We start from the raw sequence: 72,089 nt of genomic DNA on the forward strand, positions 1-72,089 counted from the left end.
TGGTCCCTGTCATTTAATGTGCATACCAATATGCACAATGTACATTTCTACCAGTGTAATTCACCGTAATCTACTGTTATACACTTTGTTTTAAGAGAATATTTCCAATAAATGTAACCGGTATGTGTTACAGGGTACAAACTGACACAATGGTAGCGTTTGGTGATTCATTCATTGTGATTCAGTTCGCTTTGTCGTCCTTTAATCCTGTTGTTGCGCGAAGGCCCTGGTCACTATTTCAGGAAATACAGTATGTCAAATTAGGAAAAGTACAGGTGTAAAGAATTAAATTAATAATGGCTGCATTCCATTTAACTGCACAAGTGTCAGGGTCCTGGTATTGTGAATGCTGGCTCACTGTCACAGCTTACTGGGACACTTGAATAAAACTGAGCTGTCGTTAATGTTATTAGTAACACCTCTACTTTTTCTACTATGACAAATGTCAAATGTAATTTTCTGTTGAAAGCCGTGGGGGAACCTGTGGGTGTGGACTATGAACAGTTTTCATTCTCTTAAGTTCTTTTATGTCCCAGGCTGTTTTCAGACCCCATGACTCAGCTCTGATCACAGGTCAGCTGGACGGGGGTGGATCTGTTTGTCATGGGACACAGAGGTCACTGTCCAGTGGGTTTTCTGTTAATTGGAGTAAGGATTCATCCCTCAGGGCTTAGTTCTTGAGCAGTGTAAAATATGCAAATAAAAAGGAAAATAATCTCCTCATAAAACAACATATATTTACTTTGCTATGAGTAATTTACTTTGCATCTGCATTCAGCCCTATACTGCACACACATGGATGCACGCAGTTGCGTTTGCAAATCCACCACCGCCAGACTTTCTACTGTGTGTGCGTTAGTGAAAGTACAACAGCTGGGGGGAGCAGATGTTACGTGGTGTTCCTGGGGTAGCAGAAAGCCCCGCACCATCTCACCCTGTCCCAGTGCTTACACAGACAAGCTGGCTTAGGGTGAGGACTAGAAAGGCTAGGTGCTGCAGGGGGCCAAGGCAGAGAAACCCACTCATCACTGACGCTAATTAATACTGAGGGAAGTACTGCTGCATACTGTAACTCCAGTTTACCTCATTAAAAATGGTCAGATCCCATGTCCTGTCTTGCTCCCTTCTACTTAGTCTCTTTGATTTGTCCTCTCCCCTGTAATTAGCCCCCTTTCTTCCTTTTATACATATTGGTCCAAATAATCCTCCCCTTCACAAATATCATGCTACATTTCAATACCTTAATTGAAATTAAGCTATTGAAATGCCAAGTCTGTGTGTCCTCCAAGCTCCAAGTATCTATATGTAAGAATTTCTTGTGAACAGAATTCCACGAATTATTATGATGTTTCCATATTTTACCAAAAAGTAATTAAATGTGTCATACCATGCACAATGAAGCCTTTTCTCAGTATTTCTTCAGAGCTCTGAAAACAGACACAGCTTTAACATTAACATTAAAAGAGGAGGCAGTAAATGTCAGTGTGGCTATTCTAGTGTTTTTCTCCTTTTTTGTCTTCTGCTGCTGTGTTGTGTCCCGCCCATCCATCTGTCTAGACTCCTGGGGGGGGGGTCTAATCCATCGCATACACAAATAAATAAATGATCTCCTTAATTCCATCAGTTACAATCTTAAACAGACTCGTTAAAAAAACAAAAAATTAGTAAGTGCAAACACATTGCAGCCATGAATCTCAAAGACCAACTCGTTAACACAGACGATGTATTGGATGATGCATTGATGCACACCATATGCTCATTCCATACACTTTAATTAGACTGGGTGACTAGCACACAACCCAACCTGGTAATGTATGGACAATGGCTCATTTCATGCCAATTTTCATCAGGTGGCACTTTTCAGACTAGTGATAGACAAGAGTGCCATTCGCAGATGTCTTTGCAAGTCTGTGCATAACGTGATATCTCATGGTATTCTGTGCAACTGAGTTTTAGCTCATTGTAAGTCACATCACGCCTCAGAGTGCTTTCGCCAGCCAGCACCATGCGCTCGTGGTCAATTATAATTCCTCTATTGCTTTATGGGGTGCTGTTTGGGAGAAATGCAAAGGGTGTTTATGTTCAAGGGCAAGTCCCTGTAGTGTAAATGACACCAATCCCCGCCCCCCCACCCAACCCTGCTTCACTGTCCTGCCCTCTTCCCTGCTCATTGATCCACAGTGGAGACAGTAAACAGCCGTACTGATTTCTCTGAGTGTAGTGAGAAATTCCAAATATAATAAATCCTGTGAAGAATAATCGGACTCCAAAGCACATTTGGGCGTAAAGCTGTAACATTCCTTGTCATTTCATTCAAATAGGCCTTGTTATGGAAAATGCTCGAGCCAAACTATTATGGTTGGTCATCATACAATAATTTCGTGTGAAATAATTTGACCATAGCATCTTTTGTCAAGAAATTTCAAAATGCGAGAGAATGAAAATGTCTGTGTGTATTGTCACTTTAGGAAGGAGATGACAAAAGCATACATTACTTCATGAATGCTGCACATAAGCTGTGATAAATATTGTTTGTGTATTCACAAATCTGCCTTACTACAAAAAAATCTGCTGGTACTTTATAGCACCGTTTGATGTACACAAATGCATTCAAGCTTCGTTACTGCATCATTTGCATTAAACTTGGCTTGTTTCCGTGCAGTGTGATCTCCAAGAAAAGCTGTTTGGCTGCAATGACAACCACAATTCTAGGTTTGTTTTGCCCCTCTGAGACAAACGTCCTTCCTGTTAGTCATAATTCTTGCCTTGATACAAGATAATAACACTTCAAATGCTGCGGTATGTATCACATAAATCTGGATGACCTTGGGCAGAAAGGTGGCCTCGTTAGACAGAAAAGATTTAGTCCAGTACCACTGACAGCATTTTGTCCTTTCAGAGGATCCTTCAGCAAGACACCTCATCCTCTCCTACTCAATCACTGTAAGTCTAAACATCAATTAGAAGCCTAATTTCAATCTTAAGCCCTTTCTCTCAGACTTTGATAAGAACACTTCAGTTAAATTTTATTATAAACTGAGGAGATGAGACCATTTCATAGCTTTAACCAAGTCATAAATCTTGCTGTCCATCCCGGATAGGTCACTGCTTACACCACTGAACAGTTCATCCCCATTGCTTTGGAGGTACAAGATAAAGAAAAGCAATCCCAGAACGTGGCAGTAAGAGCAGCAATAGTTTTGCTGTTTATCTGTCTGTCTCAGTTTCATTTAATAAAATCGCTAAGTCTCCTCTGCATTCTAATTCATTATGCAGTTTCCTGCTCATAGAAGTGAGAAAAAGGAAAGAAAATATAATGTCACCCCGGTGCAGATACATATTGATCCTAGCTATCCAGAAAACAGGGAGCTGGTTTGAATGAGCATCCACAGGTTTTGATAGAACCGATCCACGGTTAAGACCCAATCGATAATTACTTTTGACCACGGGGTAAGATTGAGAGACTCATTCAGACAGAAAATTACTTGGACAAACAATTTTACACTGTTCAATTTCAGCTTTTAATGGACCATCTTAAATATAACCATCTTTCTTAACCAAACTGTGGCCTTGCACCTGAAGAAAAGTGGTGAAATATTACTTCCCAGGTCTACAGATGTGGGGTAATAGCATTACGACTGAAGCAGTGAGCTCGGTAAGAAGTCTCAGTGCTCCCTGGTAAAGAACAACTGGACCGTGATTAAGGATGTTACAATATTTCTGACAAAACTCTACAGCTCATCAAGCAAGAGACCATTGCTACAGTTTTTCAATCAAAGTTCCCTGAAGGAAGACAAAGAGGTAGAACATATGCTAGGTTAAGGCTCTATACACATTGGACAAAGCCAGAGTGAATTTCTGTAATTGAACTCACTGGGTTGAAAAGCCCTTTACGGCCCACAACCTTGCCCCAAGGGCATTTATGTCACAGATGCATGCTTACTATTGCTTTAATCTGCACATTTTGCGGTGTGTATGGGACATAATTCATGTTCGTCGTTGATTGGGTAAAACAAAGATATTGTAGTTTACAATATAGTCATCTTGTGACACTGACGGAACATGGTTCCAGTAAGGATAAAGTAAAGAGAAAGCAGAAATGAGCTGAGCAGAAAACTATATATAGGCCCCATGTAACAATTGTTGTTATGCTTACACAAGTGCACGTCAATACATTTTCCTCTCTGCAGTTAAACGACAATTCATTAAATTCAGTGTAGCATTGTAGGACTAGACCTATGAAATAAACAAGGAGGGATTACTTACACACATGCATTTTAAGCTTATATGTACACGATGGCCAAAAAAGATTTTTGTGCAGGAGCATAGCACAAAGGCAGAAAGAAATTTTTTTTTTTTTTCTGGCTTATATCTATTTAGTATTTTTATCACATTGCAAAATTGAGATCTTAATTGCAGAGAACACATAAACAGGTGATTTCCTTTTAGTACTTTTTGTAATGGTTCTCTACAAAGGGTTTCCTTTGCAGATAAACAATACAAACTACAAACTCTAGTGCCAAAATACCAAAATAACCACACAAAAAAAAGAAAAACTGACTGGCCAGCACTAACAAAAGCAAAGAAAAACAGTGGTCAGACCATTCTGTGCAAAACATTGTACATCACATTGTACATCACACATCACAGTCGTCTATAATGAACTAAGAAGAAGGTAAATTACATTATGTGCTCACTGTCCCGCTGTGGGATTACCAACGAATGGGAAAGGTGATGTGAATGTGGCCCAGGACTTAAAGTCAGATCAGCACCATGGACAGCAACAAAGTAAGAGTCTTGACATAGTGTAGAAACATCAACATAAAAAGTTATTGGATATTCAGTGACATCCTGTGTAATTTTGGTGTCAAAGACGACTACAATTTACAGCATCCTACTCTGCCTGATCAAGTCATCAGTGTCTGTTTTGTGATGTTTTCATCTGTTTCATTTTAAGTACACGTAAAACCAAACCCGTCTCCTAGAAATCACGTTTATATACAACTAACCTGCAACAGCAAATACGTTTTGTAGGAAGCGTAATTGCAAACAGATTACGTTCTCTATAACCGTGAGGATATGTTGTTAATTTACATATTTGGCAAGTTGCAAATACGATGAAATTGAACACATCAGTAAAAGCTTCACAGACAACATGTTTGTTTTCCGCCAGAATATCTGATCCTGCAATTCAATATCGACTTATAGTGACTACAGCATTATTAAAGCTTTTTATGGTTATATTAAAATAGTGGCAGCACTTGGTTAAGGGTTAGGAAAAGATTGTGCACTGGTTTAATACATAAAAAAGTTCACAGAGACTTAAGACATAACATTATATTTACATTTAACAAAAACCTCAATCCTTCCCTGAACTTAACCAAAGTGCTTTTGTTGTCTAAACCTAACCAAAGATGGGACACTCGACGCGAACCCCAGACTCCGGATTGACGGTCATGTGCTTTGTACACCCACTATCCATCCCAAAAAATTCCTGGAGACTCCACTGCTATTAATCCTTAATTCTATAAAAAAAACATGTTTCCTCTGAAAGTAATCCAGCCAGCAATCCAGCCGCTTCCTTCAAAATGTACTCGCTTTTTATTTTAAAAAAACTGATAAGTGTTACTTTATTAGCAGTGCTGGAGATGGTGACTCAGTACAGACAGTTTATGAAGGTTACAGTGGTGGTTCTAGCCCATTTACACCATCAGGGCCAGACTGGGGCCAGCTGTTGGGCTGGGTAAATGAACTCTGACCCTAACCTCTCATTTTAGCGGTGGAGTGTTTCAAAAACCAGACCAGACGTGTGATCCAAATAATTAGGTTTAAAGTAGGTAGAGCTAAAACAATTAGTGAATTAATCCATTAGCCTTTCAACATAAAAATAATCTGCAACTATTTGAATAACTGATTAATCATTCAAGTCAGTTTTTCAAGCAAAAATGCCAATCATTCTCTAGTTCCAGCTTCTCAAATGTGAACATTGGCTGCTTTTTATCATCTGATGTGATTGCAAACACCTTCGGGCTTTGGACTGTTGATCTGACAAAACAAGGCATTCGAAGACGTCACCTTGGGTCTTAGGAAAGAGTGATGTTTGTTTGTTTTTTCCTATTTCAAAATATTTTATGATTAATCAAGAAAATGTATCAATGTATCAATCAATGTAGCCTTAAAAGTAGGATAATTTGTTATTTTTTTCAACGAAATCAACCAAAGGTTTGTTACACTGTTCCATTTGTATGTGATACGACAAACCGCATTATAGACAATAGATGAGGCCTACGTCAAAAGGAAACATATCATAGATACATGACTTACACTCTCATGCACCATTTTAGCACACAAGATATTGTATATACAGTACAACAAAGCATTTACTCTGATACAGGTACAGATCAGTGGTGATCATGTATCGAATACATGACTTACACACTCTTATCTATCTGCATGGCAACAACAACAAACTGCCCATAAGTCTTACAGAATTACAGGTTAGTAATTAAAGTGATACACTCATGATATAGCACAGCTTAAAAACAAAACAACGGTAAAGAAATTGTCACAAGCAAGTAACAGACCTAATAAAAAGTCTCTGTTGTTTGTACTGGTGGAAACCGACTAAGCCGCCTACAGTTATTCAAATGCTGTACTTAAGTAACACTTTAACTTAGGCCACTTGTACTTTACTTAAGTATTCCCATTTTACGCTACTCTGTGCTTCTACTTCACTAGATTTTAGAAAGAAACACTGATGTTGTTAAAGACTAAACTAGTGGTTCCCAACCTATTTGGCTAATGACCTCCTACAGAAAAGCAGTTGGGGTGCCTTCCCGCATTTCAGATACAGTATCTATGTGTTGTTGTTAGCAGTTCCATTAAAGAGACGTTTCCCTGCTAAATTTCTCAGATGATTTCATTTAAATAACAGTTCTAGGCCAAAAGAGGTAAAACTCCTAAACATTTCCCAAAAAAACAAAGATTAGAGCATGGTCCAAAAAATGAGCACACATTTATTTAGCAGAACTTTGTTTCTTTTTCCTCTACCCTCTTATAATGTCACACTTCCTCACATTTATCTTGTGACCCTTTGGAGGGGCCTTACCCCTAGTTTGTGAACCACTGGACTCTACTACATAAGCATATCTATAATGGTCAAAACTGGCTCCATCTCAACCACCTACAGCAGTAAAATACTGCTTATACATTTATGCATTAATGTTAACATTTATGCATATTAACAAATATTAATATATCTAACGATCATCATAATGTCATATATGATAATACATTGTATTAGTCACAAGGAGCACAAAGGTAACTTTTATTTTTAATATTTTAAATACATTTCTGTGATTTTACTCAAGTAGGATTTTAATGCAGGACTTTTACTTGTAATGGAGTATTTTCACATTGTGGAATTTGTGTCTTTACTTAAGTATAAATTTTGAGTAATTCTTCCAACACTGGTTGTGTGACAAGAAAAATTACTGGATCTTTTTTCAGTTTAAAACGAGTGTCAACGCTACTTGGGGTAGTGAGGGAGCCCTGGATCGACTTGGCTCCTGAGAGAAAATGCCATTTGGTTTTTGTTTTTTTTTTTGGGGGGGTCTATATTGCCTCAGTAACTCACTTGTTCTCAAAACTACCTTCTCCATTTCCTAATCCATAAAAATCAGGTTACGGGGCTGCATCCACCTTAGGTCTCATCCACTTCTACACAATTGTTGGTGTACAGTCATGTAAAATTTATTTTTGTCCAGCAGGTGGTGTTTCATGTGTCCTTGTAAAATGACAATATAAAGTATAACAGCTAGGTGAATTATAAAAGACAAGGGGCCATGACCTCAATTCAGTCTCAAATGCCTGTTTTTCACCAGCGGGATGATTGGGATTATGATTTATTACTAATGCGCACTTCACTTTACGCCACATGACAGTAAAAGAATACTCCAGCTGCATATGTGGGTTCCTGATTTATTGTTCTGAGAAACAACAGCTTCATCTCAATAATGTCAGTTGTGAATATGACCATGAGGGTATGTGTCGGTCCAGCCCTCAGAGGAAGAACAAATCTCTCTCACACTTTGTTCCTCTCTCTTGGTCCCATTGCATTTTCTTTATTCCTCATTCTGTCACTCTTCATTTTCCTCTCTCTGCCTCCTACTGACTCAAATGGCTCTGCTGTGATGCACACCATAGCACTTTGTCATCCTGTTAGGTAAGGGCAATTTGTTGATGATGCAAATTCCGAGGTTACTTTACTTTTCTCTGGATGCTTGTCGGAGGACATTATAAATATTCAGGTGGGAAAATTCCAGGGATGCACATATCTCTTAATTTTTTAACATTTCAGCAATGGTACATATTTACTCACACATCCTGCTATATGCTCTGGAACTGAAGGTCGTCATGCAATCCACAGCATTGTGAAAAACTATCTCGGGGGTAGTGAAAGTTTAACATGTATTGTAAATGCATGTTTGCGTGATCACAAATCTGTGCTCAACCACACACAGGGAGTTGCTGAAATTGTGCTGCTTTATTTATGTGCAAACATGTAAGCTTTGCAGCTTACAGTCACAGATAGGGGCCACTGACTTTGGGAACAACTATGCGTGCCAATCATGGATAAAACTGCTGCCTAATCAATGTCTTACATGTCGTGCTCTGTTCTCAAAGGACACAATAAGGGAATTACAGCGGAGGCTGGAGATTAGGTGGGAGCTAGATTTCAAAATAGAGGACTTGATGAATGTTTTCTGCTTTTATTGTTGATATATGAGTGTGTGTACAATGACCCCCCCCCCCACCACCACCACCACCACTGCCACCGCCACCCACCATGTCCCCCACCCTACCCTGTCTGTTATATTTCTTAACCAGAAAATTGCTGATATATCCATTGTAAGACATAATACAATGGATGGAGATGCACACCCTGCTCGATGATGACGAAATGTTGATCAGCCAGTCAGGGCTTGTTGTGTATGATCTGGTTGTACAATGCCAGCAAAGTCTGTTCAAAACAGAGCTGGCACACTGGAAACGACGGATTTCACACCATGTTTGTATTTTCATGTATTAAAATCAAGCAGAACACAGGCGATAAGCCAGAGTTCCTCAAAGTTAGTGTCAGGAAGCCATGAGAGGGTAGCCTGATAAAAGTGTATTCATATTTGTGTCGTCTATCATGAATTAAACAGGATAAAATCTACATAATCCCCCGGAGTTTTTCCAGTATTCCGAGTGATGCCAAAATACAATACAAATGTATGGCATAAAAATACAGTCATCGGCCACAAAAGTTTCAGAAAAGAATGAGAACGTCCGGGACGTTTCCTAATTTTGCACTGCCTGTTTCTAATTAACTGCATATCTTTCTTCCAGTTGTCTTCCACTTTTAACCAAGTTGTGAGGATGTGTTGCAATCACTAACAAATATTCTTAAAAATACCAGCAGGCATATTATAATTGATTTTTTTTGAGTGTAGTGTTAATTACTTCTTTCCTCCAAGCAATACACATGGCAAATAGAGGAAATAGTCATTGCTATAGCAGTATTTCTCAATAATTTCCTGTCAATGTAAAATATTCATGGGATTTCATTTGTTTAACTCCCAGATGGTGACCTGTCAACGTACATAGATAGTATGCCTATTGACAGATTTGGTACAGCTGGCCAGGATTGCTGTTGAAGTTTTGGGAGATTTGAGATGCCTGACACTAAATGTGTCTATTTTCCCCCATTATCATACCCCTACCTATTGTTATTTTATGACATATTTAATGATTTCTTTTAACAACTAGCACTGAACAAGTGCAGTTCCCATGAGCACGCTCTCAAAACCTGACGGGAGCTGTAGTGGATTTTGGAGACTCTTCAGGAAATTGTGTTGTGCGTGTCACCTCAAAGTCCAAAGTTAGAGCTGGTTAGTGTTTTTGTCACCTCAATACTCCTTCTTGTCTCCTGTGAACATACATTATAATGTGTTAACTTTTGATTAGAAAGCAGATTTATCCACGATTGGCATGCATAGGTGTTCCTGAGGTCCGTGACCCGTACTTGTGACTAAAAATTTGGAGCTGAGCATCACAGGAGAAGGGGTGGTTATGCTTTAAGAATATTTTTATGAATATCTGTTTTACACAAAAAAACAACAGACAACACCAAAAAAACTGCTTTTTTTCTACTGTTCTTTTGTTGGATTCCAACTTTTTAATTATCTTCCTTCATATATTTCCAGTCATGTCATTTGATCAATCAACTCTCTTAGCACCCGCTGTCAACCCCTCAGCTGGTGGATGGTGGTCAGGATGTGTATCATGCAACCCTAAATCTCCTTTCTAACTGCCCTGATATTTAGGTTGTCTCTTGAGTTTTACACATTATCCCTCTGGTGTCACTTCACCACTAACAGCATGTACACTCGTGCTGTGAGGGGAGAACGTGTCCTAGCTCTTTTCTAAATTGACTTGGGCCTTTTATGAATACATTACATTCTCATCACCAAATATTTTCTATGTTTCAATTAATAATGAATATTGCTGTTAATTTCTCTTTGATCTCTTCTTATTGAAGTGGTATTTGACTAAAGTGGGTATTTGAGGAGATACTCGGAGTCACTGTCTCTGTCTGCCTGTCTCTCTGTGCCCCACCCGTAGGTCTATACATACAGTACTTGTATATAATGTACAAAAGAAGAAAATGTAAGCAAATGGCTTCTTAGTACTACAAGTTGGCATAGCAATGACTAAAGCACAGCGAGCCATGCTATACCGGTAATTAACAGCATGGAATATATTTGTGTGAGAGCTTGAAATCGGAAAGCTTGGATAAAACTTCTCACAGCAGTATAGCAGCAGTTACATGTCATGATACAGACACATCAGAATCAATCAGGCTCATCAATCACTGGAACGTGTCCTCAGCAGTGTCAAGAGCCTACAATCCCTGGAAGGTTCTGTTCTTGTTCGATCTCTGCCTAAACTATTAGTCCTCAAACTACTAGGGGTCAGGTTTCATGACAAGGCAAGTAACAGATGTTGTATCAACCACTTGGATTTACAGAGCTATAAAAAGTCTAAAATCTCTGATGTGATAGTTAAGGTTCCTTCTTTCAAACTTTGAACAACAAATGTCATTAATTTCAAACACGGCTATCTAAACTATAAACATTACCACTTACATTAGATCAGTTACATTATGCTACTTATGTATGTAAATTTTTGGACAAAATACCAAAAACATCTTTCAGTATAATGCAATGAAATACAGTATACAGCAACATAAATTAGTTCTTACCATTGTATCAACAGCTCTCTGATATAGTTTCTATAAATATTTAACAGCACAAAGAAAGGTTTGGTACAGGGTTATTGGCTTGCCTTAGGTTGTACGGGTGTACTTACTAAATCAGTTCATTTCCAACCTAAAGCTGACCTTGATGCCATCGACCAGTTGTTGGACGTCTGTGGCTAACTATCCTACGTAGTTTTTACAGGGTGTCTGGCAGCATTGGCGCTCGTTCAGCTTACCAGGCGTGTTGGATTGGTGATGAAAATGAGAGAGAGCTTAACGAACGGCTCTTAAGCAAATGTAGCGCAGATTTCCTTATTTTTTTCTTACACAAGAAAAAGGCAGTGCAAAACAAAGCAAAGTTAAAAAAGAGAAGAAAAAAAAGGTGTTTTGTGGTTTAACCAACCACAGCAGAAAAAGATGTCTTTTGTGCATTTCTGATGCTTAATTAATTATACAAACATCATCCCGGGGATTCTGGGGCACTATGGAGCCTGTTTGTGTATCATTCTGCCATTCAAAGTGAATTTGCCTATACGTTAATACTGCTGCCTGCTGCTCTATCGCTGCCGGGGAATGAATGAGCAGAAACCTGCCATACAAGTAGCACCTACTTAGCTTGGTTTTGAAAGCTAATGTGGCTTAAAATGTTTGTGTCAACTTGGCTCCATATGCTACATTTTTTTGATGATAATCCCCCAGTTTGATGGAAGATCTCCAGCTACAAAACAAGCAGCATCAGATATGTCCGCGTATCAATATCAAGACAAGTAGATATATCTCACACCACTTTATGTGAGATAATCTGAACGTTGTTTTTAGCCAAGCAAGTGACATGGCTCTAGGGAAGGAAATGTTGATCTGTAGGGCAGTCAGTCCACAACTTTGGGCCCCATTGAAACATCTCAAAATTTGGTACAGATATCATTGATACTCACAGGGTAAATTCGTACAGCATTTATGATGCCCTTGCCTTTCCTCTAGCGACACCATAAATTCAAAGTTTTGACTTATTCTGTGAACTATCTCAACATCTACCTCATAGATTGCCACAAAAATGTATACAATCTTTCATTGTTCCCAGACAATGTTTTTGGTGATGCCCTTACTTTTCCTTTCATGCCACAATTAGGTTGGCACTTGTACTTTTAGCCATGAAATTTAGTACAAATCTCCAGGGTGCCAAAGGGAAGAGCAACTTTGGTCATCCTTTGACCTTTCTTGTAGCGCCATCGGTGGGTCAAATTTTCACTTATCCAGGGAAATACTTCAACATCTACTAGATGGATTGCCACAAAATTGGTTTAGACATTTGTGGTACCCATAGGACGAATTCCCAATGACTTTGGTGATCCCCCTGATTTTTCCTCTAGCACCACCATGAATTGACATTGGTAGTTTTAACTGATATGTCTTAATAAGTATCAGATCAACTGACGTAGAATTTGGTACACATCTCTCAGGAAGAATTGGTGTTCCTCTGGCTTTTGCTAGAGCACCAATATTTGGTTTATGTTCAAAAAAACTAATGACAGGCCCGTCAGCCTCGGTTGTACTTTGTGCTTACTAATTAGCATATGTAAGCATGCTACCACGTCAGAGTAAAATGTTGCACCTGGCAAACCTTATACCTGCCAGGGGCTAAACCCCTGCAGTGCATTTATTCTTGCACTTAAATGAAGTTCAAGCCATAAAATACCAGCCATGTGCACCATTGAAAAGATTTGAGATACTGTATGATAATGATGTCTCATTGTAGGAAAACAAAAGTAATGGATTGTGTTAGTGATTGGGGGGGGGGGTTCAATCCAGTACACAATACACAGGGTGCAGCTATTGATATTCCAGCTGGATGAATGTCCAATAAAATGTCATTGCAGTTAGCCATTATAACCCTCTTAATCCTATCATCTAATTAGCACCAAATGTTAACCATCAGTCTATTCTGTGCATTATTGATTGCTCTCATTGCCACCATTGACTTTATGCCTCTTTCTGCTGAGTGGTCATTCAGCCCGCTCACATCCACTCCACGTTCTCTCTCTCCAGTGTACATCAGTTTATCAAGTGGGCACGCTTCTCACATACACATACATGACGTGCAAACATGCTCACAGTTACACACATCACAGGCTGTAAGATGTATTGGAAAAGTGGCTGTCTGACAGAGCAAAAACACATTCAAAAATCAGTCAACTCTAAGCCCACGGCAATTGCAGTTTCACTCAGTACTCTCCTCACAGTTTGTGTGAGACCTGTCTTACAATAATGCAATACATGGGTGTAACAATACATGCATTTGTCCCATTTACAACTGAAAATTTGGTTAAGTATAGAACTTGTGAAACAACTTGCATTTCACAACTCGGTATTAACAAAAAATGAAAAGGGCAAGTTCCAGCCGAAAAGCTTTGGCAGCGTGTCAACTGTTGTATGTTAGATAAATTGTGCTTTTCAGGTTGGCCCACAGGCACATAGTATCATCAATATGGATAACACAAATGAGAAGCGAGAGCTGGAAGATCCTCCTCCTGACCTCATCTGTGTAAAGTAGCCAAAACCAAGCTTCTTTTGGGGACAGATAATGACTTAGCAGAGACTGCTAGTCACTAGTTATTTTTAGCAAGTTTTTTACAATATCAACAAAATGCTTAAACGTTGTTATGATCAAAGATAGTAAAATAATAATATTAAGGAATTTTTTTTTAATGCAGGATCTTTGGATGTGTAAACAGGCAACTGTTTGCTTACAATTCGCTACATGAACTTAAAAGGTCATATGACATGTCAGTGTTTTGTTCACAGCTTGCTTCTGCTGTCAAAAAAAATCAGTTATTAGAGGTTTAACTATTAAATAAACCTGCCTCTAAAGGTCTCCTGTCTGTGTGCTCTAATGACTCTGTCAATGTGAGTATTTATAAACACGGATGATCAAATGAAAGCACATTGGCTTAGTTTGCTTTCTAGTTTCAATATAGTCAGTATGTGGTCTTTCATTTGGCTTATGCATTATATCACTGTTGAACTGCAAATCAACAAGATTGTCTCTTCTGCTGCTATCCAGTATCGGTTAACTAGTATTTATCATAGCATATCTTAGATTCTGTCCAGCCGCAGTTCCGATGTGAACTGCTGATACGAATAAGAGGTGGGTGCATAGAGCATTCATCTCCATGCAGCGTGGCAGTCTTAAAGACACACTGTGCTGAATTTGTTGAATACCTCTACAGTATACATGGGCTTCCAACACCTTTACAAATTTCCAAACCTTTCCATGACTTTTCAAAGTACTATAAAATTTCAATCACCATTTCCTCACAATTTTTCTAATCATTGTCTATAGATGGACAAGTGAAAAAATGGAGCAACAACTATGTGTACTCACAGAAGACACATTATCCCAACTAGCGAGATAGAAGAATATTAACTTCCACATCAATACACACAGTCGAAACAGTACGCTGGTATTACAGTTAATTCCATCACAGAAAACGCACTCAAATTCCATGACTTACTGAAAAACTTTGTGCACAGCATCTTACAGTCAAAGTGTCAAGGGGGAGCAGTCAATTCACCGGATGCCAGATGGACTGATATGTGGAAGCCGGTGTGGTGGTGCATCTTTGTCTACACACTAAATGGTTTACAGACCCTCTGGTAGCTAACCCATGTCCTGACAGATCTTGTGGCATCCCAAGAGGAAAGAGGACGACCAACCATTTTAATGAACGTTAGAGCAGAGACATTTTCAATTTTCAGTTGTGAGTGCAATGGTGCCACGACTGCATTCATTTCCGAGAAACCTCTGTCACACTCTGCACTGCTCACAGCAATGGTTTCAACTGCATGTTTAAGCGTCAGAAGGGACTAGTGCATTGATACACTGGGGTTCTCCTTACAATCCCCATAACTTTTCTTAACACCAGAGAATCCTATTTTCAAAAGATTGCTTAGCTCGCTCACTGACTTTGGGAAAGAGCGATTCCTCTTTACTTTTGACTATTCTTGTTTTGCATGCTTTTGCATAGAGCTTCGTGGAACATTCTGGGATCTATTACCTTCTGCCTGCCGTCACTCTGTAGTGTTATGCCATTGTCAGCACCTTTCTGCGCGGCTTCACATGCAGTTTTGTAGAACGGACCACTGTCTGGGTTCCTGCTCATTCTACTGAGAACATCTATCTGTCTTTTTATCAGTCTGATTGATTAAGAGTCTAATGTCTCTGGACATCAGAGCCTCAGACAGGTCATTAAGCGCCTCAAATGCGTCCATTATCAGACCAAAGATTTTAACAAAAGCAATTGAATTCAACTTTGATGCTAGCCTCTCATACATACATCTCTCACTAGAATTTCAGTTCACATCTTTCCTTGAAGCTGCGAGGTGTGACTGTAGAGTGCAGCGTACATCATCGAAACAGCGTTTAATCTGAAAGATGAAGCCACCCACATTATCTCTATTATCTAGACTAAACCAGTCCTCCTCAAACATACCCCTACTTCAGAGACTACAGCATCAAGCTCTCCTAAGTTCTTTGATGACTGATTATACAGACAGTATAACTTTTCAAGAAAAGCTTTGAAGTGGTTGGTGCAGTGCTTGACTGCATCTGATACAGACAACTCCAACCTATGGTTCAGACAATGCCAGCCTATTAACCCTGGGAACTTACTTTTTAGTTTTGAGACCTTTTTTTTTTTTGTCTACCATTACAGAGGCTCCATCTGAGCAGATTCCCACTAGACATTCTTTATGAAAAGCATCATCAAGGCCATGTTTCAGCAGGCAGTTCAGTAGTTCACTAGCGATTCCATCTACGGTTGTGTTCTCTAACTCACGAAGATCTAACAAAAGGGTCAACAGCCCTGAGCTATCAACTGACATTCTGAGGTACAAAGTAAAACCAGACTTTCTGCTTAACAAGGTGCTTTCATCCACAATAACAGTGAGCTTTGGTCAGGTCACTGCCATTCTTGCTAATCATGCTTGCCTTGTCTCTTTTGATATTAAATGTATATCTGTACATGTGACATCTGAGTGAAGACCAGGAAAACATTGACAGCATTTGTCATCTGTAGCTTTATTAGTGCTGGATGATCAGAAATTTTAGCTTGTGTTTTAAGAAAGCTTGATTCTAGAGCTTCCTCATCTTGTCTTTTCAGTATGTCTTCTGCTAATTCGGTTCTATGCGAGACACTGTGTTCATTTATTTTCTCTCTCAAAGATTTCACTTCCCTCTTATTGTTGTTGCCATACAGGCCTACCCTACAGTTCTGCCATTCACCAGAGAATGAGCACCTCCGTTTTCCTGTTCTCATTGCCCGAAGTGACCCTTCTTCCCTGCAATGATTTGCATCCCCATTTTTTTTATTTTGAACTACAAGAAATGGATAAGTCTCGGTGAAATATTCAAACTGATTTCTATCCCAGCAGTCAGGTAGGTTCTTCCCCTCTCCTGCTCCCCTCTCCTGTTCAAGCTGCTGTGCTCTCCTCTCAACACCTGCCCTGTTCTGCTCAACTCTGCATGAGAACATTTGACAAAGGAAAGGGAAAGCCTTAATATTAAGTCAAAGCACTGGCGGCATGACATGATGACGTCGAACATGACCACAGTTTGAAAACACGCCAAGAGCATATTATGAGATATACAAATGGCTTCGGTACATGTGCCTTGCTAAGCTAGATCAGTGTTAAGCTTCCTTCTCTTTTGCTTCGCTTATTTCTACATGTGACTTTAACCTCTGAAACTTTAAAGGAAATAAGTGTATGCAACATACACACATCGTCTAAGTGAAGATAGATGTGTATAGAAGTTTGATAAACTAAAATTAATCAGGGCCTTGTTCCTGTGGGACGCAGGACAGAGACCACAAGCTAGTTCCTTTTCATTTATTCGTCTTAGAGCTAGGAAATGGTCAAACTAGCCTGCATTACCTGGCCACGGTGAAATTGGAGTTGCTCTGATATGCTGCTCAAACCATGATTGTGCTGACAAGGCCGAGAGACTTCAAAACGTGCTAGCTTGATGTAAGAGTTAGCTTGCAAAGATTGCAGGCAACCCGCCGCAGACTAGCTTGCAGTGAACTTTTTTGATTTGATTTTTGTAAAATCAAAACATTGTTCAAGCCGACTATCCATGCAATTTACATTTATTAAACCTGCCAATTTCTGACCTATTTTTCTCCCTACCTTTTCATCTACCTGTCCCTCTGCTCTCTGCCCTGTCTGACCGATGACAAGTAACTGAGGTCGCTGATCTGCTAGGCGGCATTTAGGGAAACCCACTGACAGAAAAAAAAGAAAAAAAAAAAAGTAAAACCCTGGGAACGTTCTGATGTTTACACTTTCTAACATCACTTCATTTGGGCATATGTTCTCTACAGCTGCGTGTTTTAGTCTTTGTTTGAGTTATTAAGACAGAAAAGTGTAAAAAAAAATAAAAATAAAAAGAAATACATTGTTGAGGATGTGCGAGATTACACATTCTCGCCAGAAGAGTGTAGTTATGGCACCTATGTGCCAGAGTTTAGCCCTGAACAGTTGTGGCGCAATTTAACCCCTGGGAATAACTAGTTATCAACTATGTTAACTAACATTACCAAGCATTTATTGGTGCATGATTAAAGTTTACTGAGTTATCTGGATATTCTTGGAAAGTAATTCATAGGTGGACAAATAAGCAAAGCAGCTTGCTTTTCTAAGAAAGAAGAATGAATGTATGGATGGATGGATACATATGCTCGATTAGGGTTTGAATTGTTCATTTACAAGAATATTCAAAGTAGTTATGATTATAAAGTTATGAATCCTTTATGAAGAGGAGTTATAGTTGTTAACAATGACATTAATAAACACTTAAAAAATAAATTTCGTGTGTTTAGGCACAGTTTAAGTAGAAGAAATAATTTTGTTGTCATTCTAAAATAATGTATAATTTAATAATGTTTCAAGCAAGCAGATAGAGGTTTTGGGCTAGGTGAATTCCCAGAATTGTTCCACTGATTGAAACCACACCAGGAAAGTGGGCAGATAGCTCCTCTATTAGAATGAACTTTCAGTATGATCAATGACACCAACGTTTGCTGCATATGTCAGACAGCATCGTGTTACAGTCGGCAAACCAGCCTCAAACAACTCACCAAACAAGACCTTGTATTGAAGTCCTCCTGTGCCTCAAGAGGACGATGTGGCTGCTGACAGTATCCCACTTAAAAAAACTTATCACTGGCCTGAAGTCAGTTCCCATGGCAACTTATTGGCCTTAAATTACAGGAAGTGAAGTCTTTCTCATCCCCAGACTGCGCTGCTTGCTAGATATGTAACTGCCTGCTTCTGTCTGCAGACATGGTGAGTTCAGCACAGGGCTCGCTCAGACACAGAAAGGCCATTCAGACATGCATCTGCTGAAGTGCTTTGTTCCTCCTGTCAAATGACTGCTGATATGATATGCTATAGCTTTACTTTAAAAGGTTGTTTTCTCAATGACGTTCTCAGAACTGAGACACAGTGTTCTTTGGACGCTTGTTTGTCTCCCTGTAATTTGTGGAAGTACAAGAAAAACTGATTTAGTCCTAATAAATGTCACATGTTCGGACTGCTGAATCACTGCCACATAACAGATTTGTTCTGTAATTCACACATAATGAATGAAGTGAAAAGAGGCAATTCAGCGACTGCTCTGCTCTCACAGAGTCTGCTCTGCTTTAGCTGCTATGCAGTTACTCTATCATTTTTCCCAACAGTTAAACTCTTCCCACTCTCACTTGTTGAGACAAAGGGAAGAACATTAATTATACAGTCAGTTGCTGAAAACAGAGCTTTTGGAAAGCGCATGGCAAAAAGAATAAAGAAACGGCATTAGGGGGGCATGTCACATGACTGGACTTTGATTGGGTGTACCAGGGGTGTCAACAGTCAAACCATGACCTCAAAAAAACAAACAAAAAAAACAAACAAAAAACCCCACTTAGAAACACATTTAAAGTTTACTTTTTGATTGAATGTTTGCAGGTCATCCCATCACAGTGTGAACCTCTGTGTGTGCTTTTCTAGCTGTAGCTGAGGAATATTAATGTGTGGTAGTTCTCTGCAGACCCTCTAAGATGCCCTACTGGCCTTCACAACAGGAGACCAGGAGTGGTAATCAGAAGCTGTCAGCATGCCAGTATAAAATATTAATTCATCACCTTTGCAAACCAGGATGGTAATTACATCCCCTCATTTATTCTACCAGCATATTTCATTCGCTATTTGGCTGCGTATCTGACTGGATTCACTCACCGTGTGCTTCTCAATCTTTCATCCAATGTCTAAAAGAATATTGTCAGTTGTAAAACAAGCAATGATATCTTCAGTATTGGTTTCCTCCAGATTTGAAAGATTTGGCACAGATGAATGATAGCAGATAGATTATAGTTTATGCGTTTGGGGACTTGGAGAATTGCAAGAACAGCTAATATCTATCAAAACAGCATAAAATATCTTTAGTGGTGAGGGGCTCTTGGCACTGATGTGTCTGTGTTTCCATAGGGAAAGAAAAAATACCTGAACTCTGTGTCATTGAAATGCAGGGAAGACCAAAGAGCAAAGAAAATGAAGATAACAAAAAAAAACAGAAAAGGTTTCACATAACCCAGAATAGTAAAATATCATTTCAAATTCGGCAATTGAGAGGAAATAACGGGAAAACTTTGGAAGTGTGTGTATGCTTTGTGATAAACCACAGTAAATTACAGACAAAAAAAAATAGTTGTCTAGCTTTAACAGCTGTGTATTACTAGCTGTCCATCGTATTAGAAACTTTAGATAGGGAAACTTTCTGAAGAAAAATTGTTAAGGTGTGGTTATGTGTACTGTTGGATCAAGGTACCACTTGGAATAAATTTACAAAGAATAAACTTGTAAAAAGTGAAGACACTTTAAAAGTGAATGAAGGCTGAGCTGAAACCAGTCACCTCACCATAGACAGACTGGGACTTGAAATTCTAATTTACTCTTTTGCCCCTGGTATACTCTTACATGCATTTCAAATAGGTTTCAGTGGAAATATGCAAATACACAGTGGAAGAGTTATTGGTTATAATTGGATGATGAATAGTAAATAATGTAGCAGTCTTCCAATGCTATTTGGCATTATCAATTTTTCATGGACCAGTTCTGTGGATTTGGACCCCCCCTGCTGGTTGTTAATTCCTATTACAAAAATCTAATTACCAGCCACAGACACTTTTTGAATTTGCCAATATGTAATCTTGTCAAATCATTGCACATATGTAGCATTTTAAACCAAAAATTCAGCTGCACACCATTTTTCAGACTGATGACCATTCAATATGGGCTGGTTGGTGTTGGCAACATGACACTTTCGCTTGTTACAGCTAACAGTGTAAACAGTGCTTATAAATAGCAACTGCACGAAATTATTTTTTCATTTATCTGATGTTCAGATAAAAAAAATGTGTTCATGCCTTCCAAAGTGGCAAAGCATGCATTAGAGTCTACTCACCTTACACAGACATGCGCCGCCCTGAGTTACAATGAGGAGCCACTGCCGACTTGCATTACACTGCTGACTTCGGCACTGTGATGTGATTTCTTCCTCCAATTTAACACTGTCACCTCCTCATCAAAATGCCAGATGCAATCCCAGGAGATGTTTTAAGGGTATGTCAGTCTGGCACTGAGTTGGACACAAGAGCTTTGCCTGCAGATAACAGGATACTTTCCCCAGCATGACCATGCATTAACCTTTCCTTGTATTCTAATTACTCTGAGGACAGGTCTTCTGGCTCCCTGCCTACGCTAGAAACACAATAACCTCCCACTTTACAATCAATGTACTAATTATCTCATGCTGTGTATGTAATAAAAAATGTATTACAAAAATGCTTGCATTTGTTTGTATTGTTTCATAAATGTATGCAGTGTACCTCACAGTACGTAAGAGGTATCTCAAAAAGTAGGAACTATTTAATTTTTTTTCACAAGGCATTTGTGGAAACTAGCAATGATATGCTCTTTAAAAGGTGTAGCACTTCTCCCGTTAAAGTAGAATTTGATAGTGCAAATAGGATGTCAATATGATTTATTATAGATATTTTTATATAATTTCTGCAATGCATAGAGCTTGTATAAAAGCTTTTATCCCACAAACAGCACATTAACATTTTATAAATAAATAGAAAAAAAACGCCATTAACATTCAGACCATATTCCCAGTTACCCACACATTCATTGGTGCCTATCTTCATTAGAAATCCAGTGAAAATCAAAAAAGCAACATTTCAAGTTCTACTTTGTACACAGTGTATTGACAGGAACCTCACCAGAGAATGAAAGTAAACAGAGAAAAGTTAATTTAGGGAAACCTAACTGGAACTCTACTTGAAAATGAAGTTTCCAATTTACATAATTATTCATTATTATTCTCCTGTAAACTACGTGTTTAATGTTTTGAAAATTATTAGTCTTACCCAGCATGTTAATTTTAACTCTCTCCTGCATTTCTCTTTGTTACCTTGTTGATGGACATTGAATTAGTATTTCATGCATCACCTCTTGTATTATTTTCATTACATACTGTATGCATGAATATATGATTTCTTAATAAATGAACTCAGAATCATTAATGCATACAGATGTGGAGACCCAGAGAGAATTAAATCTAGTTCAACAGGAAGCTAATCAAAGCAGCAGCTTGTGGCTTATTACAAATATCACTTTGAAAAACTGAGCCTGTAGCAACATTATGTTTGTCCCTCCCCCGACATGTATAACCTTCAGCACAACTTAAATGAGCTACTGTCACATAGCAATGAACAACACAAAAGTGAAGAGCAAAAGTGAAAAGGTGCTGTAGTATTGCTTTACGCTGAAAATTTCCCTCACAGCTTCCCTGCTGATTTCCCTTCAGAACTACCTTTTCTAAAAGAAACGCCTTGGAAAAGTTTCTCAGGATCATCAAAACTTCCCGTGTGCTTTTCAGTAGAGAACACACTTATTGAGATATCCTGTCAGTTTCTTCAGCTCATAACAATATGGAATTCATATGAGGAACACACATTTTCACAGATTTTTTTTTTTTGGCTTCTTCCACTGTCACAATTTTCAAATCCAGTTTTACTGGGACAAAGATATAACACATTCTAGCCCACGTTGTGTGCACTAAATTCACGGTGGGCATTGAGTGAAACTCTTCTGTCACATAAACTTTATGGCAGGTGAACAAACAAGAAGTGCATGTGACTGACACTGAGAACAGTACTTCTCTTTACTCACAAAGACACACACACACACACACACACACACACACACACACACACACACACACACACACACACACACACACACACACACACACACACACACACACACACAAACACACACACACTCTCCCTCTACCCAGGATACACAATGTCCAGTCATTGTTTGTCATGTGAACTGAAAGTGTTTCTTCAGTTCACAGAAGTTCTGCTTCATCTGCATCATCCTCAGAGCCTGAGGGTCCCTGGCGAACTTCCTCATACCACTTGTTGGTCAGAGTCTTCATCTGGATCCGACCATGTAACAGGTCCTGTTAGACACACGTTACATACACAACACAAATCGGCACATCAGCACACATGCAAGAGTAAACATGACCAGGCAGAAATATAGAAATGAACAGGAGTGGACGGATAAACAAAATACCCAATCATAGAATACAGTAAAGCTTTAGGAACATCCAAGTTGGTGAGGCTCTTTCTGCTGTTCTTGGTAAAACTGTGAATGGTTTTGATTGAAGATAAAATATCTTATTAAGTTTCTTCATTGATAGAGTTTGAAACTTCTTCCCTTGGCGAATTACGCAAAGTTGCTCTGTTTATAATCTAACACAAGGAAGTGATATTAAACTATCAAATGGCAGCATGCAGTCTGTCCCCTTCAGCAAAGGTTTGACAGTCACTATTTTACAGGTGAATTTTTAAAGGAAATAGGAAATGAAGAGAGGTGACTAAAAGATATTTACTAATCTAAACAATAAACTTAGCCTACAGCGAATTATCATCAGGGGTGCAAAGTTTTGTGTCGCAGCTATATTTCAATTTAGCAGGTTATTTGCAAAGACTAAAGATGTAAATCAGCCCAGCTGCATCAAATTAATTTGAATTAAGTACAACGAAAGAGGATCTGATCCCGGGCTGTTTTGACATGAGTTACACTTGGCCGGAAAGCAGCGAAGCTAAAAAGAAAGCGTTTTCTGCTGCTGGAATAGTTAGTTGAAGATAAGACCCTTTTAGAACTGCAGGAGTGTAGCCATCCAGCAAAAAGAAATCTAGATGTGAGGAAACGTTAGTTAATAGTTAGTTATATAAGTGCAGTCCATTTGCCAATAACTTAAGAAAGCATCTTTTAATTTGCTGCAGTATTCCAAAGTGCCGTCACTGAACCAAGCGTTATGACCGTGTGAACTATTAGGATGTTGTCTCACTGTTTCTCTGTTTCTCTCTGTTTTGACCAAGCTAGTCTCTTTCCCTGTGTGTATGTCAGATGAAAACCTGTGCAAAGCCTCAGCGTGGTCATTTAGTCCCTGAGTACCTAAACTGGGCAGCAAACACTAGGTGAGTATCCTTGTATGGCTTCAAATAGTAGGAACAAACTAATTCACCTCCGACAGTCTCAACAAAAACAATTACAAGCCTCATTAAATTGGAATTTACTGGGTGGCTGTTGTATTGTGATGCATTTCTATTTACTCGACATCAAACTCAAGGACTGCAAACCAGCATGACTCCAAAACAATGAAATATGTTTAAGGAATCGTGAGCGATATCATGTGGCCTCCTAGTGGTCTCGGAGGATTATTGTCTCTCTTTCTCCCTCTTACCTCTTGGGTAAGCCTGCGAGTGAAGAAGGGGTTAAGGTATTTAGCATCAAGCCACAAAAAGCCCTTCAGATCTTGTCTCTGGTAGATCTGAGCCTCATATTCCTCCTCTGTCAGTTCTGATAGGTGCTCCGATTCAATGGTATTACCCTGGAGAGAAAAGAAGAGGAGAGAGAGGGAAAGAGTCCGATAAATAGATAGAAAGCAATGAAAGGAGATGGGCCATAAATGAGACAGAGGTGAAAGACATGGAAGAGCGGAGGGTGGGTGCAGGGAAAAGTCAAAATGACAGGACAACATTGAAGGTGGTGGAGTCAAGATCACACACAAAAGGATGGAGGATGAGGAAGAGCAGAGGGAGCAAAGAGAGGGAATTATATCAAAGACGGCAAGAGAGCCATTATGAAAAATTGAGGATTGCTAGATCTAGTTGCTGGTACCCCGGGTTGTCAAACTTAGCGATAGAAGACACATACATGTAAATACTGTCATGCAAGTCATGCAAACACACCACCACAGGCCGTCAGTGACCTCAATGGTAGGGCATGCTTCAGAAGAAAAATCCATTATCTAGAGTTAGAGCCAATGCAATCTGGTGTGTCTGGGAAATTATATTAATGCTTGTTGTCAGGGTTTTTTGTGCTTGTGATTCTTAGTCTGCATCTCTGTGATGAGAGTGGTTTGCTTCCTGCTGATTCAGTGTCCTTCACCAAAACACAATAGACTCTTTGATGTTTTTCCATCTGAGGAGAACTGTAAGAGTCTGATGGCAGATGAGAGAATGGCACAATCAACAAACTGCCTGTGTGTGCGTGTGCTTGTGAAATCAAAGTCCTTCTTCCATTACCATTTTCTCTGTCTTGCTGAGATTGATGTCTTTCTTGTTCTTACGCCGTGACGCCTCAATGTCCATGATGCGGATGAGTGGCATGGTCCCGCCCCCCAGGAGGAGGATGGTAAAGAGGACGATGATGATGGTGGTGGTGCCGATTAGCTGCCGCTTCTCAATGGGCTCCAGGCCCAGATGAAGGCTCAAAGCGTACGGGATAGCTCCTCTCAAACCTAGCAGAGAAAGAAAAACACAGAGGAACAAGACTGTGAAAGGACTACACCAAAACACAGATGTAAACTGAAACCTGACACTTGAACATTTGATATGTTTTCAACTGTTTCATTCGTTTGTTTTTAATATATTAGGGCTGCAAATAATGATTATTTTCATTATCGATTAATTTGACGATTATTTTTTTTTCTATTAATTGACTAATTGTTTTGTCTATTAAATGTCAGAAAATAGTGAAAAATGCCTGTTTCCTAGAGCCCCAGATTAGTTGAGATTTAAAAACTTTTTTTATCTAACCACTTGTCCAAATCCCAGAGTTTGGCCAGTTAGTTAACTATCATATGACATAGAAAAGCAGCAAATGTTCACATCTGGGGAGGTAGAATCAGAGAATGTTTGACAATTAATGGCCTACTTGTTTCAGCTCCAGCTGTTACTACTTTCATTTGACCCCAAAGACAGGCAGACTATGTTAGTGTTTAAGCTGTAGTCATTGCCCTAACAAAGAGCCAATTTCTCGTTACAAACTGGTCAATAGGTTCACTGTATCATCTCACCACTAAACCACATGATGAACATCATTTTGGGTGTGATCTTGTGGTCTCTAAAAAAGTTCAGCAGGAATGACAGAGGGAAGATGTTCACTGCTCGGCCGAGAAGAACCAGGACCTGTCGAGAGAACAACAGATGTAACACACAATCATGGGAACAATCTGAGATGCCATTCAGATAAGGTTTTTTTTTAAATGAAAGAGCACTCACTATGCACCAGATGACAAAGGATATTTCAAAGTTATGAGGGAAGCTGAAGATGGAGAGACCGAGGAAGGCAAACACACATGTCTCTGAAGAGAGAATTTGAGAAATAGTGTTGAGAACTTATTGTAAGATGAAAACAAAAGGAAGAATAAGAAGTAATTCACTGACCACACATGAAGGCCACTGTGCGCAGTGTCTGCTGCATGAGGATCTGGGTTACAGGAGACAAGTTATGATGGGTGTAGTGAGACATCACAATTCCTGCAAACAGGATAGACATAATCCCTGTGGGTAGAGAGAAAGCGTGGTATTAAAAAACAGTCCTACATAGTCAAAACATACAAAATTCTTCTTCGGCACGCATAAGAGCACGTTCCTGTGTATGCATGCACCCACCAGACAGTTTGATGCCCTCTGCCAGGCCATAGGGTAGGTATGCAAAGATTATCATCATACCAAACTCCAGGGAAGGAGTCTTCCTCAGGTCAAAGTGTTTTAGAAACTGCTCATAGTTAGGGAAATTAAATAAGACCAGATGAAAATACAGACACAGACACAGACACAAACACGCACACGTACACACACACACACACACACACACACACACAAACACACACACAAACGCACGTATGCAAAATGAATCTGGATACAAGAGCCGAGATGAGACCAGTGAGGGTTCCCAGGGCAGCAGATCCAAAAAACATTTTAAGAAAATAACCCAACGCTTGCAAAAAAGTCTCCCAGCCTGTTACCATGGAGTTGTCTGAGCGGGAAAAGAAACCCTCGGCTGTGCTGAAAGACAAAAGAAAAAAAAAAGAAAATTGACTTGTGAAGAGACATTCTTTTTGTTGTTATACTTCTATCTGACCCTAGAGGGCAGAAACACTCCACCACTAAATCCTACAAACTCACAGGTATAAGAGAGAGATAGAAAGAGAGAGTGAGTGAGTGAGTGAGTGAGTGTGTGTATTAGCAGAGTTTGTAATCCCATCAAAATCCTGTTGGCTAAACAGAAGTCAGCTGTATCGTATCACCCTAATGACTTCAGAGGAATGTAATTGTGCCACTCAGTGAACACATTTGGATACTATCTGAGCCATAATCATTCATTATACATCTTCAAGAGTAGTATTACTTTTAAGCACACCTGAAATTATAAAACACCAAAAATATGACGCAAAGGTAAACTATGACGACACAGTAATGCTCAAGCATTTCCTCTACAACATCTGTGATGAACATCTTTCAAAGCAAATGCAGCTGTAAGTAGTTAGTTACCAAATTCTCCCACTTGATTTATTCTTTGGACTTTTAAATTAGTTAGGCAAAAAGGATTTATCATCATGTCTTTATCAAAAAAAAAACAACAACATTTTGGATGTTTTATAGTTATTGATGTAGTAGGAACAGAGACAATCTATTTGTACAATTGTACAATTTAAATACTTTTTTATATTTGGCAATTATCCAGACAAACAGCCTTATTAACAAATTCCCAAGCAAAGGCATTAGCTGTGTGGCTGCAATGAAAGGCTGAGCCAAACAGTAACGTAGCTTTCTAAGAAAGCCAGTTTGTGAGGTGCTAACAATAAGCAAACTGCCAGGGCTGTTCAGCCTATCTATTATTCATGCATTCAGTTACTCCATGGGGGCATGCAGACACTTGAGATCACTTTGCACATTTAGCTGGTCGTGAGTAGAAGAGATAAAACAGCAATAAAGTGCGTAATGAGACAGCAGATAAGATGACAGTGATGTGTACAAACAAGGTATTCCTGCCAAGTGTCTGTCTCCATCAAATTTGTCTGTCAATTCTGTGCCGGTTTGTGGGGCCACGATTCTGTAGATACAGCACAGTACTAATTAACACTTTTCAGATAGCGATACTCAAAATAGAGTTAGTTTAAGTATACAGCAAGTTTTGTGACAGATATGCAAACACAAGGGTGTCAAAGGGACTGTTTTTTACCCTCATTACTAGAAAGCTGATTTGATGAAAACCTTCCAACAACAATTCAACAGTCCTAATCTGTGAATGCCACGAATGTCATTCACATCCATCAGACTGTCATTTTAAGGCCCAGTTTTCGGACTTCCTGTTTAGATTTTTAGAAATGTATCCACATATTCTGCATCTGAAACCATGGCTTTGCCACAAACTGCATGTGTAAAGTGATAAAATACATTGCTGATTCTGTCCTCCTCACTTAATGTCCCAGTGTAATCAACTAAAAGCAGGTGAGATTCAAAAGTTGGAAGATGTCCAACCAAACCCAGCTGACATTTAGAGGGTCACTGTGTGTGTGTGTATGCGTGTGTGTGTGTGTGTGTGTGTGTGTGTGTGTATGCGTGTGTGCGTGTGCGTGAGGTTTACTGCACTGGAGCAGATAACTGTAACCTACCCACAGTAGCAGATGATAACATAAAGATTAAAATAAAAAAATACCAAAAACTTGTCTACAAGTTATTCTGAGAACGTATGTTCAGGATGTTTTGTATTACAAGAGGGTAAAATTAATTGTAAATACTATAGCTCTCTAAAAACACTGGTGGTCACTTTATTGTCCAATGTGTATTAGCCTGCCTACCTCCGGCTAATACACATCATAAGAAATACATGCTGTAAAAAAGTCTGTTGGTGCCTCACAGATGCCTCTTAGCCTTTTTATGTTCTTCATTACAGTCAGAGTGTGCACGTACCTATGACTCTGAGAGTTTGTTTCTGTGTGTGCAACTTTTGGATAGTAGTGGTGTGGTAACATCCGTAGGATCTGAGCACATCCTCCTTAGGGTTGCTTGTGGTGAAAAGCTGTGTAAATATCATACATGGGCAAATGTAAATCCGCCCATGTGTGACCTGGAGAATATAAACAAGCCAAGAGGGGGTGGATAGAGACTCTTACTTGGTGAGGACAATGGAGACAGCATCGTTGAGGATGCTTTCACCAAACACCAGCATGTTGAGGACCGGGTCCACGTTGAGGGCGTTAAAGATGGCGATGGTAGCTACAGGGTCCACAGCTGAGATCAGCGAGCCAAAGGCAAAGCTACAGCAGGGCAGGAGGGAGAGAGAATGAGTGGAGAATAACAGTTTAATTGTGGTGAAACGACACTTTTACAGGCATGAACGTCCTTGAAAAGAACTAAGAAACAAACACATATGGGCGGAGACAAAACATCAAGGTAGCCAATGGAAACAGGAAATGTGACACAATCATATAGGTCACACCTACAAGAATTTGGTGAATAATCCTAGGGAAACAGTATGGGATGTCGTAAAACAAATTAACGACTTTTTTGGTTTATCCACACGTGTCACGGGCCAAATTTGCTAAAGTTTGGATTAAATTACTGTTGGGGGTTGGGAGGAGTGGTAAAAAATCTGTGCGGGCAGAAACGGGTGCAGATACAGTGCAGTTTTTGCTGGAACAACAACAATCCAGAAAAGAAAAACAGTTTAAGCAGCTACGTTTTGGGACTTTCCTAACCAAATATAATGAGTACTTTCTTGGCCCACGTCCTGAATTCCCTCCAAATGCCATTAAAATCTGCTAAGTAGTTTCTGCTAGACAGACAAATAAGACTGAAAACATATTCTTGTTGGTGAAGAAAATGAATAGGCCAAAACGCCTGAACGCACAACATACACCCACACCCATGCTGACTCTGCACCAACAAGGATTAACACTTGTGAAAAATAAGAACGCAAAGTTTCTCTTAAAATATACATGGGTGTGGAGCAGCAGGCTACTTATGTGTAAGATATCTCTACAAGACAGATTATTCTACTGTCTGGAATTTGCTAATAGATAAACTCTTTGGCTTCTTAGAGTTTTGTTCTTTCAAACGTTACAGTAGACACTCTACACTGAGTGATGTTACTATGGAATAAAACTATCCAATTTTCCTTGAGGTCATTTTGGACAGAAAGACTTTTTGTTTATGTGAAAAGCTTACAAGTACAAAAGTTAAACCCCTAGAGGTTTGGAGATAATCCCTGTTATTCTAATACAGGGATGTAAGACACATATTAATGCTAGATAGAGTGGAAAACTAACACTCACCTATCAGTCATGGTCATCTTGTAGATCACATCAGCCTGAGAAAAAAATACATAGACACATACGTGTACACAATTGTAGTACAACTCCTGTTGCAACAAGAGTCCCAGCACAATTGTGTGCAACAGTTTTCTAAGATTCTAAAGAATGAGGAAAGTATTAATGGCTACAGCGTTTTGAATATTTCACTTTTAGTATGTGATTAAACATTCTCTGTATGAATTAATTCATTAGAACATGCTGTTCTAGTAAAGTCAAAGAGGAACTCTGAAAATATTTCATCAAAGCACATAAACAAGTTCCCACTCTTTCTCTGAACAGGCCTTGGCAATGCTAGAATTGTTAACAGATGCTGCTAAAATCCTTACCTGCCCAAGGAAATAGATACCTCCCCCGACTATGAAGGCAGAGATAGCTGTGCCGATCACAGCAAAGAGGGTAATGGAGCCAATGTTCTGGAAGAAGTTCCCCTGAACGTACATGGACACACAGCTAAAGTATTCATGGGCATAGCAGCATAACATTTGGAGTTACATAGTGGTATATACAGTAACACGTAGCCAGCATTAAGATGAAAAATAGGGCAAAGTAAAAAGTACAGAGAAAAGAGTTATAATTACGCTCCAGGTAATGGAACAGAATGTATCTGAACAAGAGTGATGCCCTTTAAACAAAATTACAATTGTTAAATATAAATAATAAAATGTTATGAGCCACCTTTTGGCATTTTCTGATACATTTTAAACTCTGTTTATGATCATATATGACAACAGTGCATATGAATGATAACACAGGCTAGAATACATAAATACAATTTTTTTTTTTTTTTTTTAAATAGTAGCAGAAAAACAAGACTAACATAATTGACAGACAGCAGAGCTTTTTCTGCTTTTGTGCTCTCATGCCATAGCCAGGTAAGCAAACTTATAGTTTGCTTAAATAAATAGGGAACTTTTTTTTTTTTGTCTCAATTTACTATTAATTGTAATGTGCTGCATTTTTAAAGTATGATAAAAGTACTAAAAATATTCAGCATAGTATTATTTCTTTCTGACTTTTGGTTACTTAAGTTGTTCTCCGTCATTCTTGTTCTGCACATGTGGATAATGGTATTTTTTTAAAACTGTAAACAAACTGGTCTGGCATAGAAAGGCATACCTAAATGTTATGTTTAACTATGTATGCTGGGTGTACTGTAACTTCTAAGTACATCACAGCTCTGTCTTTCAACTGAACGTCTTGAGCCGTGTGAATTCAGCTTCATTCACAAATTCGGTCGTACCTTATGTAAAGAATATCCAGATTCAAAGATGATGGGCGGCAGCAGCAAAAGGAAGAACATGTTGGGGCGGAACATTTCCTCCTCCTTTTAGAGAAGGAAAGAGTTACATAAAATCCACATTTCAATAGTACAAAAAGCAGAAATGGTAAGGTGACACACTAGTGACATTGGCTGCACGTTGGCCAACAGTAACAGACTGAAGAGGGAAAATTTGAAGTCCTACTACTCAGAAGAAGAAATCCTTTTAGATTAAATAAATTACAAATCATAAAATTTTGTAAAGGGAATTTAGCCCATTCAATACCGTAAACAGGAAACATTTTTCATTGAACAAATAATTTGGACTGGGTTGTTCCACATTCTGTTGGCCCTGTCATCTTGAAGCCTACAATGCTCTTTAATCCAAAAACAAATCCTAATGCTAATCAGCACAGTTATATACAAGCAAATTATGTGTGTGTCACTGAATGGTAAATCATGTGCTTTTAGTTATTACGTGTGGTTATTACTACTCTTCGTCTGACTGATGAAAGGCGGTTCAGTGATCATCAGCTGACTTAATACTCATAGTCATGGAAGATGGGAAAGGGTGACGAGGGAGGCCACGCTTGAGCTGTTAGTAACAGCTGTTAGTCTGACAAAACAATTTCGGACGTTGACTAAAGGATGACAAACACTCACTCACACTCACTCACACTCTCACACACACACACACACACACTCTCACACACACACACACACACACACACACACTTTCACACACTTTCTCACACACACACACACACACACACACACACACACACACACACACACACACACACACACACACACACACACACACACACACACACACACACACACACACCAAGTGCTGATCAGGGGGCAATGCCTGCCTGCCAGCCAATTCATGTATGCATTTAAACATCACTACAGATACAAACGCACACATACATACACACATACAGAGTGTATCCCAGCAACCTTAACTCTCTGATTATTTCAGCAATATAATGAAATCATTGTTGCTTCTCAGCTAAATAGGCCAGCCTCCCAGATCAGGCATAAGCATCATGTGCCCATGCATTACGCTCTGGCTGCCAATGTGTCTGTGCATGATGCACCATGTGTTCTAGTATAAGCGAATATGGGAGAGAGAGTGTGTGTGTGTGTGTTTGTGTGTGTGTATGTGTCCTGTGCATAATCTGGGTTAATAATGTAAAAGTCAATATACTTTATCCAGTAGTGAACGTTAATTAGGAAGATCTATTTGTGGGCCATGGTGGACATTGCAGTTGTGGCTGCCAAAAAGATAGAAGAGAGCAGGCCCACATTTACTCCAGTCAACAATTTCTCTCATTGTGTTAAGGGGGGCAGTTTTGACAGCTGGTAGAGCCTGATTGTCAACCGCAATAAACCCTGCAAGCATACGGAAGTGAAGACAATCAGTTCCACATTTTATGTGGCTTTCTCCAAAAAATCTATTTTTACGTAAAAAAGACTGAATAATTTCCTGTATTTTAACAAAGATTCCTGCAACTGCTGTGAAACTCCTGCAGATGATTCACTTTTTTCTGACAACCACAGTTTTAATCCACAATTATCTATTATTTGACATAAACTACCAATATTTGAATGCATTAAATGCAATCAAAAGTACAAAAAGGACAGTCCTGGCATTTATTGAAAATCATGACATGATAAGTTTCATAATCTTCTGAATTTATAATCTATTTCTTCCCATCTAACCACCTATTGAAGGCTAAGACCCAAAAGAGCATGAAATGATTAGCAAATGAGATGAGACAATACCACAGCACACTGTTTAATTAAAGACCATGCAGAACACTTTCTTTTGCCTGTCAGGATGGCTTTGGCTCCAGTGATAAATTTGGATGACACCAACCTACACTATTCCAGAAACAAGCTCTTAAAAATGGGTCAGGCATAGAGGACAGTCTATAGAGGATGTATGCTGGGGTAAAAGGCTACACTCCTGCTTGGAAATGTTGTCTCATTATGCATTCAAAGTAGGCCAGCAAGGATTGCTTCCACTGTTTTCCTGACATCTATCTCCAGCAGATCTCTACCTTTAGGGTCAGGTGAAAGGTCAGGGATTAATATTAACACCTGAGACAGAGGAAGGTATGCCAGGCATGCACAACAAAGTCTGACATCTACAGCTGTACTCCTGCATGCATGCCTGCATACGTTTCAATGCTATATATAGGAATTCAATGAACAAGCACACACAGACTATGCATACACACATCTGCACAGATTTAAATAAGCAGATGTCTACAAGCTAGTACTTCTGATAATTTGATGATAAGAGAATGATTTTTGTGGGGCTGCACTTAAGGGTTAAATCACTATCAATTAACCTGTCAATTACTTATTTAATTAAGCGATTAATCATTCAGTTAATTAAATGTCAAAAAAGATTTTTGAAGAATGCACATTACAATTTCTCAGAGCTTAAGGTGACATCTTGGCAAGAAAACCAGCAAATCATCACATTTGAGGAGCTGAAACCAGCAAATTCTTGCATTTTTGCTTGATATATAACTTAAACAATGATTTATTAATCAAAACGGTTTTTGATTGATGCTCTGTTGATTGCCTAATTGATTCAGCACTAGATTTCAGATAATAGATTTCAGGAACACTGATACTGATAGACAACAGAGAAATACATGTTGTAAAAGAAGGGTAGATGAAATGGATAAATCCAGAGAGCAGAGGATGGGCATACTCTGCGTCAGTGCTGAGACAGAGCATGAACCAAATGAGAAAAGATGAACTCCGGAGATGAAGGGAACACAGTTAAAAGAGGGTTGAGAGATAACAGAAAAATATGAGCGGGAATGATGGAGAGACCTTCCTTCAGAGTACAGGCTCCCTGGAGGCTCAGCTTTGACATACTGACATCACCACATGGGAAATAGGCCCCTGAAACCACAATTAAAACTGCTCTCCTTGTGTCTCTCTCTCTGTGGTATGGGAGAGCTCTATTAAAAGTATATGCAGCCCTTTGGGGCTTAAAACACACCAATGCAGTCACCAAGGAAAAATGATGAACGCAGATTATACAATACGTGCTAGAATGTTAAAACAGAAAAAAAACTAAGTTATTATCTGCAGTCCACTGTCGATGCAAATATACAGTATTCACCTCTTTATCTCTCTCTGTGCTTTGCCTAAGAGACTAATTGCTGCTAGCGTGTTGCTTCGTACCAGCATGCTATTTCTTCTTCAATCTGTGTCAGAGCACAGGGGAGAGATAGGCAGATGAGACAAAAAGGAAAAGCAGTGAATTGTACTAGAAAAACACAAACGGAAAAGCTTATCTTCATATACCGGTTTGTAGGAAGAGGACTGGAACTAGAGAGGTTGGCAGGAAAAAGCAAAGAAAACAGATTGGTGGTGAAAGGCGAAGGCAAAGCCAGTGATGACAGGATGCTGCTGCCTGAGGGGTTTGCAGACCCTTAGCTGTGTGTAAGGCAGTCCTAGAGGCTTACTAGACTAGCCAAGTGAGCCATCTTTAGAAACACGCTAGTTGGCGGGGATGACACAAGCTTTAAAAAAGGTAGCAAAAAGCATCTGGTTTAAAACTGCAAATTGAGCTAGTGACTGGAACAAGACTAGGTCAAAGCCTCGTATGTGTCTGGACCACCGTTTATCTGTTTGATTCTTTCCTACTACCTGTGTTCACATATACAGTCATTTTAATACAGCCAAAGTCCCAATAAAGCAGCTCTCATTTACAGATTTTTGTGTTTCTGTTGTAAGACAAAGGTGCAAGTATGAAATAGTGGCTGAAACGCGGCCCCCTACATGGTAACCAGCAGTCGCTTCCAAGCTATTTCCAAGCTGCTGCTCTGTACTGCTAAAATCCTCATTTTATAATGGCAACGTCATCGGACAGAATCACCATACACATATGTTAAAGACAACGGCTGTGCTGTGATTTTGGCTGAATTTACTTGTGAAATGATCACTCAGTGAGGAAGTTATAAGCCCATTCCTGTCTGTGTCAGCTGCTGTAAGGACAGTTGAATGAGACAAATAGGGAGGTGTGCGGAGGGAAAGCCCGACCTCGTGATTGCGGGGCACTACTGGCGGCTCTCTTCTACGGAAAGGAGCTAAGGTTTGTCCAAAAAGTTGCTGCGTGAAAAGTCTGTGAATCTAGTTGGCAACACTGCCTGCAACTAACTGAATACCCTTCCTCTCACCCCTCCCTTTTCAAGCGTGTAGGAGATCCTACGGTGGCCTTCAGGTAACGTAAAAACGTAAAAGGCCCTCTCTAGAGCCAGAGTTTGGTTTGTCTGTTCTGGGCTACTGTAGAAACATGGGGGTGCAACATGGCGGGCTCCGTGATGGTGGACGCACTCTCTATGTAGATATGAAGGGCTCACTCTAAGCTAACGAAAACACAACGATTCAATGAAGCCACTGCTTACAGTGTATGGACAGGTGAGCAGGTCTTCTTGCTATAAGTTAAACACAAACAAGGAGATAGCAGTGTAAAGATTCACAGGAGTGGGGCAAATGGGGGAAAGGGGTTCCGGGGGCTCTGGTTACTAGTGCAGATGACTCAGCAACACCCTGGGGCCCCTAGGCTAAAAAACAATGGGCCCCTGTGTGCAAAGAAACACTGACACAACCTGTCCCCTTTTCCTCCCTCCCCCTCACTCTACATCTCTCTCTTTCTGCCTCTCTTGTTCATTTGTTCTCTCACTCACTGGCAGAGTACAAGGAATGTTAATTAAAGGCTGAGGTCCAGGAGAAAAAAAAAAAAAAGGAGGGCTCACAGGGACACTGAGGGAAAGGTACCAAGCAAAGAATATTGCGTGTAACTATGGCTAGGTTACAGAGTGGAGATAGCGATATGAGGTGTGTAGCAACAACACCAGCACAGAAAAAGAGACGAAAAACTGCAGCACTCAGATGACAGATGTTTACTGGGTTCGGGTTGGGAGGGGTTGGGGGGTTCCCAGGGAATTTGCTGTGGGATAAATTGCATCATACAAGAACTAGGAAAAGCATGTTTTCAATAAGCCAACACTTCAGCTGTGCTGATGTTTCTCCCTGTCCTCTAAATTACAGTTAATATCAAGAATGCAGTGAGTATAGTTCTTCTGTTCATGGACCTGAAAAAGCTTTGTCTTTAAATTCAAGGGGTTACATTGAATGAGATACATTATCTACACAGAGTAAACCTGCATATGTGTGTGCACGTTTGTGGTTGGAGGAATGTGGTTTTTTAGCTTCATGCTAAATGAATCAAATCAAACTAAACACCATTAACTGCGAATTGTGTCTTGCGAATTGTGAACAAGAACTGTGGCCAATGCAGTGTGGATACAAGAAAAGGAACTGTGGAGCCGAGTACGAATAAGTCAAACACTATACCTTCCAGTTGGCTAGTTCCTGGAACTCAATAATCTTGATGAAGCCTCCCATTAGAATCCCTGGAGAAAGCAAGGAGATACGAAGAACAATACCACTGTTTAAATATTATACTACTTCATATGAAAATGTCAATACAACCACAACACAGAAGGGATACAAAGCTGAGGCAAAGTGCTATTTCAGTGGTTAAAACAACTGTATGTCTGGCAAGTGTCCACCATAATTCAATGATACATTAGATATAAAGAGTGTAAAAGGGCTTTAGTCTTAGTCTTTGTCTTTGAGGAAGTCCCTTTGGGCCTTCAGCTCTCTTGCTACAAAGCCCAGCAGAACATTAATTAAAAGGGCAAGGAAAACACAAAGATGTGTAAGGGGCAGAAAAAAAAGAGAGAGATAAGATGGAAAAAGAAATTAAGTATAACCATCAAAGCACTGAGTAAGACCCAGAAATAAAGGCGATAGAATGGGATAGTGCAGAGGAAGACTGAGTGGACACTGACAATAACTAGATATGAGAGAGGAAGTGATGAGGAAGGAAAATCAGTCCTTCCTGATTTGTAAGCAGAGTGTTATCTCTGTTCAGCAGAGTCCCCTGCTCCAAACACTGAGAGGAGCTCCGTCTCATATGCAGCATGCGGGGCACGCAGGAGGAAAAGGCCTTCAGGGTCAAGACAGATGTGTGTCACTGAATTTGAGTGAGTGTAACGGCATAAACAAGTTAAGAGCGAGACAATGGAGGGATTTAGAGGAAGTAGAATTAACCTGAAGTAGCCTCACACAATAAGAAAAACCGTATCTCAGGAAAAGGCCTTTTTGCTGGACTCACGCAGAGGCAATAATGTTATGAATCAACTATGACACATAATGTTTAAGAGAGAAAACACAAGAAAGTGAGGCCCGAGTAAATGCTGTAAACCATGAGAACACTGTGGCATCGACTTCATCATTTACACAGGCTCTAAAAATAAAATGAAAATGGAGCATTCTTGGAAAGTCCCACAATAGTTTCAACATTAGTTTGCTGTACTCAGACTGGCCCTGCCTTTTCCGGGATCTTCTCGGGAGCTCCTAAAGACAGAAACATTCTACAATTCTACATTCCTAGACTCTGCCTGTGCAGAGCAACAAGTTTCATATGAAGTACTCACCGAGGGACACCACAGCCACACTCTCCGGAAGAAAATGCAGCTTGAACTTGATAAGTAAGTGCACCAATATGATGCAGATACCTGGGTTGAGTGGGGAGAGCAAAAACCACCAAGTGAATATTTAGGACATATGCTTCCATTTCTGGCCCACCATGTCACAAAAAAATCAGATCAGCCCAAATATAGCCCCCACATCATATAGTGTTAAGATCTTTTCTCTGGCTTCTTTCTTTGCCATAAGATACTGTTGACTGGCTGGGGATATCTATGAAAACCATATAATCTAGTTCTACATGATTTCCTCTAACAGAAAGTCTAAATGGATACAACTCACGCTTCAATACAAATTAGTCTTACTATAAAAATATTTCATGCAAAGGAATTCAAATACACTTGACTGACACGAATACGACTACATAGCAGTTGCTTGACATACAAATTATAGTTCTGAGACTGCAGAATAAAACATAATTGCCCCCAATTAAAACATAAAATTATCTTGTGACAGTACCATAGGCAACCATTTATATCAATGTGCTAAATCAGCGCATGAGCATATTAGCATAATTATGATGACAACTCGAAAGGCCACAATGAAGTAAAGTAAATGGCAATTCATAAATATGTTAAAAATGAAGTGTAGCAAAGCCGATAATCACAAGACACTGTGTATGAAACACTGAAGCTACCAGAGGTCCGTTCATCAAAGCCGGACTGTTTTGTCATAAGGGAGATGCTAAATTCAGGCATAATTAAAGAGCATGCACACTCATAGAGGGGAATGTAATATCATGTTAATATGTTTTACTGGGAGTGCTATTTAGGATTAATGTGTTGTTTCTAGAATGTATTTTGAGGCGGTTTCTCATCAATTACATATTTTATTTCAGTCAAACAACTGATGAGGTGGTATTAACTTCAGAATACAAATTGCCAAGATTTCCCTGCATGTTGTTAATTGGTAACCGTATGCATTATTTATGCCATTTGCTTGGTCTAAACCCTTACATTGGTAAGCATGTGACTTAAACTGCGGGGAACTAAAGTGCATAATGGGCACTTTGTGTGCCTTAAGAAGCATTTCATGACCCTGCACATATTAATGTGTAACCACATCCATTCCTTTATCCACTTCCTTCATCCTGAATCACCGTCCACGCCACTTGATTTAATGAAAAACTCAAGTGGCTGTACATTTGCCCTCTATTATTAGCTGTATCGGGTCAAAGTTACGCATTTTGTGTGAACCACATTTTTGTCGACAGTAACAGATTAAAAACAGAAAACAAGACAGAAAAGACTGAGTCAGGCAGATATTCAGCAACGCAGTGACAGAGAGGCTACCTACCAATAACCAGCAGGCTGAAGAATATGGTCATCCCGCTGGACTGCTCTTCTTCTTGGGCCTTGACCCCTGTCTGCACGGGCAGAATGGGCTTGGGGGTTGGGGGTGCAAGGGTCGTTGGCTTGACATCAGGTGTTGTAGAGTGGAGGGTCTCATTGGTGTAGTTATCAGTGTCATTGGACTTACTGCAAGGAGACAGTCAGGAGCAAAATCATTTTGGTGTGAGGCAATCAATCATCATAGACAGATAGATAGATAGATAGATTACAGACTTTACATCATGGTATTTCTTTAGGCAAACTTTGAGTAAACTAGCAACTTTGGATGTTAAAACCAATAAAATTAATCTTAATCATTAAGAGTTATAGCCCCTGACTAAACTGGAGGGAGTCAAATGAAGGGACCTTAGAAAAATGTGCAGAGATTTAGGGGTTGTAAATGCAGCTATGTCAAGGTGGTCCGCTACAATGTTTTTAATCAGCTCATTTGTTTAAATTTTTGCCATTTTAAGTACTGCCTTTGATTGTCTCCTATTAGCAATGTTGCTAAGAAACCACTGTACTTAGGTTATGTACAACTGTATTTCTATAGCATAGAATAGGAGGAGATAAATAACTTATGATACCTAAAGACTTCATCCCTTACATGGATAACAGACCATTTATTCATGATCCTTATCAGACATACACTATATTTTATCTGACATAAACAGAATGATGTTTAGATTTTATTGCGTTTGGGTTATGTGTGTTTAAATGTGTATATCCTACTTGTGAGGTTGTGTGTATATGACTTCCATTCTTGGGTATCTCGTGGGACATTATATAGAGGCTATTCACATTCGCATGAGGTCAAATTATTGTGCTATTAGATTCTGGTAGGTTTACATATTGGAAAATTTGGTTTGTTGTTGATTACCGATGATCTCCTGTTTAAGCTGGTATAAAAGTTTGCGATATAGTAAGGACTAAGGCAAATACATACAATGCTTATTCAGCTGTATCAATTGAAAAGTTGCGATGAATGTCAGCTGTTATTAATTACATAGGAAACCTGTTTCGTAATATTACGAATGAAGCTAGCTAACTAGCTATAGTGGTCTAAGTTATTTGTCGTCTCAGACCTGACAGACTGTCCATTCTTCTGGGGGACGTTTGAATCGGATCCATCTTCCTTTTCATGTTTTATGAATGTTTGCAGGTTTTCAGCCGCGTCCTGTTTCACACCTCCCCCGTCGTCATCTCTCTCGTGCAGGTCCAGTGAATTTTCTCTCTCAACTCGCTCTAGCACGCATGGATTTAGGAATAACAGCAAAACGGACAGCACCAACACTCCATGGCCGACGCCTCTCATTCTCAAACCAGTCATTTTAAACCCAAAGGCGTTTGGTAATAAAAAACGACTGGCAGTTCCATGTCGACAGCTCCATGCATCTGTTGACATCACGACTCCATTTTTTGGTGAAACTTTAGCAGGGAGCTGTAGTCTTTACGTTGCATGGACGCATTAAGAAGAATGGCAAAGAAACAGAAAGACGTGGTTTGATGCAACGGTTGTGTCAAAACACACGTGTTTGTTTTTAAAACACTGGATAAAATTTCACTTTCAATGGTTTGAAGAAAATGTCTCTGTTCACAGTAAATTCGTGTACTCGATTTCCCATGAGCCATTGTAGTGTAGCGTCAGCCGTTCGCCTGCTGTTCAATGGATATTGTAATTTTATTTTAGCCTGCAGTAAATGCAAACTACCTGTAGATGTATGAAAAACTAATAACACCTGACACCTTCTAATGAGTATTTAATAATTTTTGGACGCAAATTGAAAAATATAATGTGTATTAATTAATAAAATTAATAATAAACAAATATAAATATTTGTGGGAATGTGTGAAAATGTCTATATCCTACATCTTCATTGCTTCATGCTTTCATGACTAGGCTATAGTGCAAGATTTCACCCAAAATCATACACTTGTGTTTGGTAGCTATAAATGTCATACAAAATATTAGGTACACCTTGGTAAAACTAATACAGTCTAAGACAACAGCCCTGCAATAAAATAAACAGTTATCCAATAAGTGTTCAGTTTTCATTGAAACCGCTTTACTGTTGCTAATTCAACTTTATGGTCATTTTGTAGGCTGAAGTTGAGTTATAACAGTCTACCCTCAGTGTAAAATTGAAGATAAATGTGCTGGCAATTAAATTAGTTATAGCTTTGATTAGTCATAAATTAGAACTCCACAAAAAGAAAAAAATCACTGTCAGATAAAAATAGATGTGATCCATGTTTGAAAAATCTAAAGGGCATCTAAGCTAATTAGCCTTTAGCATGACTAGTCCGTGTTACTTTTTTCTCCATTATGACTGTATTAAGCCAGTGCCTTATTTGTGTGGTAAAAGAAACTCAAGTATTATAGTAATCTTATAAAAATATTGGAACATCAACATTGATGCTTTTAACAATAAGGAACGGGTCAGGCTAAGGGTAGCCGACACTGCACTTTGGCTAGGCTTAACCCAAAATGCATGCACAATTTTACACATTTCTATGGCATTGCAGTTTCAATATGGTGAAACAAATGTAAAAAAACAAAAAACAAAGTCTGGTTTCAACTCAGTTTTAACCAAATATGTAGTGACTGCATTTTAGTGTTGTAGGGCAGGTAATCTAAATACCTAGTTAATGATTTGTTTTATTTATTTATTTTTTGCTAGCTTTTTACCACACCATACGCGCCATATAACGCTGTGACGGCTTCGCGGCGGTTGTCAAACTGACTACGTTGCTACGAACCTCTGGTCGCCAGGTTACGCTGTTTAACGTTGCGAGCTCGTACATGTTTGTTGAATACCGTTAACGCCCACTTTAGGTATTGCTCATTTTGCGGAGGGCTAGTTCCATTCATAGGGCTGGTAAGCAGGCAGGCGAACCGCTGGAGCGGCCAAACACCATCAGCGACATAGTGTGTGAGCCAAATGATGGTCTCTCACTGAAAATACCAGGCCAGGTTAAACCGCGCTGTCATTGTCAGCCGTTTCAACATCGGGCGTACGCTGAACTAAAAGCGAAACCACCCTCTCAGGCATGGATCTTAAACGTATTGATTGAATATTGGAGGTTCTCTCCTCTGCTCGACCTGCTGCGGAAATAGACTGACTTCCTAGTCGAGTGGTTCCTCTCCGCTGCCGCAGACCGACCACTCCACTCGGCTCATTTAACCCAGACCGTCCGCGGACTACTGGCCCTGGCATCTGGACACATCGGAACTGGTCTCTCGTCGTTGTAGATACGCAAACGTGCCTGTGTGTGTTTTTTGCTGCCTGTATAATGCCGACACATTTGCGGTTCCGGAGAAGGTCATTCCTTGGGCTTTTATTCCTTTTTTCACTGTCCACCTCCGCATTGTACTTCATCTACTCCGCCCCCGGAATCGGTAAGTCATATCAAATTGATCGTATTATTTGAAATACTCAGACGTTAGGATGAAGTGAAGCTATTTGTATGGACTGTTAGGTCATGTGTGACAGCTCGGCTTGCCATTGGTAGTGTAGACAAGCGATGGGGCCATGCACCTCTGCTAAGCCTTGATCTCTCCCAATCGATTATGAGACTAAGCTGGATGCTGGAGCTCAATCCTATAATATCCACGTACCTGACCATGATAATAATAGTGCCACTAACGAGCATCATGGCGACTATAATCATGCTGATGTTAGTAGAGCTAGCAGCTATGATTATAATGGTTATAGTAACGACTGGGGCCAAAGGCGAAATATGGTATTTTGGCTTTGATTTTGGGTTCATAGTTGGCAGCCATAGACTGTTCAAAGTTGACACATGTTTTATGTCATCCTATCTGACTGGTTTTTGGTACGTCAAAGGTCATGAGTCATAGATTCATAGGCCTAAGTGAAATTTTTGGTATCAGCCTGAGCATAGAGGTGACTGATGAACAAGTCATTCCTTACACCATTTGCCTCCTGTAAGTCACATGTAGTTGTGTAACGTAATATGTCCTGAATCCCTCCGATCATTACTTTATTAATGTGCCTCATTCACCGTCAGTCTTCTGGAGTATTTCGCTCCCCTCTTGTAGCCCTCTAGCTCAGGCCATGGTCCACTCATCTTATCAGCCTAGATATGTAGGGCCGATAATGCTTGCCGTCTTGGCCTTTGTCAGCCATATAATGCAAAAAACATCAACTATTTTACGTTATCAAAATGGGCAGAGTTTATCTTGATTCGTAGCACTTACAGTAAACTGACTGCATGTGACTCTTACCTTTTACTTGTGTCAGCCAGATCTGTATTAGCTTTCCACTGGGTGTTTTTAACAACACTGATGAATGTGAAATTGAGCCGCAATAACATGGTTGCCTATTTTCTTACATTTTCAGCAACAGAAGAGGAAAGATCACAAGGAAATGTTTGAGGAAACACAGGGTGCACTTAAAAGTTGGCTACATTTGCCTTTTCCTATGTACCGCTTAAGCCGCCTTTGGTTGAATATCCTGTTGTGCTGGCTGAACAGTCTTGATTGTTGAGTTTGGGCTTCCTTTTAACATTGTTATATAGTATCACCTCCTTTACAATACACAACAATACACTCCAAGAGGGCATTGATCATATCTCAGGTCAAAGACATTAATAGACCAACGTCAAGTTGTCAGAAGCAGTACAAAAACATTTTAATTTCCAAAACCTTTACGAATAATAGGTAAGGGCTTTTCACTGTCAAAAATTAAAGCCTGTCATTATTGGAGTAGGGAATGGCTGTATGAGTGAAATAGTGTCATACAAGTAGCCTTTTAGAAAGTAACCTTTCTAAAACATCAAAGTGAAAGCTGGCCCTTCTTACTAATCAAAATGGGTATTGATCCATTCACGCTTTTTACCTGCTGTGGACAACTTAATCAATAATTGAATCAATTCTCATATGGAGGACACATTACTGACAGGAATAGCCTGTGTAAGTCCCAGTAATGGAGAGCAATGATTCCTCTAAATGTGAAACAAATAAACAAATAAATTGTTGAGTAACAGGGGTAAAAATAATCCTTCATTCATTTGTTCACTATTTTTCCAGCTCAAGTATTGATGGTGTCTGGTAACTGACTGAGAGCTGCGCTATCCATCTTCCTGGGTGTTGACTATTGTAGGGCTGTAATGGCCATGTGGCTTACTGGGAGTTAGTTCAGAAACAGAACAAGGACCAGCAGCACCAGTCCATTAATTATAGATGGTAACCAGGAGCAAGGCGGCTTCTGCTGCTGTTACTAAAAGCTACAGTTAAGTCTTTTACACTTGGGGTGCCTGGGTGAGCTTTAGTACCAGGCCTGAACAGGGAAATCAGGTGGGGGTTGTGAGATGGTGCTTACCAGGAACAGTTCCCTTTTTTTTGACATATGGTGGTATAATTTACTCTCTGGTAGTGATACTGATGCATGGACATTAGCTTTGTGGGTCTTTGTGATGCTTGAATCACCTCTCAGATGTCTCTGTATTGTGGACCTATGCAACAAAGAAAATAGTTCCATGATACAGAAAAGTTTGAGAGATAAACCAAGCATCAGACATACAAGACGCTGCATTCTTTTGTGGATGTTTAAAAGTATTAAATACTGCATTGTTTGGACTCCATTTAGAAGCTACTGTTAATTTTTGTCTGACAAACTGCTGCTTTGCTGGGACGTCCTCCTCGGGGTCGTAGCGTGATCTAATGTCCATACATCAATATTGCTTCCATTAAGTAACTTTAACCACCATACTCTATGTCTGTAAATCTGCCTCTTTAGGAGCAGGTGAAGGCAGAGACAGTTGTCAGAGTGGGGTTCAAAGATGCTAGTGGATCCTTCATTTTACTATACTGTAGCTACATTCTTCATAAGATAACCCATTAAGAGTGTATAAGAAAGATCATTCTAGCATTCCCTATTGCCATTATTTTCTCCCATACTAAAATGTGAGTTTGTTAAATTAACAATAAAATCTTTCCATCTTCCTATAACAATAGACTATGCTGTACATCTCATCAAAGTTGTAGCAGCCACCCTTTGAATGTGAACAGATTTGCTGAACGCGGTAATATAGGAGGGGACACTGCAAAGAATTAGCAGAATAATTAAGGGTAAAGAGAGAAAATAGAAAAATGGAAAAGGGCAAGGGGGGGGGGTGGAGAAGGAAGGATGAAAGAGATGAAGGACTCCTTTCCTTCTGCTGGTTTGCACATAGGGGAACCCATCAAGAACACCTGAACAGGGCTTCCTATGATACCCAGGTGGCTTCAGTGTAGAATGCCCCAATTTCACAGCTTAGTCCATTTCTCTCTCTCTCTCCCTCCCTGTCTGCCTCTCTGTTTCTCTGACTCCTTGTGCTTATATGCACCGACACCCCTGCCTCTATGTTGCCCCTGAGCATGGATGCTGACTGATGCAGACTGGGGATGCAGGGCGCAGCTGGGCGTGATTGCTGCAGTTTATTTAATTAAAACATGAGAGGATCCCACTGGAGCAAGAGCTGGGGAAGACACAGGCTCTATTTATAGGATTTAACATAGATGCAAACATGCACACACACACACACACACACACACACACCTCCCTATCCAGGGAGAGCAAGGAAGACAAAAACCCAGGTGCTTCCCTTTGTCTCTGGAGACCAGGCTCATGCTATCATCTGAATGGTGAGCTAAGGAGTGTGTTGGTGTGTGTGTGTGTGTGTGTGTGTGTGTGTGTGTGTGTGTGTGTGTGTGTGTGTGTGTGTGTGTGTGTGTAGGGTTTGTGTATATCTTTCTGAAATATTGTATATGCTGTATCTTAGCGTGTACCTTATGTACAGTACATCTAGGAGTGGCCTGCTGATAGTCAGTATATAGAGTCTTAAAATGCGAAGCAATGCAGACACATAACTAGTAAGGAATGTAGAGATCCACCAGGGTTTTAAAGTAGGTATAAAGTGCATAGTTTGTCAAACAGTACACGGTGAGCCAGTGAGTTACTACCTTGCCTCAACAAGTAACAACAAACCATTTACTAACAGCAGTGTAGGCTTTGTTTTTATATGCTTAGTAATTAGACATTAGGCTTTGAAGCAACCTTATGGTACCGTTAGCTCCTCTTTACTATACTGACACCTACACTTACCACATCGACGTGTCATCCTTTCAACAGAACTATGGGGACTGTTGAGGTCTGCCAGTGAGTACATGACTCAGAAGCGAGCACACATCCTGTCCTCAAAGCCAGGAAATAATTGTAGATCTGCAGATGTCATGGGTTCAAGCAGGTCTGCTTTATCAGCAACCATTATGCTTAGAATAGCCAATGATAAGCCTTCTACTGTGGTTCCCATACATAGGCTCTACTTGGGCGGCCCGTACAGGTAGATTAAGACTCGCCCAGATAGACAAAATCCCTCAGTGTCAACCTAACGCCTTATTTCACTCTTTTCAAACTGACTAATTACTGGCCACACACCTGTCTGAGTTGTGTGCGCTACAGTAACTTTGTGGGGACTAGATGCTTCTCTGTGTGTAGCCGCTTAGCTAGCGTCTACCGATAACCCGCGTGTGAGGCGTTTAGGGGACATCTGTAGAGTGCAGCTACAGAAATTAACATGGGTTACGCTCTCCCCCTCTAGACTGCATAAGTCCGTTCATGCACATAGGTCAGACGCCGCGCCACCCACCACAACAAGTACATTCTCAACCTGTGCGAAACGCTGTACTATCCGCTGCTCACTGCAGTTTTGTTTGGCTCTCACCTCCAGACTTTTGAGGATATGCCACTGTAAATAGAATGATAAATCCGGTGTGAAAAAAAAGATACGTGTTGAAAGTATGTTATTATAAAACGAAAATTACAAAATATAAAATAGCTGAGAAAATTAGTATTTACTTCCATTGATGTTTAACATGGCTCAGCTAAGTAGTGCATAAACTGGCGGAAAAACCATGAGAACATCAGCCTTTGACTGCTAAACTAAAGCACCCCATAATGTTCCTACTCCGCTTTTACAGCTTGTTATACAACATTTTCAACTGTTTCTACAGTATGTCTTTTGCATAAAATAGTAAAAGATACTTGAAAACCTCAAAAGATTAAAAAAAAAACTTATGTTTTATAATTTAAAACCGGGTTACTAGAGTTAGTATATCAATATAGTCTCTTGGAATAATGAGGCAGAGGTGTATCTTTCCTTTGCTAAATACATTTTCGATTTGAACCTTTGCTGCCGTCGGGTATTTCAGCCTTCTGCCGTTTATGGCCATAAAGGCACATCACAATGAAGTATATGACTGCTGATGGTTGAAAAAAAGATATTTTTCTTTTGGCATTTGAGGGTTATTGTTCATTTAAATAGATATTGCCATGTATCATAGTTTACTTTCTTGTAGTATATCACTAATTGCAGAAACCACCTGTATAGTGATACTATCATCATCAAAAATATCAGCATACTGTCACGGCATGAGTTATCCTGTGAAGACTGGTCCCACTGTAAAAGTTTTCCATTCCGACATATAATTTAGTTTGATAAAATGATCTTAATTGTTCTCTCACTCTTCCTACCCTGCCTCAAGGGATTCATTTGTGGAGACAAGCAGAAGGACCATGTTTTTGATTTGTGCTTACGTACCTTGCCTACCATACTTTGACATTACTTTCATGGCAGCGATATGACAGAATAGTTCTGTGCTATCACTCTGTGCACTCTCATTCCTCATGGCACTGCACTTTTTTTTCCTAACTGCTGCTGGGCATGCTGCTCTCCATCCAGTGTGTTTCAAAGAAAGCTGTTTTGCCAGAGCAGTTTTTACATTTCCCCTGGTCACACCCACCAAGCTGTGTATGAATTTTAACATATAGAGTATGATTGTCCATCCACCTCTGTGTCTGTTTGTATAGCCAGTTCCTGCCAAGTTGACTTTCCATCTCAACAGTGAGTGGCTGCCTTACCCCAGGAACAATTGAATCCCATTTGAGCAAAAACTGGCACTTGAAGTAGCGAGGCAATATAGTGGGAAGGTCCTTGTAAAGATCAGACAGATCATGTTTGGTGTTATGCAGTTTTGTGCTTTGCATTAGCAAAAATCCATGTGTAGCTATCTTTGGCCTAGGTTATCATGTGTTTCTGACAACACTGCTTAGACACTAACCTGTTACCCTGGCCTGCTAATGGGGGTAAATCATTAGCTTTGTTGAGGAGGAAAACTTACTGCACATTGAACTTTTGTTCATTATGCTAGAAGGATTAGTTAATCTGCACTGTCAGATAAACAAACAACATTTTCTCTTCACTTTTAAAAGGACACAAACGCCAAATCACTACTAGCTATAGTTTAACTAAGTTTAGAGGAATTAAAAACTGGCCAGACTTCAGCACAAATCCATTTGCTGTGGTAATAGCGGTGTTTATCTTTGTGCATTGCAGTGGTAACTGAGTGTGTTTGTATTTATGTGCATATGAGTGTAGATGTGTCTACGCACATAGGTGGGTATCTAAAGTAATACTTGTGCCCATGTGTGCTTGGTGGGCCTGCTGCCTCTGTGCTGATGTTGATGTACTACTGCAGTCGTGCTTCTCTGGCACTCTTAAAGCCATCCATCTCAGGTCCTCAAGGCCCACTGTAGTGCTATCTCTCACCCTACCCCCACCCTCCTTCTGCAGCTTAAATGATCCATCCATTTAGCTCAATCCAGCCAGCCTCCTAAGGGTAATTTCCAGGGTCTAGGGATAGCCAGGGTAAAATATTAACTTGGTGCCAAGCTTCCTCAGATAGATTCCTTTGTGAATAAACAAGCAGGCTACATAGTAATAAACTATGCAAACACTCTAACTTTTGTAAAGTTATTCAGCCATTTCAAAAATGAACATCTCTGATTTAGTAATAATGAATATAAAACTGTATAAAATCATAATGAAAGGAAAAACATAGAAAGCTGGATGCCCAGCAGTTCAATCACTGGAATTCCTCCGGCTGGAGCACTTAAGGTCTGGCGTTTGACATTTTCACTTCAGTTGCCATGGTTCCCTAAGGGCTTGTTCCCATTCAGGACTCACTTCTTTTTATTGTCAGGGCAACCACAGAAACATGCCATCCTTGTTCCCATGATGATCCGGGTGACAGCAAATCCCAAAGGACACAGTCATTACAGTCATTTTGGGACAGATCCATGGGCTGTCTCTTTGTCTGAGACTTCTGTACACTGTAAACAGGTCATTACAACTAATATAAATAACTTCAAAGAATGCCAGATTTTTCTTGCTCTTTACCACTTACAGGTCAGAACAACATTTTCCCTGTTATTTAAATAAACACGTAAAAATTTTTATTCCTGCTTCTGTAGATACCTTTTACACTCATGTAAATCCGCCTGCTGTGGTAGTCTGTTACATTGCTGTATTGTAAATGTGACTCCACAGTCCGAGGCCATGTGATTCTAAATACTCAATTAACAAAGGAATTTAGTTAAACATCAATAGAGAGGGAGTTCATTGCACCTTGTGGGTCAGTCAGAGGCATGAGCAATCCTCTTAAAGCCTTTCACTGACCGTGTGATACCCTACCTGCTATCCTTTATCACACACGTGCACACACACACACACACACACACACATACACATGCACAAACGCGCACACACACCTACTGTACATTCCAAATATAGTTTACTAGAATACACAGGAACAATGAGCGTCTCCCTGAAAAGGACATGGATTATGTAACGGTTTTGATTGTGACACTGTAACATCTAAAACATTCTTCCTCTGTTATTGCAATATACAAGATACACTAAATTTCTGCTTTTGGAGGAAACCACTTTAGTCAGTGTTTTCAAGACAATTCAGTGTATATTTATGGATATTAATAATTGCCTCAGCCAATAGCACGGAACAAGAGATTGGTCTGACCTAAAATGTGATAACATGCTATGCACAATCCATTGAGGATTAAGTTTGAACAAATGCATTATATTATTCACTTGGATATAATCAAGCAAACATTATATGAGGCTCCTGTTCAAAGTCAATGCATTTGCATAACTGTTGTACTTCACAAAATAGCCATATGGTTTATGGCTTTATGAGAGAGTTGATGACCTTCACAGACGGTTGTTGAACTAAGTCAAAGACAAACCCTATGAACTTGTGTGTAAAGAGTAAGGGTCTACTTAGCTGAGTAACACCCAGTTTTGTTTTTTGATACACATTTAAATACTATTGATTCACTGATTTGGCCTACCCTTTCAACTTTCAAATAGCCGATCCTGTATGGAAAATTCTAGAAGCTGTGTACACAGTGGTCTAAGTGCATCCAGTTATTCAAGATCTTTATGTCACTGTATTTTATGAAGGTGTTTTTATCTTCTTGTTTGGAAAGTCAACCATGGCAATTCTCTTTCAACCTTTAAATGCTTTAATATACAAAATACATGCACATTACCCCATGGGTTCCCTACCCTTTTGGCTTTTGACCCACTAAAGTAATAAGTCTGTGGAATGGACATAGTGCTGAACAATTAATCCACTTCCCTTCTCAGTTTAATATAGCCAGAGAATTGAAACCTTTCCTTATTGTATTTCACAAGGAAAATATTTAACAATACAAGATAATAAATTGCAATAGCAGAAATGTTTTTCCTATCAAGTAAACCATCTTGTCGTGACTCCCGTTTGATTCCCAACCCCAAAGTTGAGAGTTGCAGTATTGCTTTATTTCTTTCATCCTTGATAGTTGTATGTTAACGTGCTTGTTGGTGTATTTATTGTACAAATGTTTTCACATGACCTTTTAAAAATAGAATATCTGCTGTTTCCTCTGTATGTTTAGTCCTCAGAGCCCATATAGCAAGAGTTTCACACATTTCATAGCTTCAGTTTTCATATTATATATTGTACTTAACACCCCAGCTTCCTTCAATCTAAGTTCCTGTTCCTGATATACAGTAGATCCTATAACTGTAATTGAAGTCTGTTTGGCTTACCTCTAAAAAGACATAGCAACCACAGGTGATCCAGAGGTGATCTCTAAACACATAGCAACCCTACTCTTATGTCTTATACTGTTGTCTGTAAGATGACCCATGTCCAGCCCCTATAGTATGGATAATTGACCACGGACAGATGGTGGAGCTGAGTGCAGTGGAGGTATACCAGTGTTTAGATGGAGAGTTGTGACTCATTTCAGAGGCAGACTGAAGGTCTTGTGTTGAGTTACTAATCATTTATGTAACCTAATCATCCATCAGGAGAATCCCAGTCTTTGTTGACCCGGTCTGGGCCTCCCTTTGTTATTGAGACTGTTACCGTGGTTACTTTGGTCATGTGTTTGAGTGCAGTCAAACTAACTTGTGATGAGCTGGTGCACAGCAGTGATGACGCCAGAGAGGCTTAATCCAAAAGGCAACGTTGAGAACAATGTTGATGACGGGTGGAGTACTGCTGATGGTAGGGATCATGATTGTGATGACTGCACCTGTGTTTAAGTTTGCCCACTATATGTTTTTTAATGAAAGCAATTATACTCTATCTAAACTTTACTTCTGGGCAGGTGCAAACAGCCTGTTGTTTTCCATAAAAACCTCATACATTTTTGCATGTCTACAGTTAATTGCATGAAAATACATATATTCCTTTGAAGAACCATTTGTATAGCCTTAAATGAGGACATTGCAAAACACCCACATATATCACTACAACTCAGAAAGTTTTAGTACCTTCATGCCCACCGCCAGGTATAGGGTTGGGAAAAATAATCGATTATCCTGCATTGTAGGACTTTGCTAAGGTGACTTATTTGTCATTGTTTCCAGAGAGTGTCAAAATATTGCTACAGTATAATTGAATTATGTATACATACAGTATAACTCTCTCCTTATTGCATCAGTTTGATACTAACACTTCATGTTTTAATGATGAATGTGATGTCAAGAAAGGTACTGTAGTTGACTGCACGTGGGAATATTCAAAGACTAAATGATGCTGGTATAAAGTATTACAATTTTTTATCTGCAGTTGTTTCTTTGTCAATACCCCAGTGGCCCTGACCCTCTGTGAATCCTAAAATGATTTCTAAAAGAAACCAAATCAGTGCTGTCAAATACAAAAAAATAAGCCTGTGGCTATATGTTAACGATAGGTTTACGTTTTTTTTTTTCAAGTCTGTCTTAAAAACAATACTCTCCTGCCCAAATACACATTGAAACAGTTATCAATTGCTGTAATTACTCCTCCTGTCCATACTGACTGTGGTGGGATCCCTTCCAAGTGTGATTTTAATGTAAGGAATGGGGGATGAAATCTGGAGTCCTTGTTCCATGGAAAAAATTGATTTTAAACTTAAGTTCAAGCTAATGAGCATCAGATGCCTCAGTTAGCCAAGTCAAGGGGGGATCTTCAGGGTAACTGTTTTTTAGTGTAATTCCCTTGCCGTGGACAGAGTTTCCTGTCTAAGCCACAGAGAAGGGAGAGTAACATGAAAGGAATTTCCTACTGAAAAGACTGGAACCTTGTAAAATCCCCTTGATTTGGCTAACTCAGTCTGCTGATTCTTTATATTAGCTTGCGTAGCTGCCGTAGAACTTTTTTCCCCCATCTTTTACTTTGGAATCACATTAGGAAGGGCTTTCTTCAGGGCCAGTATGGAAAATAGGAAAGATTACAGTGACCGATAACTCTTTCAGTATGGGTATATCAGTATTGTTTTAAAGACAGATTTGTGAATCCTTCCTGCAAGGTGAAACTATGTATTTCCACCCAATGGTGCAAGACTCAAATACCTGTTGAACAGGTACTAATCTGCTGGACAGTGGTTAAATAGAATGGAAAAGAATTGAATTGAATAGTGTAAAATGCCTTTATTGTCATTGCACAACAGTACAACAAAATTTAAATGGCTACTCCTAAGCATTGAAACAATAAAAGCAATTTAGAAAATAAAATACAACTCGGAATCTTTAAACATATTCAACACTAATGTACACATAAGAACTTAAGTAAGAATTGACAATACACACACACACGAGCCAACAGTCATTGAATGTCTAAAATATATATATATTGCTTTCCTAGAACCTTTCTGTAGGTCTGACCAGACAAGTGTTTGCCAGCAAAGTGAAAGCAAATACATTTCTGGAGATCCAGGAACAATTTGCTGAATATCTACAAATGTTAATTATAATTATAATCTGAATCCATATGACAGATATTTTTGCTTTTTCTTTATAATCTATTTTATATATTTTTGAAAACCCAATAAATACACCGGAAAAAAAAGGCTATGACAAAACACAAGGGGCTATGCTGCTGTGGCTGGGTTTCTACAGGTGCTGGTGTGATGATGTAATATGAACCACTAGGTCCAGGTTGAAGTTTTACCAGGTGCCAAGACACTGCACAGTAGACTTTACTCCTTTTGAGCAGGATTTTTCGACTTTATCACAGCAGCTTCTGTCACAATGCATGCAGATTAAACAGCAGACTTAGCGAAACTACAATGTACACGCTACAATACTGCACTGTACTGTACTGTACTGCACTGTGTGACAGCAAAGGTTTAGCCAGGATATACGTGGTCCTTTTTAAAATTACTAGGAGGCTACATTAGTTGATGCACTTCTGGTGTCAGTCTGAACAAAGCCTAACTGACACTGTGGGTATCATGATGTTACCCTCTATCACATACCTGCCTTATTCTCAGGTATCCAGATCAACACTTCAGGTTGGCCATAGCAACGAATGCAAACAATCAGCACAGAACCTATGTTAGAAGGCTCCTCTAATAAAACCTCAGGAGGGCAGCTTAGTTGATTAACAAAGCATAGCTGTGGCTGGAGCTGATTTATAGCCGCTGCATAATGATAGCACAAATTCAATGAGTGCTACTTACCAGCTGCTTTTATATTATACTTAGCTGTGGCCAATAAGTTTAGAGGCTAGATGGTGAACTGGCAAAATGAGACACCATTCATTAGATCTTCAGGTAGTTAGCTCAAAAAGCTGCACAAATAATTTTTTATAGACTTAAATGGTGATTGGATGTTGATAAACCTAAATTCATTTCTAATGGCTTGTAACAGACTAGATGAAGTGTTTCTTATTACTGTATTACTTTTTGAGTCAGAAAGACTCTTACCTATACATGATTATAAAACACTATAAACGTGTATATAACTACTTTTTTTTTAATGGAATTTCAATAGAATTGGTGTCATGACCTGGATTCCTGTTGGCAGAAATTGATTTGTTTAGAGCTTAAATATGAAATCCATTAATCAGTTTGCTACCACTTAGAGTTGTTTATGTAGCCCTCAGTGAATTAAAGCAACAAATGCAGTCTTTCTCATTAAATATTAACTGCACCATCTGTAGCCATCAAGCTTGCACAGTTTATTAAATTTTCCAGTTAATACATGCGGAAAGTATTTAATACATGCAATATAATACAACACAATACTGGGGTATGTAGCCTATAATTATTAGCCTATACCATTTAAACTATACAATTTACTTAGTTGTTATCTTTTCACCTGTAGTCACTTGACAGCTTATGTTTTACAGTCCTGGATGAAATTATGGGCACCCCTGATTATTACGTACAGAATTTAAAATATCCTCAAAAATAAATGCCAATTAGCCAATTTTGTATAATCAAAATATTTTTAATAAAATGTCCAAGGTTACTCAACAAAAGAAAAAAACAAAACAATACTTGTATAATAGTGAAATAACACAAACATAAATTGTACCCCGGACACAGCTGTTGTGTCACTTCACTAACATTTGGTTGCAGAATTACTGGCAACAATGGCAGCATCTGAACATTTCTTGTAGCCATCTAGAAGCTTCTTGCACCTGTCTGCTGGTAGTTTCTGCCACTCTTCCACTGCTATGCGTTCAAGCTCTTTTAAGTTTGCAGGAATCCTTTTTCAGTTCTTTCCAAAGGTTTTCAATGGGATTTATGTCAGGGCTCATTGTTGGCGAGCTAAAAACAGTCGGTCTTTTCCTTTTCAACTGTTATTTTGTGCTGCTGGATGTGTGCTTTGGGTCGTTGTCCTGCAGAAACACACAAGACCTTCAGCTCAAACCTAGTTTTCTGACACTGGGTAAAACATTTCACTCTGAAGTGCCTTGGTAATCTTCTGATTTCATCATTCCTTTGATAAATTCAATTCCTCCAGTTCCAGAGGCCCCACAAGTGGCCCCACAGCATGATAGAACCTCCACCATGCTTTACTGTAGGTAGGGTGTTCTTTCCTAAGGGGCTTAATTTCATTACCTATAAACAAACTGATGCACTGCATTCCCAAAGAGCTCTACTTTTGCTTCACCTGTCCATAGAACATTATCCCAGAAAGACTGTAGCTTATCTATAAATTTTTTCAAATATTAGTCTTGCGTTATTGTGCCTTTCTTTCAATAGTGGTGTCCTCCTTGGCCTTCGCCCATGGAGCCTGACTTGGTTTAGTGTGTGGCGTATGGTATGGGCTGAAACCACCAATCCAGATTTCTCCAGGTCAGCCTGAAGCTCTTTAGATGTCTTGTGTGGTGGTTTTTCCCCACAGTCCGCATCAACCTTCACAGACTTCTCTCACTGAGTTTCTTTTTAGCACCACGTCCTGGAAGTGTCTTAAAAGTTTTATGACTGTGAAACTTCTTGATAACATTACAAACTGTTGAAACAGGAATTTCAAAATCTTTGGCAATTGCCTTGTAGCCTTTGGACTCGTTATGTTTTTTGATAAAAGCATTTCTGATTCTCTCAGACAGCTCTCTTGTCTTTACCATTGTGAAAACAAACTAGACACAATTAGCCCCTTTTTATTCCGTAAAATCATTCATTGGTTAATTCAGGTCATGTGAAGACTGAAAATTAAGCACAGGTGAGTCTTATTTTCTTTTTATTTTGTTTGAGTAACTAATTTAAATTCATCAAAAGTGTGCCAACAATTGTGTCAAGCGTACGTTTTATGTCTCATTTTATATTTCACTTAATGAAAGCATTTTTGTTTTTGTTGTCTTTCAGTAACTTTGGACATTTTATTAAAATATTCAGATTATACAAAATTGGTTTATTTGCATTTATTTCTGAATATATTCTAAATACTGTACTTAAAATTTATGGCTGCCAATAATTTCAACCAGGACTACAGTTGAGCAGAATAAAAGTTTTAATTTAGCATTGGTATCATTAGCCAGATTAGCTGTTATCTCACAGTGATTTTAGGTGTGTCCTCAAACTACAGTGCTGTACCAATTTATGAATTCAGTAGTATACCAGAAGCATTTAAGTTTAAGTTAAGTTATTTTTTTACAGTTGTATGCAAAAGTTTTGGCACCTTTTGATTTTTTTTTATTTTTTGATTTTTTTTTTTGATTTTTTTTTTTTTTAAAGTGAAAAGAAGTGAATACAACCCCTGCAGCAAACAGACATTAAAAAAAGATACTATAACTGATACTGATACTGTATTCTTCAAATGTAATTACACTTTTACAGTTTTTCATGAAATTAAAAAATAGAAAAAAATTAAACAGTAATTGTGGCATTTGCAAAGGTTTGGACTTTTCCTTTTTTCTACTTTTGAAGTCTCAGAACTTCATTAATTCGTTAGTCCTTAATTGACTCATTAGGACTTGTAAAGCAGGTCAAGAATTGTCCCAGGAACTGTAAGCTGATGATAATTCGAGAGCTGATACATTCTCTGACTCTTCAAACCTTTTCATAGATGTAGAAATTAATAGGGTAGGGTTTGGTTTTTCTGCATATTCCTCAATTGTATGTCACAACATTGGCAGTGTAGTATACTAACTCCCTGCTCTGCCCCATTTGTTCAGTCAACAGGAGTAACCTCCAGCTGTGAGGAGACCTCATCTTTCTGCTGGGGGCGGGGATAGGAAAATAGAGTGAGCAGGGGAAAATAAGCAGGGGCAGTATGGTGTGTGAATGTGTGGTGGGTGTTATTAGGTAGGTATTAGGTACTGTGTGTTTGTGTGCATGTGCATCTATGTATTCCCTCTGTACACTATGTGCACTCAGCCACTGCAATAAAGCAAGAATGTTCTGAACAGCTGCCAAATGTAGAAGCAGGCGGAAATGGGCTGGGCACCTGCAGTGTCCTGCCGCTCCCTCGTGTGTGAGTGCAGGGGGTGGGTCACAAGATTATACATAAACAAGAGTACATTCATTTAGTAATGAACAGTCAATGCTGTGAAGTCAGTTTGTGAAAGGATAAGATGGGCTGGGTGAGCAAATTAAGTCTTAAGGCAACAGAAAGAATGAAAAGCTGTGGTGGGACAGGAAGCAGAGAGGACACGAGAAGAGACTGATATGAATCTTGAGTTGATTTAATGACCTGCAGTGTAGTTGTATTTGGCAGGAGCTGCTTAGATTTAAAGGGTGATGTAACCTGCAGTTTCTGTCCTACTCCAGGACAGGAGAAAATGAACCAAAACAGTAAAGTTGTGGGCCAGACAGCTGAACAATGAGCTAAAGTTCCATAAAGCCGATGGGAGCTGTAGGATCAGATGATAATTCTCTGTAGAATTAAAAAGGAATGTAATACACTGATGTTGTAAAATATTGATTATAGCAACTTTGAAAGATGAATTTTAATTTAGCAGCTGCAACAGTTCAACAGAAGCATTAATAAATAGAGGCAGTTAATACCATTTTCATCTACTGTAGCAGACAACACCCTTTTATTACCCAGATAGCACCTCACCAGTTTTTTTTATTATCAGTATTTGGTGTGACCACCCTCTGCCTTTAAACCTGCACCAGTTCTTCTAGGTGTGCCTGAGCACAGTTTTTCAAGGTACTGGGCAGGTATGTTGTTCCAAATATCTTGTTTATCTGCCTCAGTGCTTCTGTGCATCTAGGCTGTCTCTTCTGTCTCTTCATGTAATCCCAGACTGACACCATGATGTTAAGATCAGGGCTACCAAACCATCTGTTGCAGGACTCCTTGTTCTTCTTTTCGCCGAAGATAGTTCTTTATGATACTGAGTGTATGTTTGGGGTCGTTGTCATGCTGCAGAAGGAATCTCTCTCAAGCTCACACACATATACATATACACAATCTGTCTATCTCCCACTCTCCATCTCTCACTTTCCCTCTCCCAGATCTGTTTTCCAGTATTTGCTTGCAGCAGAGTGAAAACAAGGGGTCCTGGCACCACTGTGTCATTTATGTAATTCTCCTCTCAGCGTCTGGTCCCTGTGTTTCTCTGCCATGTAGTGGCTCGGCAGACACAGTGACTCAAAGGAGGGTCGCACATGCACACAAACAGGCGGATATGCGCACGCACGCGCGCACACACACACACACACACACACACACACACACACACACACACACACACACACACACACACACACACACACACAAAAACAAACTCACTTGGGACAGCAGAGCAGATGGAGGGGCAGAGTGACTAGTGCAAGACCAAAAATGAACTCAAACTGGACCTCATGCTGTCCCTGCTGGCATGTGTTAGTATAGGCTGTGTCTGAGTGTGATATGATATTTGGGAGGTTTTTTTTAATCCTCTACAATTCATTTTCCATTCCATGTAGTTTGCGATTACACTGCATACCGTTGTTCATTATATCGTATCTTCTAAATGTATGTTATCTGCTCCACCATGTCTTCTATCTTTGGTAGTTAGAGGTGTCAAAAATTTCAACATTCTTTACAGTAACAAGTTCAACGCTTAATTTTCTCGGCTAAGATAACAGTGCTGTTTTCTCTCTGTCTGGAAGTTAATCAGCGGATTAGTGTCATTGATTAACCAGGGCAGCTCAAAACAGCCTTAAAGCTGAGTTGTTAAGAAAGATGGAAATTTCTGTCAAGAATGTGAGTTATAGACAGTATAACAGTATACGGTAAAGAGTTGTGAAAACAGTATGCAAATTGGGGCTCCCTTCCTTTTTTTTTAAGCAGAGGCTGCTCTGCCCGTACCCAAGAATGAATTGTTAAAGTAGAGTTATGTGTAATGCGGTTGAGAATTGGGCGCCAGTTAGCTGTTACTTCATCCCTGGCCTGAGGAAGGAAGTTCACTTTTAAAACGGTGTAATTCCCCATGTTTACATCCCTTCCTGTGTTTCAAATGATGGTTAAGTGAATTTGCAATGTTATACAGTAGAGCTGATCTAAAAAAGTATATGTTTTCACCTCCATCTTTAGACTGTATGCAGGGGGTTAAATGTAATGTGGGGCAATATTCTCACATGTGCTCTTTTCACATGGAACTTGCAACTTTGCCAGGTCCAAATATTCAGATATAGCAGTGGTTTTGGTCATTCAGACATAGACCTCAAACATAGAAAAACACCTGGCATCTGCAATGCTCAGTTTTATATTTACACATCAGCATTGCCAGCATTACTTAATCTGACTCTTTTGATTATTTTACTCAATCTACATTAAATTGTCATGTGTAACAGTGTCAACTTTTACATACTTAAATGCATTTCCTTTTTTTTTCCATTTACGAAATTGTGGAATAAGGGCTTGGTGTATGAAACCAAGTATAACTAAAATGTAACATCTCAAAAATATATATATGATTTTGCAAAGCATTGAAATTTTTCTTACTGTGTACAGAAAGAGCTTTTTAATTTTACTCAACCTTTTCTTTCACAACAGTGTGGAAATTTGGTTACTATCACTTTGTAGACTTAGTGAACCTAACCTATTACTAAGGATTTTTTTTCTGTGCACACAAGCAGGCTTCCTTCACCATTACCCCTGCAGGCTCATGCTGACCTTTGACAGTGGAGATCTTGAAGAATGTGACCCTAGATTAGATTAATAATGGATTAATCCTTGAAGGCTATTGCTGTGGCACTTTTCTCCTTATGAAAGTAACACTAGTGAATGTCCGACCAGTGAGAATCTGTTCAGATGAGAGTATATTGACCAACCAATTGACCAGTCGACCAGGAGACTACAGACCTAGTGAGCATAATGTTTAAGGATAAATGTTTAAAGGATCTGTTTTTGTCTTTGCGTGTCTGTGTGTGTCTGTGTGTCTGTGTGGGTGTGTGGGTGTGTGGTTGTGGATGTACAGTGACTTTTTCTTTTTTCTTTTTTTGCAAATTTATTAAAAACCAAAAACTTAAATCTTTCATTTACAAAAGTATTCAGACCTTTAATTCAGTACTTTGTAGAAGCCCCTTTGGCAGCAATTACAGCTTCTAGTCTTCTTGTGTAAGTCTCTACAAGCTTTGTACACCTGAATTTGGGGAGTTTATCCCATTCTTCCTGGCAGATCCTCTCAAGTGCCGTCAGATTGGATGGGAAGAATCCGTAAACTGCCATCTTCAGGTCCCTCCACAGGTGTTCTATGGGGTTTAAGTCTTGGTTTTGGCTTGGTCACTCAAGGACAGTCAGAGATTTGGCTCGACGACACTCCAATGTTGTCTTGACTATATGCGTCGGGTCAATGTCATGCTGAAAGGTGCAAGAAAGTATTGCCCTAGTCACAGGTCGCATGTACTCTGGAACAGGTTTTTTAAAATTGCAAAACTGGCAATTTTATCAATTTAAAATTAAATCTACAACACAGTAAAGTGTGCAAAAAGTGAAGGGTCTGAATACATTCTGAAGCCAATGTTCATTACTTGTGCAAATGTGTGCACATTTGGGATTGTGTGTATTGAGATCACTTTAGCTTGTGGGTGGAGGCAACAAAAAGCAGTGAAGTGATGAGCTGCAGCTTACATTACATAGATAAATTAAAAAAAAATAGTATACATGGGTCATGAGCATTTACTGTACTACTAAATCTTGATGTTTTCCTTGAAGGTTTTTACAAAAATAATTTTTCATTCAGTTCCCTCACAGGTAGTTGTTTAACCCCAGCACAGAGTTTAAGGCAACGAAGTGCAGGATTTCAGAGATAGATGATAGTTGAGTGCATGAATGAAACTGAGATAGAGGAGGGAGGCAGAGATGAAGTGGTTTGGTTGCTCTCAGAGAGTGTACAAGGTTCCAGGGACTGTTATGAGTGCTAACGTCATATCTGTTGCAGTAAATGAGTTGTACTCAGCCTATCAACGAGACATCTGCTCTGAGAATCTTGCCTTTCTTGCCTTTTTTCTCCTGTCATGGATTCTTGCTTTTTCCATCTCTTGCATGTCGGCCAGCCAGGCTGTTTGTCTTCTGTAGCCCGATCAAGAAAGAGCTCTAGGAAATGTTTTTGAATTCGTAAGTGCATGCCGAGGACTGCTGTTAATGCAGTCGTGATGGTTTTCTTGTCATTTTTTTATTCTTAGGCATGTTGGGTGTGGTGTGAAAGGGGCTCTGTGTGTGTGAGAGTGTGTGTGTATATGGTTGTGTGCCTGTGTGTGCAGTGCAGCTGTGGGTTTGGATGAAGCCTCATGATCCACTTATGACTTACTGTCATGTGACCACAACTAGCATTGGATTAATATTGTCCTCATTATCAGATGCAACTGCTTGAGTTCATGTAGGTTTGTTTCTGTAACTTAAAAATCAGAACAAAAAAATGAACAATTTTATTTCCTCGGATGGTCTTCCTGTGGCTGTTGTGCCCTAAAATTCCCTCGGCCAGTGTTAGTACACTTCATTAATAGATCCATCCTCCCTCCTTTCTTTTCTTCTAACCGCCTCTCCTTGCTTTGTTCCCTTGCATTAATGTGTATATTTTTGTGAACCAAAGGATGATACATCAAGTTTATGCCTTTGCATGTACAGAATTGCTGCTTACATAAGCTTAAGTTACCCATGACAACAGGAATGGATAGGGGCAGAGGGGGGTAGGAGCTAGCAACATATGAGGAAAAGGGAGAGCGAAAGATATATAAAGACCAAGAGGCAGTGAGTGAGACTGAACACAGATAAATTAAAAAGTGACGTGAGAAATTCCACCTTAGAGAGCCATCATCTTTTTCCATGAGAGAGTGCGAGATGAGATAAATTGAGCACTTTGTTTGATGTAGTTCCTTCTCTTCCTGTCAACTGGAAATATGTAAGGAGGATGTATTTGCCAGTGTTACCAAAACAATAGTGGAAATGGCATCTAATCAGCAAGCCAAATATTTATAAATAACAGGGCTGTGCACGTTTCCTGATTCGGTACATGTTTGCTATGTTTGCTGTTGCACAGCAATGGGAAGGTCAAGGTTTTTTTTTCATATACACAGAATAACATAGATGTCACTGCACAATGAAATTCTCAGGATGAGACAAAATCAGCTTCTACTTGTTATAATAAAAACAATAAATAGTAGAGTTTTTAAAAAAAAAAAAAAGAGCAGTCAGTTAGTTAAAAGAGCAGTAGGTAATACAATTAAAAACCCCACAGTATCCTGCAGGTTGTACTGCACCTGATGTTATTGCACACTGCAAAATAACAGCATGTGCATGTGTGTTTGTGTGTCTGTGAGGGGGAATCTATTAACAGTAGTGTCGATTTACACAAAACGCTGCTCTATTTGTTTAAATACTAATTAACTAAGACTTTCAATAGAGTGGGACGATTTTCCCTGGGATTTTTCTCGGTATTTTAACAAAATAATCCCCTAAGGACTGGTTTAGCTATTCTGTAAAATACTCAAATAAATTCAGCCAGTCTTTAGGGATCAGTGTTTGACTCTGAAATGCGCTATATTAACCCACAAAATCTGGTATCTTTAATTAAAATGAGTCAACCAGAGGGTGAGAGGAAAGATAAGTTGGTTTTGAAGATGTACTGTAGGTGTGTGTGTCTGTGTGTGTGTGCTATAACAAGAGTGGTTTTGATTGACTGGTGTTGGCAAACAAACACGAAGAGACTTTAGTTATCTGAGTCTCAAACTAACTTGCATAGCACTTCACCTTCTCTCATAATTGATTCCATATTTGTGCAGAAAAAAAAAAAACACTTTCAGTGGTTTATTTGCATAATGGTAGATCAAAGGCAGGGTTAAAACAAAAACAGATTACAGAGAAGATTGTGGTGTGTTCATTGGCTCATGAAGGTTTTCATTTACGCAGATGAGATTAAAATATCAGACAATAGCAGTTTTTTAATTCTAAAATTTATGAAGTGGTTAAGGAGAAAGAAATATCAAAATTTTCTATATTGTAACACATGGCTTTGCCCACAGTGTGTGAGTCTTTGTGTATTGACCAGTAGGCTGAGTATCGATCAATGGCCTTAGGGTTTCTCGGCATCCCTTACAGAGGGTCACATAAGGTTATAACACGCTTGTCCCTTCAGTTGAGATCCAAAATCCTTCAAAAAGAACACACATATTTTATATGTTTTTTAAAAAAAGTCAGCCTACATCCAATCAGAAATCTACTAATCTTCCTCACCATCTCATGCCAGTCCTAAACACCCTCAATAGAGCAATACACTCAAATTACAGTAGTTGTTTCAGTTAATTGTGAGGGATGTAGTGGTAACATTTTGAGTAATCCCCTGTTTACTTTCCAATAAGGTATTGCAATGGGCTATCGAATAGTGTATGGCCAATGTACAACATTACATTACGGATAGTATCGTTAATTCAGCTTTTAAACTCACATGATACACATTCACCATTCACTGATGATTATCAGGGAGCTAGCAGAATGCAACCGATCACCTCCCACAGCTGAGATATCAATGTGGAGTTAATTGCCTTTCTGGGAGTGGGAGGTTGTTTTACTTTTTTTTTTTTTTTTTTACCCCTTGTTTGTTGGCTTTACAGTATGTTAGAGGATCTGTGCCTGGAGTTGTCCCTCATGAGCATGGATGCAATCCATCATTCAGTTATTTACTTAAACGATAAGAACAAATGGACTTGGCAGAAAGTGATACAAACCACATTTCACAGAAACAGCAGCACAGGGAGATGAAGATGGGAGATAGATGGAAGGACAGATAAGTGGAAAGATGGAGGGATGTCAGGAGAGAGAGAAAAAAGGGAGAGGTGGGCTGGGCTTGGCATGCGGACAGCATGTTCTTTGAGAGTTATAGAGGACAAGGTCATTCAAGCTCCCTTGTCATGCTTCATGGGTTACAGTGGGGGTTTTTCTGATGGAATTGCGCCTTCTGGTCTGCATGTGTATCGTGTAGTTATGTATGAATGCAATGTCCCCTTGCTAGTGACAGATCAGAATGCTCTCTCTCTCTCTGTGTGTGTGTGTGTGTGTGTGTGTGTGTGTGTGTGTGTGTGTGTGTGTGTGTGTGTGTGTGTGTGTGTGTGTGTGCCCCCTTGCTTATGCAGTATGTCCACCACTAATGGCCTTGTGTTGTAGTCTGCTACGTTAGCTTTCCTCTAAACTCCACTTCTCTCGTGTCTAATTGCATTTGTCACAGTTTGTAGCCTGGAATACCTCAGCACCAACCGTTACTCCAGTCTATAGAGTGCTACAGTGCATATGTACCCTGGATTTTTCCTGGTAGGGATATGCATAGGTCATATCTCCATAAGTTTGGCAGGCATGAGAGGGAGATACCAATGTGCCAAAATATATTGGTGCCTGGAGGACTGGATCACCCTCCAGAAGCCTCTTAGCATTTTCCCATCATATGGCGCCTCAGAGAAGCATCAGTGACCTTGTGTGTGTGTGTGTGTGTGTGTGTGTGTGTGTGTGTGTGTGTGTGTGTGTGTGTGTGTGTGTGTGTGTGTGTGTGTGTGTGTGTGTGTGTGTGTGTGTGAACAGGATCTACCCTGTGTTCTTGTTTTCCTTTTTTATTATTATTATTATCTTTTGCAGGTTTGCTCCAGCTGCACTGTAATATTTATGTGTTGGAGAGGTAAAATAAGAACATTGATTTCAGTTATCACTTAGCGACTAGTCTCTAGTCCTGCAAGCCAGGCAGTTTGTATAAAACAAGATGAATGTGATGGACACTGTAATACAATTACTAATGACAAATCACATCCTGTAGATTTCTAGCTCAGCAGTAATACGCACGTAAACAGCAACACGTACACATTCACATCTACTCGCATTTGCAGAAGGGTGTGGATCATATTGGCAATGCTTTAAGATAAACGTTGATTGGATTAATGGCCAGAGATTGTGCAGTTGGATACCGATTCACTGAGGCAGTGATCCATAATTTGGCTGCATTGTCCTGGCATGCTTCTTCAAATAAAGAAACAGGAGTAGTAGTTTATGACCCTAGAAGTTATTCCAAATGGTCTTTTACTGTGTTGTTTTCTGGCATCAGGAACTTGTGTGAGTCACCTTTCCAGTAAGTGAGCAAAACAAAGTCATTTACTGTGCATAACTACAGTACATACAATTGCACAGATGAGTGTCTGTGATGTATTTGGGAATTTGAGTGACTTACAGTTAGACCAAATCGCCCCCGCTTTTTCCCACTGCATAGTTCCTGTTTGGCAGGTTGACATAGTCATTGTAGTCTTATTTAGGTCAGCCCACACTGAGTGGAACAGGTACCAAGCTTCTTTTGAGCAGTTCTGAGCAGTAACTGTCAGGTAAAGCCACTGAAAAGTTGTAATAAGAGATTTATAACATGATGTGAGGATGTTGTCAGGGGTTGTGCTTGACTGAAGGTTGTTGTTGCTGGACATTGTTTAAAACGTACAACATTGCACACTCTTAAGTATGACGGTCATTGAGGTCACTGTGGTGTTTTTCAGACACTGAAATGCAGGCTGAAATTTTCTGGTGCTTCTGCTCTATGTGAATCTTTGTCATTCTCAGCCTATTTGTGCCCATGTCATTTTGTCTGTACCAAACAAATGCAACAAAAAATTACAATCCGACGACTAACAGCAAATTAGATAATGAATTAAAATGTTACAGAACAATGAGGCTAAACATTGCAGTTATCTTTCACAGAAGGAAGGAGCCAACCAATCAATACTAACTTATTATCTCAGTCTCTTTCTCCTTCTTAAATAACTTGCTGTGTCTTTCTCCTCCCACCTCCCCCATCATCATAGATTACCATTCAAGTATTTGGCTTCTTTGCAATGAAAGACCCTTGATATTTGGTCGGGAAATCCCCCACATCAGGTCACCGAGGCAGATAATCAGTTTGGGCCATATCAGGTGGAAAAGTGGGCTTACACCAGAGTTACTCCAAGTTTGACTTCCTTGAACATGGGCATGTTCTATATGGTTTCTCAAAAAGGTGGAGGAATGGAAGCAGGAAGATGCTGGTCATGATTTAAAGAACTGTGAGGATACGGAGAAACCCCAGTTGGCATTTATGCACTGCCATGGGTTATTAGGCTTAACTTGTTGTATTGTGTTGAGCTGTTTCAGTCAGCTGAGAAACACTTGTGACTGTTACAGTGGGAACAAGAATAAAATGACTTATTTCTCTTTCTTTCTTCCCTCTGTCCACAGTAAATGAGTATGTGTTCATGGTCCAAGCCAGAGGGATCCAGATCAGAGAGAATGTGAGGAACATCGGTGCTCAGGTTCTTGAGCAGGTGGTGAGAGGGGCTTACAGTATCAATGGCACAGGTAAAAACATACAGATTGATACACCAAGGTGTTTTAGGATTGCTTACTGTACCTGTGTGTGTGTGTGTGTGTGTGTGTGTGTGTGTGTGTGTGTGTGTGTGTGTGTGTGTGTGTGTGTGTGTGTGTGTGTGTGTGTGTGTGTGTATTTATATATATGTATGTGTATACATATGTACATGTATGTGTATGTGTATACATATGTACATGTATGTATATAGCCCTTGATGGTGATGTTGATTCCTGTATATTTGTGTGATTCCAGATTATTCCTATGACTTCAATTTGAGCGAGAGCGATGACCCTCCCACCACGTACCTCCCTGAGGGCTTCACTTACCTCCCCTCACAGGTTTGCCCTGAGAGGTTTCCTTCCATGAGTAAGTACACTGTTATAGTTTTGATTTAAAGTTTATTTGTGATGTTTTGCATTGATTCTGTAATATATTTAGGCACCAGAAAAGAAAGTGTCTCTCAATCTCCTTGGCTGACCTTTAATCACTTTAAACAGTTCTTCTGGTTTTCTTGGCCCTGTAAAATGTTCCATTAAGTGAATTTTAATTGTGCCTCTGTACATATTTGTTCTCATAATGAGTAGTTAAATGGCTGAGAGCTTCTTTTTTATTTCGGATGTGAGTGTTGATGAATGAAAGTATGTTGTAATGGCACAAAATAGCTTTACAAAGAAATTTATGACCCAGATTGCACAACTGTTACAGGCATTGATGAGTGTCTGTCTTTTTCCCCGCCATAACTCTTTCCGTTTTCATTAACATTTTCTTTATCTTTGTACTTTGATCATTTTCCCTCCTTTTTCTCTTTACTAATAAATGTCTACTATTGCCCCACCCCCAATCCACCCCCACCCACCACCCTAAACCCCCCTACACACACAGAGGGCAAGTTGGAGATGAATATGACTGAGGTATCCCTGGAGGAGGTGGAGAGATCCTTGCTGGAGGTAGAGCCTAGCATAGCCCCAGGAGGCTACTGGAAGCCCAAAGACTGTTTACCTCGCTGGAAGGTAAGTGTGGAAGTGACACTGTTAGAAGGACTGTTCACTGAAAAGCACTTTTGAATATACAGACGGATGAGTGGAAAATTATAACAAATGCAGATGCTTCCATGCAGGGCAAAAGGGGTTGCTGTATGTTTTTAGTATGTAAATGATCTAGATCTCAACCCAATTAAGATACCTATGGGAGATTTTGGAGCAATATGTTATATATGACTGAGACTTCTAAAATGTATGTAAGGAGCTCTGAATCTGTTCTGGCAGCTTGTGTCCCACACTTTATATAGGTTTTTCCCATAACTCGTCACCCATTCGTATGTCACCTCCTACCTGCAGTTTAGCAAGAGCTGTTATTTAAACCCAATACAATGCTAAGAGTGGCATTTGGTTTGTGGTGCTTGAAGTGCCAAAAATAACATTTGCAAAAAATTACAGCAATATGCACTCACTGACCAGTTCATTAGGTACACCTAACGAAAACTAATGCAGTCTAATCCAAATGTCCTTCAATAAATCCTCCCTTCATGAAGGTTGTAATCTTGAAACATTTTAGAGTGGTATTGTTTCATTTTTATAGTCATTTTTGATGCTGCATTTGCTGAATTGTATTGTGTCACACTGACAGTTGTATCCATATTTTTGTCGACCTTATTCATATCAGTGATGGTAGGCTGAATAACAGAAATACCTCTCTGTATGATACAATGCAGTTAACAGCACCACAAACTACATCCTCATACAAAATGATCATAAAGTTTGATAAACACGGCTCTAAAACAGTTTTTCAATAAAAAGTGAACATTATAACCTTCATGAAGGGAGTGTAAGGAAGGTAGGACCGGTGCATTAGAAATTAGTTTTAGCTCGGTGTGCCTAATAAACTGGCAACTGAGTGTCTTTTTCCCAATAAAATGTCGTTCTTTTTGGAATTAGATATTTCTATGAAAGACTTCAGATTAATTGAAATGATGCCTGATTATTGCTTTGAGCTCCACAAACTAGTGTGTTACAGCTGATATGCTCAAACTTTAGCGAATCCCATTGAATCTGATAAATACATTGCACAGTATATGAGAGGATATAGTGTTTGTTTTTGAGTGTCCAGTAATGAAGTGCCCATACAGCGACTGCATGTCTGACGCATGTCCCTAGTCCCATTTACAGTATGTCATTTACATGGTTTTGTGCCACACGCCACTCACTTTACTAACTCTACAAATCTGGATGATAAGGTTGTTCTGTCTGAAGTTCACATTTAAAAATGTACACATACAGTGATATATAATAAATTACAAAGCACAAGAAGCAGGAAAAACATGAATTCAACCCTTTCTATGTACACTGCAGTACTGTTTCATTCTTGAATCAGCCGCCTTTACTATGTTCCCTTTAATTTATCGCTCCCTTTTTTTTGTCCAACAGCGCAGTCTTGCCTGACATCTGTCTGTCTGTCTCTCGCATTCATTTTTCCCAAGGGGGGTGTGCATGTTCTCACAACCAACTCTCTATCTCTCTCTCTCATTAGCCAGCAATCTCCCTCATCTACCACAACAGTCAACTCATTGTTTTCGATTCCCCTCACTTTTTGTTTCTTGCTGTGACAGTTTGCTTTTTATTGAGCTTCAAAAGAAACTTAAAAAAAATGGTCTGTCATAGCTACCACCCTAATAGGAAAAATAAATACCTTTCACAGATATTTAGCACCTCTGTGTTTCTGTGATTGATGCATGTAAGATCTTGTGGAAATAAGATTTCAAGAACCTGCCTTCAAGAACTCTATTGTCACGAGTCTTCATACACACTGCTTAGGGATCATGACGCTCGGGAACTCTTTGTAGAAATAGTACAGTTTACTGAGCTGCACAGATCAGACTGCTCTATCCCTCTGGAGTGTCCACAAACATTTATATACAACATATACATCTCCATTTGTTTGCACATGCATGTCCTTTTGATATATCTGTATATTGTATCCTACTCCATTTTGTGTCTCCAGGTGGCAATCCTAGTCCCGTTCAGGAACCGACATGAACACTTACCAATCCTCCTCAGACACCTGGTGCCTGTGCTGCAGAAACAGAGAGTCCAGTTTGCCTTTTATGTGATAGAGCAGGTATGCACACATGTATTTACAGTCATTTGCAGGAATGAACAGATTCACTTGTAGGAACTAAGTCTCCTTCTCAGGTGGTAATAATACCAGTGCTTCGCAGTAGATAGTGGTTTGACATGATTGAGCAAAACAAACTACAGAAACAGGGATTGTCATAATATGAAAATATCTTTTTTTTTTTTCTTTAGGGGGGCACAGAGCCATTTAACCGAGCCATGTTGTTCAACGTGGGGTACAAGGAGGCTATAAAGGACCTGGATTGGGATTGTCTGATCTTCCACGATGTGGACCACCTCATGGAGAATGACAGGAACTATTATGGCTGCACAGACATGCCCCGACACTTTGCGGTCAAGCTCGACAAGTACTCCTACATGTGAGACTTGGATTCTTTCTCAATGGGTATGTACAGTAAATGTATTCCTTACTTAATATGAATTTAATATGTGTAATTGTCCCTCGAAGGCTTCCCTATAATGAGTTCTTCGGTGGTGTCAGTGGCCTGACGGTTAAGCAGTTCAAGAAGATAAATGGATTTCCTAATGCGTTCTGGGGCTGGGGAGGAGAGGACGATGACCTCTGGAACAGGTGAGGGGAGCTTTTGTATTAGTTTTTGTGTGTTTTTTTTTTTCTTACTGATTGATTTGTGTATGTGTCTTTATGTAATGATCCCTTTTTGTGTGCGGTTACTGTGAAACTCTTTTCTATAGTTTTTTTATATCTAAATCATGTTAGTGAGAATGTGTAGTCTGATAACGTGGTTATCAGAGTGATAATTATAATGCTTTCTGTGAAAATATGGAATGAAAGTCATTATTGGAATGCCTGCTCCCCCTGACTTTGTACATTATGGCTTAATGAGCATTAAATATGTTTGTGTAGGGTGCAGTTTGCTAATTTCACAGTAAGTCGACCACATGGAGAGCAGGGACGCTACATGTCAATTCCACATCATCATCGTGGGGAAGTCCAGTTCCTGGGAAGGTTAGTGTCTATGCATGCACAGCTCATTCATACACAAACACACACACACACCCTTTGGTTAAAAGTGGAAGCTGATAATTGGAATAAGGCTCAGGCTCATGTGATGTAAGCCAGTCACATGAAAATCCACAGCAGTGACTTTGAGAGGATTTCAACTCTTTCCAAGACTTTGCATGTGAGATGCTTGTATGCTTCAGGGCTGAATTCCAATCATGCGCCCTCTGCTCAAATTTCAAGTTACTTAAAACAGCCCAAAGAATTAATGTTTCTTTATTTCGAGGAGGAGATACTAGGTAATAAAATACAAATCGTTTGTCCAAAATTGATTTGCTTTGGTAAATCTTCTCTACAATGGTCATGATTAATCCAGTGTAGTGGGGGTGATCTGCTCGTTAATCGCCCCCATGGGAATATATATGCAACTTTCACTTTCTGTCTAAACCACAGACAATGATGCTCTCACCACTTTTACCATCCTTTAACACTGTGTAGTAGATGAAACCTGTTCCTCTTCATATTATCTCATTGTTTATTAAAGCTAAGGTTCCACTCAATTTAACTTATCTAACTTGAATGTTAAACTTGCTTTATATTGGACTGGGTGTAAAGCTCTCTCTTCTCGTCTCTTCTCTTCTCGATTCATTGATTGGTTGTTCTTTCCTGCAGGTATAGTCTACTACGCCACTCAAAGGAGAGACAGAAAGTGGATGGTCTTAACAACCTAAACTACTCCCCCGAAGTATCCAGGAGGCCTCTCTACACCAACATCACAGTCAGCTTGAGCAGAAAGCTTGCACCTATAGCTGACTACTGATGTAGGCACAGCTGGACTGCAGACCACCTGGGAATCAAAGTCCTCTGGGACATCAGCCATATCTCACCAGTTGCAGCACTGCTTAGGACTTTTTATTTGATTGATTCTTTGCTTTGTTTCTTTTGTTTGTATGCAAAAAAATGAAGACTCAAATAAGTATGTCTGATAAATCATATAAGAAAATAGGGATAAATGCTGCACTTGTTTGTGCTACAGTCCATCACTCCTCTCATCTGGGCTTATCTAGTCTTCAGTCTCCACATGCCTTTTGCACCATTTTGGCCTTCAGCATCCATTCATTCAGTCAACAATGAGTTCAGCCCTACACTATTGTGCTTGTTTACTAAAATAGGCCATGATACACATGCACATTCAAGTGCACGCAGACACCACACATGCACGCAAACAACAGTTTGACTTACATGTGCTGACATGGTCCCTGAGGCTTTGATTTTTTACACTTTCTCTTGCACTTCTTATTTTG

General features: G+C 39.5%; 2 protein-coding genes across 3 annotated transcripts in view; one reads left to right on the forward strand and one right to left on the reverse strand.

Moving 5' to 3' along the window:
• Positions 1-21,354: 21,354 nt before the first annotated feature.
• Positions 21,355-40,678, reverse strand: slc9a8 (solute carrier family 9 member 8). The gene is given in 17 exon segments (XM_040153432.1): positions 21,355-22,874; positions 24,168-24,314; positions 25,012-25,226; positions 25,785-25,896; positions 25,990-26,072; positions 26,155-26,271; positions 26,383-26,488; positions 26,637-26,778; positions 28,890-29,033; positions 30,051-30,085; positions 30,416-30,517; positions 31,330-31,413; positions 36,742-36,800; positions 37,890-37,970; positions 39,238-39,419; positions 40,358-40,632; positions 40,634-40,678. Coding segments are annotated over 17 exon segments (2,028 nt in total). The 5' UTR covers positions 40,664-40,678; the 3' UTR covers positions 21,355-22,760.
• A 1,363-nt stretch (positions 40,679-42,041) lies between these two features.
• b4galt5 (UDP-Gal:betaGlcNAc beta 1,4- galactosyltransferase, polypeptide 5) overlaps positions 42,042-72,089 on the forward strand; it is a 32,773-nt gene continuing 2,725 nt past the window's right edge. Inside the window, exons 1-9 of one of the 2 annotated variants that reach the window (XM_040153440.1) lie at positions 42,042-42,672; positions 66,564-66,683; positions 66,946-67,059; positions 67,576-67,703; positions 69,691-69,807; positions 69,996-70,183; positions 70,273-70,395; positions 70,690-70,791; positions 71,458-72,089. The exon at positions 71,458-72,089 is cut by the window's right edge and continues 2,725 nt beyond it. In XM_040153440.1, coding sequence (XP_040009374.1) covers positions 42,567-42,672; positions 66,564-66,683; positions 66,946-67,059; positions 67,576-67,703; positions 69,691-69,807; positions 69,996-70,183; positions 70,273-70,395; positions 70,690-70,791; positions 71,458-71,605 — 1,146 coding nt within the window. In that variant the 5' untranslated portion in view covers positions 42,042-42,566 and the 3' untranslated portion in view covers positions 71,606-72,089. Of the gene's footprint in view, positions 42,673-46,404; positions 46,436-66,563; positions 66,684-66,945; positions 67,060-67,575; positions 67,704-69,690; positions 69,808-69,995; positions 70,184-70,272; positions 70,396-70,689; positions 70,792-71,457 lie in introns of those variants that run through there. The other variant, XM_040153441.1, reaches the window with a different exon arrangement.

Source organism: Xiphias gladius, chromosome 18 (genome assembly GCF_016859285.1).
Source record: "Xiphias gladius isolate SHS-SW01 ecotype Sanya breed wild chromosome 18, ASM1685928v1, whole genome shotgun sequence".
In the NCBI taxonomy this organism is placed as follows: domain Eukaryota; kingdom Metazoa; phylum Chordata; class Actinopteri; order Istiophoriformes; family Xiphiidae; genus Xiphias; species Xiphias gladius.